The sequence below is a fragment of the Macrotis lagotis genome, chromosome 1, assembly GCF_037893015.1.
Source record: "Macrotis lagotis isolate mMagLag1 chromosome 1, bilby.v1.9.chrom.fasta, whole genome shotgun sequence".
NCBI classification, from domain to species: Eukaryota; Metazoa; Chordata; class Mammalia; order Peramelemorphia; family Peramelidae; genus Macrotis; species Macrotis lagotis.
The window spans coordinates 7,264,124-7,336,212 of record NC_133658.1 but is presented as its reverse complement, the minus strand read 5'-3'; positions in this window follow the sequence as shown (position 1 = coordinate 7,336,212).

Here is a 72,089-nt window from a genome sequence, read left to right as displayed (position 1 = left end):
CGGTGAAAGAAGAGAGAGAATAGAATAAATGAGAGCGGGAAGGAATAGAGTGGAGGGAAATGCAACTGGTAACAACAACTGTGGGGAAAAAAATATTGAAGCAGCTTCTTTGGTGGACTTATGATAAAGAAGAAAATTCATCCCAGAGACAGAGACGTTGGAAGCTGAACACAGACTGAAGTACATTTTTTTCTCTCTCACTATTCTTGAGATTTCTCATCATTTGGGGGGAGAGGGGTGTTATGTTTTCTCTCAGAACAAGATTATTGTAATGTTATAAAATAAATAAATCCCCAAAATAAAAAAATAAGACAGATCCTCAGGGAGTTCCAGTATTTCTTTTTCTTACCCCCTTGTGAATGCTTGTCCTGTGTGAGTTCTCCAGAGAAGTGTTTTATGTAAGCATATCTCTGGCATTCTAACAAGATGTACTCTCTGTAGTAATGTTGGATTTCTAGTGGCACATGGCAGAATGGTATCACAATGCAACCAGTCAAAGAGTCAGGAAATCATGAGCTCATATCTCAGTACTATCTCATACCAGCTATGAGTCCCTGGAAAAGTCAATCCTCTCTCAGTGCTCCAACTGCTTTTCTCATACACTATCTTTCAGAGAAGATAATAAACTGCTTTAGATTATAATCATTTCTTGATCTGAGCATTCCTAGTCTCAATGAAATAAAATGTCCCATCCCTAGCCCCATGCATTTGTATTTACTTTTTTGTCTACACATTGTTGGCCCTGAACTATGTCATATTCTCAATACAATACTTAGTATATAATAAGCTAATCCAAAATTCCTGTTGAGTTGAGCAATAAAAGAGCTCTGCAAGTGGGCAGCCTCATGAATTGGGATGCAGGAAAACAGACAGCCATTTCCTTTCAGGCAAGTGTTAGTTTCAAGTACTGTGATGATTTTTATCAAGTAGGATCACTGAGAAAAGACACTTATGAAAGATAAGAGGGAATTGGTTCCTTAGAAAGCTGGGTTTACAGACTCTGGAACAAAAGAAAGGAGAAGATAGCTTTTTGTATGATGAGTGTAGGTCATTCCTGAGGTTTTATTCAATCTATTACTGAATTGGAATTTTTTTATTATAGGAATGAATGAAGGTTAGGAAGGGAGTTTGATGGAAAGCAGCGTTGAGTAATCTGTAATTCATTTTCTAGATACTGGCATCTGGCATCTTGATCCTTGAACTAAAATATTATCCCAGGAAAATTCTGACACCTTCTTGGATCTCATTTTGTTCATCAATGAAAGTACCTAATCCCTGCGTTTTTTACTCCTGAATATGACTGTCACAATAATAAATAAAGAGTATCTTTGTAACGTTCATTTTAGGGGCATTGAAAGACAAAGCATAGAGAGCAAGTTCTGAGATCAGCAGCCGGAAAACCTGGCTTCAAATCCCATCTTTTTTTCTATCACTAGGGTTAAGCCTAACTCTAATTCTAGAATGTTCACTTGAACTCTCAGTGATCTGGATAACTCTCTGGGACTACACTATAAAGAAATATGACTGACCTAATGTAATACGGGCAGATTCCTCATCTGGGGGTTCTCCATAGCAATGGAATAATAGATCCAAGCTCTGTCCCACCCCAGATATTTATAGAATGCTTTTAAGTTAGCAAAGCATTTTGTATGTATTTTCTTGTTCAATCCTTACCCAGTATTATAGGAGATATTATTCCCATTTTTATAGATAAGGAAATTGAATCTGAGGTGTAAGACAAATACAGAGAGACAGAAAGACAGAGACAGAAAAAGAGAGAATAGTACAGAACATAGTCTGAGGATTATATCAGAGAGAAGGCTCTATGGCTAAGAAAGACTGGGAACAGATTCTTGCAGAAGTTTAAACTTTGGCTAAGACAAAAATGAAGATGAGGAAAGTAGGAGGCAGAGACAGAAAAGGAAAGAGTTCGAGGCATGAACAACCAATGAATAGCTTAGGATGAGGAAGTGAAGCAGCAGTAACCACAAGAAATCCAAGGTCGAGGAATCAGAGAATATGTGAAGTTGTAGTTGTGGCTGTGGTTGATGTTGGTCCTTCATCCTCAAAGATGACCATGACATCAGAGAGATGATGCCATGACAACAAGTAAATTGGATATAAGTGAGGGAAGGAGTGCAAAGTCACCAGCTCACTTTCTCCTCCAGAAGCATCTGGGTCAAGCAGCCAAATATGGTCTGGGATGCCATGACTGAAGCAATGCTCTTTTAGTGATTAAAGAAATCTGATAAAGTGGGAAGATCTTTTAAAGGAAAAACAGAGGAAGTGAGTAAAATGATGCTGTTTGTGAAATTCATGGCAAAGCTAAGGCTGGAGCTCAAGTTTTTGAAGATAAGAGTTGGATCCCTTTCATTCTGCAATATAGGTAAGAGGCAGTAGGATATAATAGAAAGGTTTGTGTAGAGAATTTGAAGTCAAATCAGTCTAGGTTCAAATCCTTACCCTTCCATGTACTACCTATGTGACTTAGGACAAGTGACATCCTCATCTGTAAAATATGGAGTTAGGCTACTGTAGATAACACCTAAGGTCCCTCTAGTTAATGAAATTTGCTGGTATATTCTTCCATTTGACCCTTTCTGAGATGTGACCAAACCTCAAATGTTAGAGTAGAATCCTCTACTTGAATACTCAGTTGTCTCATCTCACAGAAGTTCAGTTCCTTACCCACTTCTTATGCCTTGGTCACTGAATCAGATGCTTTTATGTCAAAGCTGTTTGTTTTGCTTTCTTATTTCATTTTATTGGGGAGGGGTAGCATGGTCTGTGTGTTTTATTTGTACTAATAATAAGAAAGAAGTGAGTCCACAAAATTATCTAAATAGATGCAAATCAAGGAGAACTAATGTTAATCTCAATTATTCCAATGGAGATTTCAGGAGCTATTAGAGAAATGTCAGAGAATCAATCTTAATGACCTGATCATCTCTTTTTAGATGATTATAAAAGACAATTAGACTTGCACAACTCTAGTGCCTATAAAACCAAGTGAAGGGGGGGGGGCAGGATGGAGGCCCTGGGACTGTTCTTGTCTCATTATTCTGTAACGAAGTTCAGGTTTCCTAGAGACCAGACTATATTCTTTATATAAATGATGAATGGCTGTCTTAGCTGGATTTGCATATCTGAATATCAGACCTCAGTTCAAGAAACGCTGGATGGTTATATGGATTATTTTTACATTTTTTTTTTAAAGCTTAAGGGCCTATTGGTTTTGAACTTTGGATTTGAAGATATTTTTGAAGTGTTAAATGTATTGACTGCAATGAAAGAACAAAAGTCATCTAATCAGAGAATCATATTAAGGCACTCTAATTCATCTGTGCTCCAGGCACTGTCCTAGGTGCTGAAGACACAAAGATTGAGAATTTAAAAAAAAACATTTTGTATTTAATGAACATTGATTCTCCTTAAGGATATGGAAGAGTGCAACTCATTCAGGAATAAGTAGATACAAAATATACTGAAATTGTCCCAAAATGCCAGCATTTAAGATTTTAATTGGATCCTCAGCAGCCATTTAATTGTACCTTCATTTGGGAAAAAATCTCCATTATAACACACACATAATAAGTCATCATCTAGCTTCTACTTGAAGCTCTCCAAGGAGGGAAAATTCATTACTCCTTGAGGTATCCCATTTCTTTAACTTTTGTTCATTTTACATAAATATGTATATACATATATATGTATATATATATATATATATATCAACTCTATATGTTCAATATAAACATATCTCTTCCTTAAGAAAATATGCTTCTTGAGGGGAAGAATTATTTTAACATTTTAGCTTTAGTAATTGGAACATAATAGGAATTTAATGAATATTTATTGGTTGATTGCTTAATCATATCATGCTGCAGCTTGCTCCCAACCAACATGCCCCTCTCCATTGCCCTCTATGTGATATTCATTTACAATTCCTCCGAGACTATAGTGTTCTATGACTTACAACTATACAACAGTATTTGCAGTGTTCGGTCTTTGTTTGTGGGAGAAGTTAGGGGTCTTTAAAGAAGCTTTGTAATTCTCAAAGGGAAGTTATCCCATTCTCCTGTACTTTAATTCTTTGGCCAGTGTATTGTCAATTTGCAGGTGAGTTCTAAACATTTTCCAACTAACAATATATCATGTTCTAAACAATAAATATTCTTTATCCACTCTGGGTATGCTAACAGCCTGAGTCTTTTGTCTCCTTGTAGGTAGATTATGTCCCTTGAGGAAGGTCTACTAGGGGCCAGGCTGGGAGTCTTCCATTTACCTCAAAGAAGTCACTTCCATCTATACCCAGCACAAGGTATATGTCACCAACTACTTCTCAACTGCAATGGGATGTGAAAAAGCTACCACGCAAAGAAGAGCAAGCCTCCTCTTTGTCTTCAGGCCTCACATCTCCTACTGCACTTCTCCTCTAAGGGCAGAGCAGGGTTGTCCTCTCTGCAAGTGAACTTCCTCACACCTGGTAATTCCCTTGCTACTCCAGTGATGCTATAGCTTTCATCCAAATTTCATTTCACACTTCCTATTCCCATTCCTCATTCTTCACACCCCTCCAATTTTTTCATTGCAAAGTTTCATCCTTCTTTCCACTGTGCCCTCTAAAATGCCTTTTCCATAGGTAACAAACTTCCCTTCATTTTAAACTATCCCCCTCCTTTCTTATCTGTTATCGCTTACTGAAGCCTGGTTTGCCTTTGATGACAGTTTCCTTGACTACCCTTTTCAGTACTGGTGGCACCATTACTGACTTTCCTTGACTCACAAACAAGGCAATGGAATTTGAATACTCCATGCTGCCCACTGCTACTCCCAGGTTTCCCTCCTTCACTCATCCCTCAGTAATTTCTCTTCCTTTCAGGCTCACTCTGTGCACATCATCCATCTAAATCTAATCCTGATATTTGCTACAAAACTTCAAAACTTCAGGTCATTCCTTTATTTCTTCAAGGGGTTCAGGAAAGTGACCTGGTTTTAAATTTTTCTCCCTCCTCCTTGATGCATATATTCATACCAGGGGACTTCAACACACACAAACACACACACACACACACAATTGTTGTCCCTCAAATACCCTCTCAATTCTTCTCCCTACTCACCTGTAATGAGTGATCCCTTGACCCCACCTCAGACTTACACAAAGATGGTCCTATCCTTAATCTTGCCATTACCTAGAAATGTGCTAACTCTGTGACCAAGAATTCTGAAATCCCCTTATCCAATCATAATATTGACTTTCCCCATATACACTTATTTTGCTGAATGAAAATGGACAAAATCATGCAACCATTCTTACTTGATCCACAACAAATTTGTGTTATGTAATCTCAACTGGGCCTTCACTGGTGCTAGGCAATCCTAGTATTTTTCCCTTATGAACTCACTATCCCACTCTCCATTGTACTTCTTCCAAACATTTTCATACTTCTTCAAGCCTTCCATGTCTTACCCCCGCCCCTCTTTCTCAGTTGAGATCCTTGCTTCATATTTTACAGGGAAAAAAATGAAACCTTTCACAGGGGAATGTCCTATTCTGTCCTCTTACTCGTCTCCTGTCATTCAGGGGCATTTTGCAACTATCTCTTCCTTTACCCATTTCAAATGATGAAGTAGCCCTACTTCTTACTGAAGTCAACCCTTCTGTTTGGTCAAATGACGTCTTCCAACAAATTGCCCCCTCTCTCTGTCATCCTCACCCTTTCACTAATTTTCTTTTCTTTTCTTTTTTTTTGTTTTGCAAGGCAGTGGGGTTAAGTGGCTTGCCCAAGGCCACACAGCTAGGTAATTATTAAGTGTCTGAGGCCGGATTTGAGCTCAGGTACTGCTGACTCCAGGACCGTTGCTCCATCCACTGCGCCACCTAGCTGCCCCTTCACTCATTTTCATTTTCTCCATTTCTACTGACTCATTTCCCACTGCCTACAAAAATGCCAATGTCTCCACTGTCCTGATAAAAATCCTCACTTGATCCTTCTTTCCCTGCTAACTACTGGTTTATATTCCTTATGTCCTTTGTAGCCAAACTATTTGAAACTGTCATCTACAGTAGATGCCTCCACATTCTCTCCATTTTTGATAATTTTTGATTCTTTGTGATATTTTTGATAATTTGCTTTCTTAATCATCCCACCAAAATTTCTTCGTCCAAAGTTCCTCACTATCTCTTAATCACCAAATACAATGGCTTTTCTCCATCCTCATTCTCCTTGACTTCGGTGCAGTCTTTGACATGTTCCCTTTCTCCTCTTTGATATTATCTTTCTCTCTAGGTTTTTGGAACATCATTATCTTCTGGTTTTCTATTATCTATCTGACAGCTCCTCTACTTCCATTTTTGTGTTATCCACCTTTAAACCTAGGTGTCACACAGGGTTCTATCCTGGCTCTCAATACTACTTCAATTATCATGTCATCAGCTTTAATCAGATTTAATCACCATCTATATGCTGACACTCAAATCTACCTTTTTCTACCCTAACCTCTCTTCTGATATCCAACCTTGCTTCTCCAGCTGCCTTTCAGGCAACTTGATGGGCAACCCCATTCTACCAGTTGCTATGACTTGCAACCTTGCAAACTCAGATTGCAAAACAACTCTGGATTATGCCCTATCTCTCAGCTCAAGCCACATTCTACCAGATGGACCTTAATAACATCTGTCAAATATTCCCTCTTCCTCGGTCTGGCATTGTCGCCACCTTAATACAGGCCCTTTTCATGTCACACCTGGACTATTGTAACAGTTGCTAGTAAGCTGATTACCTCAAGTCTCTTCTTGTTCCAATTCATTCTTCATTTAGCCACTAATGATATTTTTCTTAAACGATTCCCACACCCTCACAGTCAATACTTTAGTGGCTTCCTTTTGCTTTCAGAAATAAATACAAAATACTCTGTTTGGCATTCAGAGTTTTTCATAACTCAGACCCCTTCCAATTTATTTTCATTCTCTTTATATCTTACTCCCCAATATGTTCTCCTTAATCTAGAAACACTGGACTCATAGCTTTTCCATGAATAAGCGACTCCATCGCACTGCTCTAAACATTTTCTTTGGCTGTGCCCCAGGCCTGGAATGTTCTCCCTCCTCCCTCCCTCTGACTACTGATCTCCTTGGCTTTCTTTACTAAAATCCTACCTTCCATAGGAAGTTGTTCTCAACCTATCTTTTTAAAAAATTATCTAATAGGTAAATTTCATTAACTACAACCATACATACACACACACACACACACACACACACACACACACACACACACACTCACAGACAGTCTTTGGACTCCTTTAATTCCAGTGGTTTTCCTCTGTTCATAATTTCCTATTTAATCTGCCTATAACTTTACATATAATGTTTTGCACATAGTCTCCCCCATTAGATTGGGACCACCTTGAAAGCAGGGACTGTCTTTTGCCTCTTTTTATACACCGAAAGTTTATTATAATGCTTTACACATAGTAGGTCTTTCATAAGTGTTTATTAATCCATTTGTTTTTTTTAATTTTTCCTATTTGAATGCTTAGGTCCAACATTTCCAAGATATCATGAAACTCCTTGGAAGTCTCTGCAATGATCTGGCATCTGATGCAGCCAACACATTGACATATTTAAAAAAAAACAAGAGAGGAAAGCTACCTCAGGAGACTTTCTCTTTAACTTTTATGTTATATTTCCTCCATGACAGTGGTGAACACTTCTGGAGAACATATGTCTCCAGTTTATGCCTCTCCTGATACTGTTGATCAAAGGGTTATTAACAAGGTTATTTCAGTGGTTACATCTTTTATGTTAGACAAAAAGGAAAACCATCTCCATAGTCAAAGAATTACTGTCATCAGTATCATTTGATGTGTCCATCAGAGATTCCCAGTTAGAGGAGAAACCTGAAGGTATGGTTTTGTTTTGCTCTACTGAATTAACTAACTTTTATAAATGTACAAATAATGAGCACAGTGGGAACTCATATTCTCTATATCTTGTAGTTGTTATGGTAAAGATATGGTCTACTCTAAAACACTGCTTATGAAAGCTTTTGTGTTGCCTAATAAATAAACTCATAAAGGACATTTGCAGGGTGCATGAAGAAGATTCTCATAAAAATTTTATACATATAGACAACAGAGTATTCTTGCAGGTAAGCAATTGTTGATATTCTTTCAATTTTTTTCAATATTATTAAAGCCAAGATTTTCCCCACATTTGTGGTCTCTTCACCTCCATTAGATGTGTACTAATAAGTAGATAAGATAGATAGATAGATAGATACCTCAATGACTTCTCCCTTGTTCAGCCTCTAGCATGGATGCCCTTTTGGGCAATTAGATAGTAAAGTAGATAGAATGTTGAGTCTGAAGTTAGAAGACCTGAGTTCAAATCTGAAAATAGACATTTAGCAATTGTTTAACCTTGGGCCAATCATTGAACTTCTGTCTGCCTCAGGATCTTCAACTATAAAATGGGGATAAAAATAGAATCTACCTCTCCATGTTGTAGAGAGGATCAAATTAGAATATTTGTAAAGCACTGAGTTCCTGAGCCATAATACTAATTTATAAATATTTATCCCTTCTCTTCTGTGTATCTATAATCTTATCTGTTTTCTCAAATTTTATTCACTAGTGCCATTTCTGCTTCATCTGAAAGGAAATTTGAGACCACTATAAGTATTACACTGTTCTTAATGGAGAAAAAATGTTTGCTATAAAAATCCTAAAGATTTCTTTTTCCATTCGTGCTCTATTGAATGTCTCCTTTTACTTTTATTTTTAAATATCCCCCCAAATGAGGATATTTACTTAGTAGGATCTTTGCAAAAGATTGCTTTAAGTTGCCTTTTCCCTCAACCATTTTTCTGTTTTATGATGTGATACTTCTTATAATTTCTCTATCATCCATCTCCATAAGATTATACAAAAACAATTTATATTTTAGAGTTGTCCTTGGGAATCATATCTTTTTACTTCTCCAGTAAATAAAGTGTTGCCTGACTAAATATAACAATTTTTCATCACTCTTGAACTTCTTATGGGAATTCATTAGCAAAAGGTAAGTTTCTGTGTGAAATTCTTATAGTGAATACCTATATCTCTTCGTAAATCCATCTCCTATTTTGATTATCAAACTTGTTTGAATGAATGAATCAATGAATTAAAAAATATTTATTAAGCACTTAACTATGTACAAATGTTAGAAAAACAAATAGAAAACAAAAAAGGAGAGATCACATTGGAATGGAGAAGAGAACAAATATAAAAAGTTAGCTGCATGTGAAATGGAAAGACCTCAGGGTCCTTAGGCTATAGCCACAAAAGAGATAGTAATGCATCTTCTTGTTTTGATTTATAAAGTCATATTGGTGTCTAACATTTAGGTATTTTTCATTCCTCTGACTTTGATGGTGAGAACTTTCTTCCTCATCATATTTGAAGAAGAAAGTATCAAGTCAAATCTCTTCAAGTATTATTTTCCTAAATTAATGTTGTGGGGGACCAGCTTAGAAGTTGGAAGGGTAGCCTGGAAGTTTCTGTGTTTTTCCCCACAGTTCTTGGGATTATCTGCTTATCTGAGGCAGTTGAAGCTTCTGGTAGTAGGGAAAGTGGGTCCTCTCTCCACAAGGGTTCCTCCCCTCAGCAATGGCTATAAGAGTGTAGTTGGCCATAGAATCAGTGAGGACAGATGGACACTAACACTCAACTGTGAGGTGGCCTGACCTATCAGAAATATGCCATCTTCTGATTACCTCCAATCTATTCTCTCTCTCTCTCTCTCTCTCTCTCTCTCTCTCTATATATATATATATATATATATATATGTATATATTATTTGAACAAAATTGTTGCATGTGATCTTCCTTATTAGAATGTAAACCCCTTGAGAGCAGACACTGTATTTTACTCTCCTTTGTATCCCCGGTAATCAGTTCATGGAGACAATTAATAAATTAATAAATTAATAAATTAACAAATTAATAAATTCCCACATTTCTGCTGGGAAATTGGAATTTCTAAATCTATTCTGCTTATTTTTCTCCCTTTAACTCTTTCTTTTAGATTTTTACCAATTTTGAGCTTTAAAAGATCAGCAATATAAAATAAAAGGAGATTTGAGATGGGGAAAAGGACAAAGGTAGTGAATAAGTAAATTTCAATTTTATCTCTTGTCAACTTCCTAAACTTTAGAGTTGACTCTAAATGGAACTGGTAAACATGGGAGGTCTTTATTTAGATTCTTGTCAGGTGTGATGTCATCATGGGGATTCCTCAATAGCATCAGAAGTCCTTTCCAACTAGCAAATTTTATTTTTATGTGACTGTAGACAGAGAACAGATTCACAAATGACTCCCAAATTAGTCAAGAGGCATGTTCTGTCCCTCTGGTCTTCAGATTTTCCCAGATCATCAACTCTGTTCTGTCTTCATTTTCCTCCCTCCCTAAATATCACTATTGCTCAATATTACTAGCAAAACTCAGGAGGATGAGATAAAATCCATTCAAAATAATTATAGTATGTAGAAGAAATCTAAGAATTAATATACCAAAACCCATTTGAGATTTACATAAATATAATCACAATCATTTTTAACACTGAAATACCAAAAGACTCATAATTGAAGAGAAATTCATAATTCATGGCTGGGGGCATCAGTGTAGTAATAAGAATAGTGATACTACCTAAATTAATTTGCATAATTCTAAGGCCCTCAAACAATGAAAGGTGCTTTTTTATAGAGATCTCAGTAAAATCAAAATAAAATTCATTGGCAGGAACAAAGTTTCTAGATTCTCAAGAAAAAGGATGATAAAATACAGGTTTATGGAGAATGGCATTAAAAATATATATAACTTTTGAGCAATATGACAAAAATACTAATCATCAATATGACAATAATAGGTTAAAAATAGAAAAAATAGCTCAGTGGGATGGAGTGGACATATTCTACTGGATTAGAAATAAGCAATGTAACACTGGGCTAGACAAAAGCCAAGGACACAAATTCCTGAGGGAAAGATGCCCATTTACACAGGAATTACCGGGGAAACTGGAAAGCAATTTTTCAGAGATTAAGTACAGATAAAAATCTTATACTATATTCTGCAATGATACCCAAGTAGAAATGCAACTTGGATTTTTAAAATCACATAATAAAAATATAGATAAGAAAATGGACAAAGATATCACTTTACAATTTTGGTTGGTATGGGGAGATTCTTAACCAATAAGTGATAAAACTGATCGTATAAGATAAAATTGATAATATCAACAATTTTGAGTTGATAAAATGAAAAAACGGTTGAAAAACACAGAGGGAGAAAAATTAATTATAAGTAAATCAACTTCAAATAAAAATCAATTTTAGGTTTTGGGGGGGTTTTGTTTATTGCAAGGCAATGGCACCAAGTGGCTTGCCCAAGTCCACAGAGCTAGGTAATTATTAAGTGTCTGAGGCCGGATTTGAACTCAAGCGCTCCTGACTCCAGGGCTGGTGCTCTATCCACTGAACAACCACACCTAAAAATCAATTTTAAGTAAATCATCAACGTTAATAAAAATCCATGTTAGTTAAGAAATTGGTTCATATGTAAGTCCAAGAATGATCATAGAATATGTGCCAATAGTTTTCAAGAAAAGATGTGTGAAAAAACATCCACAATCATATCCAAAATTGTTCTAAATTACTAATAATAAGGCAAGACAATGAAAACATCCCTATGTTCTTGTCCCTGCCCATCAGATGGCTGAACTAACAACAAATGAAGTCAGTGTTGAAATGGCTATGGCAATATTAGCAAACCAAAAATTCATGGAGCTGTGAAGTAGATGGACTTTTTGTAAAAGGGTTTGGATTTAGGTAAGAAAATTCATTAAACAATTCTTTCTATACACTCCATCATATTGGATCTCTCTTCATTCTAATGCCTTTTCCCTTTGGTTATTTCTAATTCACGCTGTTTATGGCTTGTACATGACTATAGTTGTTGGCCTGCTATCTCTCCATTAGACTGTGAGTGCCTTGAAGGCAGGGAATGTCTTTTGTCTTTCTTGGCATCCCCAGCTCTGAATCAGTTACATAGCAGGAACATAATAAATGTTTAGGTCCTGACTCTCAAGAATCTATCCCAAAGAGAACAAAGATGGAAAAGCCTCACATAGACTGAAATATTCATAAGTAGTACTATTTGTGGTAGTGAAATTATAAGATTTTTTTAAATGATTTACCCAACAGTTGAGGAGTATCTGAATATATGTTTTTTGTTTATTTATTTTTTTCTCAAGATGATTACAATGTCATATTATGTTCTGAGAGATGTTACATTTGAGCACCAATGAGACGGTCCGCTCAGGTAGAAGTCACAAGAGCAATAAATAAAAATGTATAAAGATTTATACAATTAAGATTAAAAGTATACCTGCAGTAATGATATATGCAAAGAAAGCAATAATGTCAATTAAAACATGACTAAGAGGCAGATACCCTCAGCTCCAAAGGCAGGTTTGGGCAGGGAAAATAAATATCCCTCCTCCTATTAGGAGAATGGGAACGACCGGGTTTTAAATGCTACACACTCTATCAAAGACCCTTTATCTTTTAGTTGAACTGCTTTTCTTTGTTTCTAGAAAGGATTCAAAGCAAGAACCATATGAGGAAATGTTATGTTGTAAGGGAACAAAATGTTAAATAAAATTATACAAACCAAAAAGCACTGGGAAGGAATGGTACCTCTCCCCCAGACCCAGTCCCAAGCTTTTCAGACATAAAACTAGCAATTCAGTTGCAAAAAGCAACAAATGTATACATCATGAAATCAGGGGAGATTAGTGTGAGGAAGGTCTTAGAACAGTAAATGGCAGAAGTCAAAGTCAAATGGCAGAAGGCTAGAGGGGGAGAGTTCTTAGATTGTAGAATGTCAGGACTAATAGGAGCTTTAGAACAGAAAAGCAGGGAATATCAGAGCTGGGAGAAAGCCTAGCAGGAAGATACTAGAACGGACTTTGGAGATACCTCTAGTCCAGGTATCTCATCTTCTAGAGGATGAGACTGAGGCCCAGGGAAGAGAAGGACCTTTGCCTAAGACCACACAGCAAGTAATAGAGCTAGGACCTTGAACAAAGCACCAAGTCCATCATGTGTAGTAATGAGAACCACTGGCTCTTTTGACTCCACAAAGAAGATGGAGTTCAAATGGTGTGATGGCTTTCTCTACTCTTTCCATGACTCAGATTGCAACTTAGTACTTTGGTCTTTGCCTACAAGACTGAATTCTAGCTGTGTGATCTGCCACAAGTAGCCGTGGAACATCAGACAGAAACCACCTGTTTCAAAGTTTCAAGAGCAAGTCCCAAGGCTCCCCTTCAAATCTCTTTTCCCTAGCCCCAGCTGAGATATAGAGTCATCCAAGGTCACTGTTTCTCACTGAACAGTACTGAAAAGTCGCCAAAGAAAAACTCACCTTAACTGACCTCTGCTGTCGGCCTGGTGTCTGGCTAATGGCTTTCATAGTGATGGCTTTTTAGGGATGGCTTCTCTGATCAAAACGAAAAAAAAAGTAAATAAATGGGATGAACTGAAACAAAGCACCACATGGTCAAATCACAGAATCCTAGTCTGATCTAGACAATCAATGGCAAAGAGGGAACTTTTCTACGACAGGTGCTGTTTGGAGGTAGGTCAAAGCCCTCCATAAGGCTTTGTTCTCCTGCCAAAGAAACTTCCCAAACTGACCTTGATGCTTCCTTGCTCAAATATACCCAATGGCAACCCTTTACTTCCAGGTTAAAATACAGATTCCTTTGGCTCTCAACATCTTTGGTAACCTGGCTTTAGTCCATCTCTCCAGACATATTTCATATCATGTCTCTCTGCACATTTCATTTTCCAACCAAACTGGCCTTCCTGTCATTTTCCAAGCTCGTGTTTCATATGCCACATCCATCCCCTATGCCTGAAATGAATTCACTTCCCAACCTAGTCTTTTAAACCCAGATTTTACTCATAAGCTAAAATGTCATATATCAAATACAATCTTGTCCACCCCCAACAACTTAATGCCCACTCTTCTTTCCTACTACCTTAATATTTACTTGCTTTCATTGCCTGCCTTCTTTCAAGTTGCACATAAACACCCCCTTCTTCAGGGAAATTTTCCCAGTTCTCCTTAGTACAGGGTATTTTCCTTCTGCTCATTGTCGCCAATTTAACCTGAATATGATAGGCTGGTACGTTGGTGTTTGCAGATTGTCACCTTTATTAGACTGCAAGTTCCCTGAGGGAAGGAGTGGCCTTTTGCCATTCTTCTTATCGCTCGTGCTTAGATAGGTAGGTACTGTGTCACTTAGCAGGTGCTTCATCAATGATTACTGACCGACTGCTGAAAAGTATTGTAAAGATTACCACTAGCCAAACAGAAGTTTTTTGAGGGCAGGAAATATTTTAATTTTGACACCAGTACCTAGAATTGCTTCTTAGCCCTATTAGACATATAAGAAATGCTTGTTGAAGTGAGGGGAATTCTTCTGTATCTCTTGCTGAAATCCTATTCAAATTTTAAGGGACATTTCCAAGGTATTTCTTAAATTGGTATCAATCAGAAAGAGGAAGAAGAAAAAATGTTGGGTATGAACATGTAGGGTGAAAGACAGCATGCTACAGTAGTGAACAGAGAACTGGCTTCAAACTCAAGAAGACATGAGGTCAAGGCCCACCTGTAACCCAGACTGTGACTCCAGGAAAGCCATTGGAACTCAGCCCAACAGCACATAGTAGATCCTTATTTGCTGATCACTTTTTATAGTGATTTTCTATGGTAATATTTTGGAGAACATTATTAATCAATACTCATGAAGGAAGTTCTTTTTCCAGAAGGATTATCACCATCAGCATTTACATTTGGATGATTTCTGCCATAGCCTTGATCCTATCTAACAGAAGGGAATTAATTCAATTCCTTTTTGAGTCTGAGTTTCTTTACGTGTAAAATTCAGGACAATAAAATTTGCCCCATTCACCTCATTCATTGTTTTATTTTGCACTGTTGTTGTTTTATTTTGAATAAAAGCATTTTTGAAATATGAAGTGCTAGAAAAATGTGAGCAATGCCTTTGTGTGTGTATGCATGTGTGTCTGCTTTACTACATTGCTGCTAAAGGTTTGTTCCTTGTTCCATTGACTTTTGCTTTGCAATTGGACCTCAATGACCCTGAAAGAGAGAATGAGAAGAACTGTGCATCTCCATCTCACTTAAACCCAATTTACATGTGAGTCAAGATATCACCCATTATGTCAGGATGCCATTAGTCATCTTCAAAAATGAAGGAGGGGCAACACCAGCAACTACATATGTGCATGCCTTTATTGGATTCCCATTTCTGTTTTTAATGAGTTACATGTGCTATTCTAATGGATCTTCCTTGGGGAGATGTTCAAGAGAAGGAAAGAAAAGGGAAGAGAAAAAGGAGGGGAGACAGAATTTTCAAAGACAATTTAATCTTCATATAGGATAGGAGACACTCTTTGGTCTATGTTCCACAGAATCTAGCACCTTTCTTGTCAATAGATACCAATACATTCTCATAATTGTTTGATTGATTGATTGATTGCCACAGACCATCTTAGACCATAGCAGTTGATTTCTAATCAGTTGGTTGAGTATCCAGCTATTTTATTTGTGTCATACATTAATATGACAAATGAAAGTGGAAGATGCCTCAATCTCTCTGCTCCTGCGATTTATTTTAATCACCAAAATAAATACAACCAACAGGTAGCTTAGCAACTAACTGTTCCTAAGGGCAAAGCAATGAACAGAAATGAGAAATGATCAATTCCATTTCACCACAAGGTCACAAAAATCTCAAAGTTGGAATAAATCTCAGCATCCTTTCAGTCCAAACTTTATGGGTACCAGAACAAGGCTCCCATGTCCAATTATGCCAAGATGTAGTCATGTGCCCTCTGTCTGAAGATGACCCCAAAGAGGAAGCTCAGTTACTTACATCAAAGTGGTCAGTGTTGGGAAGTTTTTCTTTACTTCAAGTCAAAATAAGTGTCTTTGTGACTTTCCCTCATTATTCCTCATCCTGGACTCAGGGGCTGAGTAATCAAAACTTCATCACTCTGCCATGTAACGGTGCTTTACATGTTTCAATTCAATTAATATATTTATCAGTTACTTGGTATAGGATTCTGTGTTAGGCTCTAGGGACACACAGGAAAAAGAAAAACTAAATAAAAGCAAATCCTCTTTATCCCAAAGGCTTTAAAGGGTGGTCATGCAGATATGTAGGGGGTAATATAACAAGTCTACAGATGAAAAAATACAAGATAATTCAGAAGAAAGTTGTTTTGGGGTTTTTTTTGTTTTGTTTTGTTTTGTTTTTGCTTTTTTGCACAACTGTCCAAGATTTTCTGGGGCACCATAATTATTCTTCTATCCTTAAGGATAGCCACCTGTCTAATTTAGATGTTCAACTGAGCTTGAAATAACAACTCCAAAAGCCACTTTATTAGACATGGCTGATTTTCAGTTCAATGGGGATCAGCGGGGCCAGCTAGGTGGTGCAGTGGCTAGAGCACTGGCCTCGGAGTCCGGAGGACAAGAGTTCAAATTCAGCCTCAGCCACTTGACATTTACTACCTACGTGACCTTAGAGAAGTCATTTAACCCTGATTGCCTCCCATCCAAGGCCATCTCCAGTCATCCTGATCCTTATCTGGCCACTGGACCCAGATGGTGCTGAAGGGGAAAGTGAGGTTGGTGACTTAGCACAGTCCCACCACACTCAAATCCAATTTATGTACTTCTCATGGCATCACCTTGCTGATTTCATGGGCTTCTCCAGTCAGGGGATCAGGCTGAAACCAAAAACCTCAACCATGAAATTCTTTGAATTTGCACTACATTGAGAACACAAAAAAGCAACAGAAAAGAAGTCAAGTTAATAAGAACTGATTCCTACTATGTGTTAGGCATTGTGCTAAGTGTTTTTTTACAAAGATTGATTCATTTGATCCTCACAACAATCCTTGAAGGTAGTCATTATATCATTCCCATTTTACAATTGAGGAAACTGAGACAAATGAAGAAGTGACTTGTCCAGGGTCACACAGTTAGTAAGTTCTTGAGGCATATTTGAATTCAGTTCTTTTTGACTCCAGGTCCAGCACTCTATCAACTGTGGTTCCTACTTACCATTAAGAAGGTGGAAAATACAAAGATGAGTGTGATGTACTACCTGCCCTCCTGAAGCTTCTAGTCTAGGAGAGACAATAAAATGACAGATAATGAATGTATCTCTAGGAATTGAATGCTTGCAAAGTACTGTCTTTCCATTGTTGGATTCCAGTCTCACAATGATTCTCTGCTGGGGGTGGGGTATACATTATCTATTTTACATCTGAGAACACTGAGGCTCAGGAAAATTAAATGGTTCCAAAGCCAGTGTCAGAGGCGGAATTTCAGACAAATCCCCCATCTCCTTGACTCCAAATTCAACTTGCTCTTGGCCATAGTCATCGCCTCTATCCCTGGAGAGGGACTAAACTCTTTCCATCGAAACTCAACCTGTGTTTCTTGACCACCAAAGACTCTGTGTGATGAGCCTTGCCAGTTGGACACCAGTGAGTCAGAAATGGACCACTTGGATGAATTCATTTTAAAATGCTGTTCAGTGCACTGGGGAGTCATTTTACTGAAAAGGAAAACAGGTTTTATGAGATTGGAAAATCAGCATAGAGAAATGTCTTCAGAGAATTCAGGTCAGCAGATAAGGGCAGCTGATAAACTGTTTTGTCAGGATGTTGCTGATATTTTGCCAAAAGATTGGAACCTTGTGGAGAGAACCTGAATTTCCTGGCTTAACAGTAATTTGCAGGGGCTATTTGCCAGCATTAAAATGACCAAGGGAAGGGAAGGGGAAGGAAGGAGACAGAAGAGAATGGATGGAAAAAGAAGGAAAGAGAACCTGGGAAAGCTCTGGAAAGGTAGGTATTCATGGCAGGAGTTTGGTAGATTCATCTGCAGGATGAGTATGAACCTGAAACCATCCCAAGAAGCCTATCACCTATACAAAACAGAATCAGACATGATCCTTTCATCAAAGCACCTGTGGGAATAGAAATAACCAGGAGAGAAGATGCTTGGTGTAGGTCACAAGAACCCAGCCTGATTCTAAATACAAATTCTTTCACTCATGAACTTTATGACCTTGGACAAGTTATTTCTCCTCCTAGATGTTCAGTTTCTCCTGCTGTAAAATGAAGGTATTCAACTCTGACTTTCCATGTTTATAATAACCCCAATGTTTCCTAGTTTAAGTTCTAAGGTTTCTTATAAAAGAAGAATCATATGTGAAGGAATTGCAATCAGAGACTCTAGGTTCAAGTCCCAGCTTTGGCACCCCTACCTGTGGAACCTTCGTCGAATCATATAAACTTAATGTGCCTCATTTTTCCTATCTGTAAAAAGAGAACATTGAACTAGACTCCTTAAAGCACTAGATATATGTTAGTATATATTCCAATTTTGAACTGGACACAATTTTCATTTGAACACCCAAGTAAGGTCATAAGATATCATATTCACCCTCTCCAAGGTATTGTTTCATTAGATTTTGATATACTGTGACTCCTACACATACAGGGGCAATGGAGCATGGTGGGAAACACTTTGAATTGCACTTTAAAAGTCAACGAATCAGATCTCATTTCTAACATCTAACAAGTTAGATGTGACCTTGAACAAATCACTTCCTTCCTTTTCTGTCTTGGTTTTCTCATCTATGGAATAGGAATAATCATTTTCATAAAATTCCTTAGAAGATCCAATATATAAAAAGGTAAGTCTCAACTAACTGTGAACTCTTTGACTCAGAAGAAAGAAAGAAAGAAAGAAAGAAAGAAAGAAAGAAAGAAGGGAAAAGAAAGAAAGAAAAAGAAGAAAGGAAGGAAGGAAGGAAGGAAGGAAAGAAAAAAAGAAAAAAAAAGAACGAATGACCTTCATCAGAACGTCAAACAGCTAATAGTACTATAAGAAACAATTCAGGAGAGCATGGCAGCTGCAAACTGTGACTGGTGATTCTCCATATAGGAGAGAGGCCAATCAAGCTCATTGTCATTTGTTAAAGACCTACAATCTAAGAAATTATATGTTTGTGGCATATGTATAAATGCTGGAAGTGTTTTTTCTTTGTATAGTTTGTGGGGTTTGTCTTAAAATGGGCAGGTGTAGCTCAAAGCGGTCTTTGGCAAAACATGTAGGTCACAAATGAGTTGAAAAGGAATAGAGAAGTCATTAGTGACCCTGAATGTCCCAACATAGCAGACTAACAGCAAACTCCCAACTAGGGCCCCAAGTCACCTAATCTATTTGTGTCAAATGTCAGTTTAAGAGAGAAGTAATATGGAGGCATGGTTGTCCTGCCAGATCTGGAACCAGAAAGACAGAGATTCAAATCTTGTCTCTCCCATCTACTAGCTGTGTGACCTTGGGCAAGTCAATTACTTTGAACCACAGGGAAATCTCTCAGGTCATGCATGATGGATGGGTTAGGATCTGTCCTGGGTGGTTGGTGTTTCTATTCAAAAAATTCTCTCATATAGGGAATCAGGGACTCCAAAGGTGATGCCCCAACAGATGTTAGCAGCAGTGGTACCCCCAGAGGAATTATCTAGGAAACCATAGCATTTACTAGTTGCCTTAGAGAGGAAATACAGTTCAGTGGACTTAGAAGCAGGGATATTGGGATCTGGGTTCTGACTGATTTTCATTGATGGTATGACCTTGACAGGTCACTTCTCTCTGAAGATCAGTTGTCTCTTTTCAAAAAGGAATATTATAGCCTTGAATCCTCGATCTCTGAAGATTGTTGAGAGGAAAGAGCAATGCAAGTTCATGAGGAATGACAGATGTGCACAATTACAATTGATGAAAATTCTCCAAATAGATGTCAATTGCACAACACCAAAAATCAATAATAATGGCCTTCACAAAGAAAATCTTTCTAAAACATTTTACTCAGGTCTTGGCCCTCTAAGCACAAGATGCTAATTTTCTTAATCACTTCCAAGGATCATTCTTTTTCATTGGCCCAGGAAATAGTCCCTTCCCCCATTAATTCCTCCTGGACCCCCACCACTACGGGTGACTGTTTTCATGAGTTATGGAATCCAAGACCACTAGCTAGAGAAGTCCTCAAAGGAAGTTAAAACAAGTGACTCCTTACTTTGAGGATGTCTCTATTGAATCACTGTTATTATATTTTTATAATATATTTTATATAATATTATATATAATAAATGTTATCTTTATTAAGGGGCTAATCTATGCCATAATTTGGTAAACTCTAGGGATACAAAGACAGAAACTAGTCTCTGCCCTTAAGAAGTCTACACTTTGATTAAAGAGAAATCTATCAGTTCATAAAATCAGAGCTAGGTTGAATGAATGATGAAAAGAAGGAAGAAAACAAACCTTTAGAAAACATCTCATTAGATCCAACAACTCTCCTATTAGCCCATTTTATGGAAAAGGAAACTGAGGCTTCAGAGAGGTCAAGGGACTTGTTCAGGGTCACAGAACTAGTTAGTGTTTGAGAGGTTGACCTCTATCTACTGCACTGCCAGGCTGCCATGAATGGATAAATGGTTGAATGAATAAATGAAAGAAAAAGTATTTAATTGCTGTGCATTATGTAAGACACCCCCTTTGAACAGCCACCTGTCTTCAGAGAGAACACTGTTATTGAGTCTATTTTATGCAGGAGGCAACTGAGGTCCAGAGAGACCTAAGTCTAGAAAACTGTTTGAGTCATAGATAAAAGCCCCGAGCCCAGCAGTTCTGGCTGTTTAATGCTCCTTCCCTGGCATGACAATGGCTTTTCATTTGAATTCAACACCCATTTTCTAAATAACTTTAAGTATGCAAGGGGAAGAGGAAGTACAACAAACTAGGGCCAAGTCTGGTTTGAAAGTCAGACCAGGTTTAAATCCAAACTAGGATTCATGCTATCTGCATGACTATAGAGAAATAACCCAGACAGCCTTCCAGGAATGTCCATCTCACATTAGATGCTCATCCACACTGAGCATTTTCTAATCTGATCAAGTAAATTGGAAGGAGGAAGGGAGAGAAGGAAGGAAGGAAGGAAGGAGGGAGGGAGGGAGGGAGGGAAGGAAGGAAGGAAGGAAGGAAGGAAGGAAGGAAGGAAGGAAGGAAGGAAGGAAGGAAGGAAGGAAGGAAGGAAGGAGGAGGAGGAGCATACATACTAGCAATGTTTCCACCTCTATTGGGGATTGGATACTTCCACAATTGCAATTATAGACTTGAATAGTGTGTGTGTGTTTGTGTGTGTGTGTGTATGTGTGCACAAGTGGGAAACTAGATGGCACAATGGGCAGAGCACTGCTTCTGGTATTAGGAGGGCCACAGTTCAATTCTAACCTGACACTTAACACTAGCTATGTGACCTTGGACAAGTCACTTAGCCCTCATTACCTCACATCCAGGGTCATCTCCAGTCATCCTGATTCCTATCTGGCCACTGGACCCAAATGGCTCTGGAGGAGAAAGTGAAGCTGGTGACTTAGCACAACCTTCCCTCACTCAAATCTAATTCATGTGCTTGTCATGGCATCACCTCCCTTGAAGAAGATGTTGGATCTTCTTCAAGAATGAAGGACAACCATCATCATCATCATCACCGCCAAGTACCATGACAAACTCAGAACTTACAAAGATAAACATGAAGCACTTCTTGACCTTTGGCAGCTTACCTTGAGCTAAGGAAAAATCAGTTAATACCAAGTTTCAATCAACAGCACTATGTGAACTTTGCTCATTTGGGGAGGAGGAGGACAGAGGATTGGGAGATGGCATTAAAAAGCAGAGAAAGTAGAAAGACCTCTTAGAGAAACACTTACTGAAGTTCATGGATATTATTTCCTTGTTAGAATGTTAATTGCTCACACTTGAAGGAAACTTATTCTAGCCCTGGTCATAGACTTGTCTGGATTAGGGAGATGTCTCCATCTGTCAGGAAGTCCCCAGAGGCCCTAACTCAGCAGGGTAGCTTCTATCATCTTTTTAACTTGGAGGTTTCTGGTAATCATACAAGAGAGTGGTTGTTCATATTTCTATTAGATTTCCAAGATTTACAGACAATCCTCATACCATCCCTGGGAGGCTGGAAATGCCAACATTGTTGTATATTTCCCTTGGACATGTGAGGAGACTGAGGTTAGAGTGGCTGTGTGCCTTTATCCATGGTCCCCAAGCTCCTAAGCATAGAAGTTGACCTGTGTTGTGAATCTCCTGAAGCTAAAACCAACACCTTGTCCACTGGACCATTCATTTTCTCTCCTGATGCTGGCAACTTCTCCACTCAAAAACTGGAGCAGACACAGAGGGAATTATGCAGATATGGCCAGCCAAATAGGATTTTTGCTTGAAAAAACCAGAAGATTGAGACAGAAGTCGATTAGTTCTCTGCTTGAATTACTTGAAAAATTGCTGGGATTCTCTGCTAAGTTATGCAGGTACCTGGGTCACAGAACAATCTGAAGGAGAGTGTAAACATGGGGAGATGGGTGGGGGTGAAAGAACCGCATCCAAAGGCATCTTTCACATAATATTTCGGAAGACTTCCATGCCCTACAACTCAATTTTTCATCTGTAACATGGAGGATTCGAAGTAGAAATTTTTTAGATCCCTTCTAAGTCTCACATTCTCTATTTTATATTCTAAGACCCATGCCAATAAGGCATTGGGCCTAGAATCAGGAAGACACTGAATTCAAATCTAGTCTCAGGCATGCTAGTAGTTATGTGAACCTGGGAATGTCACCTCAACTCTGAAATGGAGAGAATGACCCCAATCTCACAGGGTTGTGGTGAAGGTCAAATGAGGCACCATTTATAAAGTTCCTGGCACATTCAAGAGGCCAACTAGATGCTTCTTAGCCCTCTCTTCTAATGCCCCTCCCAGCTCTGTCATCCTCTTTCTATAATTAGCAAGTTTTTGAATCTCTATAACAAATTCTACTTCAATAAACATTTATTGAACACCTACTACAAGTACTGAAGAGGAGGGGCGGTAAAGGAATTGTGGGTCCCTTTGCCCGTTTGATGCCAACAATGATGCTCCTAGAGAGGGCTGCACTTAAGCTCCCTAAGATCAAGAATGGTGTAATTATCTTTCCACATACCCCATCATCTTTCTTTTCCTCTTTTCCCCTAGATTCTTTTTTTTTTTTACCATTTTTGTTCCATTCCAACCACCTCCACATGCTGCACAGCAACTTTGCATATATTGAGATTTGACCAGATGTGAAAGAATTAGGAAGTTCTAGGGGTTTCTAGCTTCCTATCAAGGAAGGAAGGAAGGGAGGGAGGGAGGGAAGGAAGGAAGGAAGGAAGGAAGGGAGGAAGGAAGGAAGGAAGGAAGGAAGGAAGGAAGGAAGGAAGGAAATAGGGAAGGAGGGAAGGAAGGAAGGAAGGAAGCCAGGAAGCCAGGAAGCCAGGAAGCCAGGAAGCCAGGAAGCCAGGAAGCCAGGAAGCCAGGAAGCCAGGAAGCCAGGAAGAAAGGAAAACAAGCAGTAAAGAGGGAAAGAATATTATAAGAAAGGAAAAGTGTTGCTAAAGTACTAATGTTCAGATTTAGAGTTATTCCTTCCTTCCTCAACTAATGGTTATGTGCCTGAGAGAAAGGGAGGGAGGGGTTACCCCAATACATCCAATCTTCAGAGACCCAAAGGAATTGTTTTTTACAGGTCCAAACCAATCCTGCCTCTGGCCCAATTAATGGCCCAGGCAGAGCTCTCTGTGGCTTTAGGCAGACTTCTCTGCCTTTGAAACAAATCTCATTATTAGGAATTCTTTTTCCCCCAGATAGTCACACTAACTTTTTGTCTGACTCATTTTCATCCCATTAGCCTTTGCTCTGCTCCCAGAGGCCAAGCTAAAGAATGATCTTCCCTCTTAAGTTGTTTTAAACCCTTCAGAGAGTTGGAAGAAGGATTAGCCTTGTTCCACTTGCTGTCCCCAAAGGGCAGACCTAGGACCTAGAGGTAGTAGGTGAAAAGAGGCCAACTCTAGTTCCATGTCAGAAGGAGAAAAAACAAAACAAACAACTTCATCCAGACAATGAGAGCTCTACAAAAGTAGAATGAGCTGCCTTGGGGAATAGCAGCTTTCCTCTTATTTCAGATTTTTCAGCAGAGGCTCAGGGACCCCTTGTTGCTGGTGTTGAAGGGGCTTGTGTCTGTGTGTGTGGATGTGGATGTGAATGTGTGTTCAGGTGTGGGAAGGGTTAAATGGCTGGTGAGGTCTCTGTAAAGCTCTGAGATCCTGAGATTTGTGCAAGATAATTCTTCTTCTAAATTTTCTAATGCAATACAGTGAAAGGAGAGCTACAATGTCTTATCTAGAAGAGAATGCTGTAGGACACATGCCACCAGTACCCATTGCCTTCCTTACCAGGTTTCCAAATCTGACTATGTACGTAAGGGCTCTCCCTTGGCTATGAATCACATTCTAACATGACTACATTCTGCCATGGTTCTGGAATTTGGGTATTGTTGCACCAACACTTTTTTCGGCCACTCTACTTGGTCTTAATTGGGACTAGTTCTTCTTTCTCTAGAATTGTTCTCTCCCTTGTACCCTATCAATTGTCCCTATTTATTGGAATGTATATGCCCCATGCCTCTAATTAGCTAAGGGATGGACTACCCATCCCTTTTTATAGTCTTTTTTTTTTTATTTGGTACCTTCCCCAGTTACATGGAAAAGCAATTTTTAACATTCACTTTGAAAATTTTGAATTCCAAATTCTGTCCCTTCCTCCCTCCCCACCTACTCCCCATATTGAGAAGGCTAGGAATTCAATATAGGCTATACATGTGTAGTCAAGCAAAACATTTCCATAATAGTTATGTTATGAAAGAATACATAAATGAAAATAAAACCTTAAGAAAAATTAAAAAGTTAAAAAGTATGCTTCAGTAGGCATCTCTAGGGATGGATAACATTTTTCACCATAAGAGCTTCCAAGTTATCTTGTATCATTGCACTGTATTACTGAGAATATAGTCATTCATATCTTACCATATTGCTGTTACTTTGTACACAGTACGTTTCACTTTGCATCAGTTCGCATAAGTCTTTTCAGGCTTTTCTGAGAGCAGTTTGCTCATCATTTTCCAGGGTGGCATAAATCCAAATGAATATGATCACATGTGACAATTTGTTCAGTCATTCCCCAATTAATGGGAATCCCCTCAATTTCCAACTCCCTGCCACCAGAAAGGAGCTTCTATAAGTATTTTTTACATATACATCCTATTCCCTTTTTTATCTTTTTGGGGAGTTACAGACCATGTAGTGACATTTCAAGATCAAAGAGTATACTTGGTCTCACAGTCCTTTGCAATCACACCTTTTTGACATTATTGTCCCAGAATTCACATTGCATATATTGTCTGAAGACAACATGTTCTGTTGAATTCAGAAAAAGCCATCTTTTCCGTAGAAAGGAAGGCAGGTACCTAAGAAAATAAACTATTATGATGTGAACAATGATGATTCTTTGCTCTCTGACTTTCCAGGTCCATCGTAGAATCCTACAATTGAGTTGGGGAAGGGAATTTAGCCATTTATTCAAATCTCTTCATTTTAATAGGAAGACATTGAGGCCTGGAGATAAAATCTCTCACCTAAGGTCTTTTGAATTGCATTGAATTTAAATTTTAACTCAAATCCAAATTTTCAAAATAAAAAAGAAACAATAGAGGCAAGGTTATACAGCTCATTTAAAGGGGAAAAAAAACTTGAGATTTTAGTTTGTGTGTTCAATATAAGGAAACAGTATGATATGGGCACCAAAAAAATGGAAGCAATCTTAGCTTATTGAAATTGAGTGTCCATAACATTAGGACATTAGGCACAACAGTCCCATTTTATTCTTCCACATCTGGCACATTGTCTTCAGTTCTGGGCACATTGATATCCTCCAGAGGAGATTGCCAGATGTGATAAAAGATCTCCGGATGATGCAAAGTGAAGATCAATCAAAGGATGTAGGACTGCTGGTCATGTAGAAGAGATGACTTAAGGCAAACATGGTGACCATCTCCAGATCATAAGAGACTATGGTATGGAATGGGGATTCAGGAGTTTGATTTTTTTCTCTTGGTTTAAGAGCATAAACATCAGGGCAATAGGAGGAAGGCTCAAAGTGGTTTCATTTAAGGAAAGAATTCCAAATCAATAGAGTCATCCAATAGTAGATCAAACTTTCTTAAGATGTCCTGAACTTTTCCTCATTGGTAGCTCTCCAGTGGTCTCGGCTGGTCACTTGAGAGCATGGGAATAGAAGGGATTTGCCATGAGGCATGGTTTGTATAAGGTAGCAGGATGTGGCTAGGTATTGCTGTCTGTCAGAGGACAAGCACATTTAGCTACTCAAGTTCCAGAGAACAGGAACAAAGGAAATGGGCATTTATTATTAACCACCTACTGTGAACTAAATACTGTGATAAATTCTTTAGAAATGTGATCTCTTTTCATCCCTATAAAAATCATGGCAGAAGGGTATTAATTTTACTCTAATTTTATAGATTAGAAAACTGGAGTGAATGGAGGTTAAATGACTTGCCAATGGTCATGTAGCTAGTAAGTATCTAAAATCTAAACAGAACTCATGCCTTCCTAATTCCAGACTTAGCACTCTACCCACTGCACCACTAACCTCATGAGATTGTAATCAGAAGGTTAACTGCTGGTTCATCCTAAGGGGGAGAGAGAGAGAGAGAGAGAGAGAGAGAGAGAGAGAGAGAGAGAGAGAGACAGACAGAGACAGACAGAGAGACAGACAGAGAGACAGACAGAGAGACAGAGACAGAAAGACAGAATCAGAGAGAGAGAGAGAGAGAGAGAGAGAGAGAGAGAGAGAGAGAGAGAGAGAGATAAGAGACCTGAGAAAGTAGAAACTAGGGCAAGTATATCAGTCAGTTGGAGTAAGTGACCCAGGCAGGGCAACTGGATCAGATAGAGGAGTAGGAGTGAACTGAAAAGGGATCCCAAGCAAGAGATTGCTACCACATTGCTGCTGGCCCTGAAGTCACTCCCACCACCACTACAATCTGCCATGAAGACTCAGGCATAAAATCAAAGCTCAGAGCTGAGCTAGGAGGCAGCCACAACGCCACCCAAGACATTCAGGCTGCTGAATGCAGATTTACCCACACATTCTTTGCTCACTCCCACTCTCCCTCTCTCTGAGAATAGAGAAATGAATGTTTTTCTCAGATTTCTGTTCCTTAAAAGTTTGTTTTGTTTTCTGTTTCATTGTTTCTCTGAGATAAGGTCAACAATTGTTGATCTCTGTATGTGTCTTTGTGCAGTGGTGGCATACATATAATAGACAATGGGGAGGGAGATAGATGATTGTTTTTATAACTAGTAAAACCTTAACAGCATGGGGGTTCAGGGCTAGACAGAAAAGAGAATTATTGATTCATTGGTTTGTAGTTCCCAAACACAGAGGAGGAAAAGACATTCTGGGGAAGAAATGAACTTAGGGCATCAGGAGGAAATGATTTATGCTTTGATTTTTTTAATTTAATTTAATTTTTTCCCCAAATACATGCAAAGATAGTAGCCTTCAACATTCATGGTTTTGCAAGTTTTTGAGTTCCACATTTTTCTTGCATCCTCCCTTAACCTTTCCCTTCCTCGTGGCAGTGAACAATCTATTAAAAGTTGTACCCATTCAATTGTTTTTAACATTTTCCATATAAGTCATGTTGTGGAAGAGGAATCAGGACTAAAGGGGGGAAAACATGAGAAGAAAGAAATAATATGAAAGAAGTTTTCAAAAAGTGAACTAGTATATGCTTTGCTCTGCATGTAAACTCCATAGTATTTGCTTTTCTTTTTTAATGACATTTTTCCCTAATTACATTGCAAGAAAAATTTTAGCATTCATTTTTACAAGATTTTGCATCCCAAATTTTTCTCTCTTCCCCTTCCCCTATTTTTTCCAAAAATAGTAGGCAATTTGATATAGGTTAGACATACACTATAATGTAAAACATATTTCTATATTACAGTTGAGAAAAATAAACAGATCAAATTTTAAAAAACCATAAAAAATAACAAAATAAGTTAGGGTTGTCCAAAATGCAGTCTGTGGCCAAATGTGGTCTATGGTGTGATTTTAATTGGCCTCCTATGGGCTTCCTAAATGCTTTTTGAAGCTGAGCTCACACTAAAATGGCAAATCAAAATATATTATCTATTGCTTCAATAAAAATTTTTCAAAGTAAGTTTGAATAGTCCTGAAGTAAGTGAAAAATATGCTTAATCTACATTCAAAGTCCATCATTCTTTATCTGGATGTGGACAGCATTTTCCTTCATGAGTTCTTTGTACTTGTATTAGATCATTTTGGAGCTGAGAAAAACTGAGTTATTCATAGTTGATCATCTCTATGTTGATGATACTGTGGACAATGTTTTCCTTTTTTCTGCTTATTTCATTTTACATCAGTTCACACAAGTCTTTCCAGGTTTTTCTGAAATTTCTCTGCTCACTGTTTCTTTTTTTTTAATTTCTTTTATTTTTCCCAGTTATATGCAAAAACAAATTTCAAAGTTCATTTTAAAACCTTTAGTTCCAGGGCAGCTAGGTAGCACAGTGGATAGAGTACCAGCCCTGGAGTCAGGAGGACCTGAGTTCAAATCCAGTCTCAGACATTTAATAATTACCTAGCTGTGAGACCTTGGGCAAGTCACTTAACCCCATTGCCTTAAAAGACATAAAAAAAATTTGAAAAATGTATAGTCATGAAAAACTATTACTAAAATAGTCAAAAAAATATCGGGCTTCAATCTGTATTCAGATACCACCAGTTAGGACTCTAGGATGGACTATCAGCTTTATCATAAGTCCTTCAGAATTCTCTTAAGTCACAGCATTATTGAGAAAATGTAATTTATTCACAATTGATGATCCTACAACATTGCTATTTCTTTGTATATAGTACATTTCCTATTGCTTCTTCCTATGCAAGGGTTTTCTGTGGGGGGAGGTTGTTTGTTTTGTGGTTTTTTTGTTTGTTTTTTGTAGAGAGTATCTTGTTCTTAATTTCTTATAACAGGAAAGCATTTCACCTTAATGACAAGCTACAATGTGTTTAGTTATTCCCCCGCAATGTACATCTCCTCATTTTATAGTTCCCTCCCACCAGAAATGAGCTGCTATAAATATTCTTATACGCATAGTTCATTTTCTCTCCTATTTTTCATCTCTTCTGGAATATAGACCTGGTAATAGCATTGCTAGGTCAAAGGTAGCAAGGTTTCAAAGGGAGCAGAGTTTCAAATTGCTCTACAGAATTGATGAATGAATGGCTCATACTTCCTACATTCCCTACAATACCTGTCATCCTTCCCTTCCAATCTACTAACCAAATCAATAGGCATAAGGTAGTACCCCAGAATTGTTCCAACCTGCATCTTTTTAAATGATTTAAACATATATTAAATATCCTCATCTGAAAACTGTTCATACTCCTTAATCATTGATTCCTTAATCAATGATTCTTATTTTAATAAATTTTACTTAGTTCTCTATAGTTGAGAAATGAAATCTTTATCAGAGGAATATGTTTCAATATGTTCCCTTAGTTGTTATTGCTAACTGCATTTTCTTCCATCCTATCTGCCCCACTCCCACTTATTCTATTCTCTCTCCTTTCACTCATTCCCCCCTCAAAAGTATATTATATCTGACTACCCCCTCCCACAATCTTCCTTCTTTTCTATCACCTATATACCCTACCCCCATCCCCAACCTCTTTCTCCCATCCCTTTCCTCTACTATTTCCTTCTAGGATAAAATAGATTTCTATACCAAATTGAGTGTATATGTTATTCACTCTCTGAGTCAATTCCAATGAGAGTAAGGCTCACTCATTCCCCCTCCACCTCTCCCCCTTATTTCACTCTACTGCAAAATTTTTTTCTTGCATCTTTTATGTAAAATAACTTAACCCATGAAACCTCCTTTTCCTTTCTCCTAGTACATTAATCTCTTACCTATTAACTATATCTTTTTAATGTATTATCCTTTCAAATTCAATACCCATCTGTACCTTTTCTGTATGTTATTCTTCTAACTGTCCTAATAAATGATAAATTTCATATGAATTATCAGTATCATCTTCCCATGGAAGCAACTCAACATCATTAAGTCCCTTATGATTTGCCTTTCCTGTTTAGCTTTTTAAGTTTCTCTTGAGTCATGTATTTATTTGCAGATCAAATTTTCTGTTCAGCTGTGGTCATTTCATCAAGAAAGTTTAAAAATCCCTGATTTCATTGAATGTCCATCTTTTCCCCTGAAAGAGAATGCTTAATTTTGTTTGGCAGATGAGTCTTGGTTGTAATCCAAATTCTTTTGCCTTCCAGAATATCCCCTAATGCCCCTTAATGAGAAAGCTGTTAAGTCCTGTGTTATTCTGACTGTGGCTTCAAAATATTTGAATTATTTTTTCTGGCTACTTGCAGAATGTTCTCCTTGACTCAGGAGCTTTGAAAATTGATTATCATATTCCTGGTGGTTTTCATTTGGGGAATCTCTTTTAGGAGGTGATTGGCAGATTCTTTTAATTTCTATATTTTTCCCTTGGCTTCTAGGATATCAGGGCAGTTTTCCTGGATAATTTCTTGAAAATGACTTCTGGGCTATTTTTTTGTCATGACTTTGAGATAGTCCAATAATTTTTAAATTATCTTTTCTGGATCTGTTTTTCGAGTCAGTTGTTTTTTGGGGGGGGAGATATTTCACATTTACTTCTAGTTTTTCATTCTTCCTTTTGCTCCATTCTATATTTTAAATAATTATTTTCTTCAGTGAACTTTTATAAATCCTTTTCCATTTGGCCAATTCCACTTTTGAAGGCATTTTTTTCTCCTCATTGACTTTTTTTGGATCTCTTTTTCCTTTTGGCCCAGTCTGGTTCTTAAGATATTTACTTTAGTATTTTTCGTATCTCCTCCATCAAACTGTTGATTCAATTTTCATTATTTTCCCACATCCTTCCCTTTTTCTCTTCCATATTTTTCTTCTACCTCCCTTACTTGATTTTCAAGTTCTTTTTTGAGCTCTTCCACAGCCTGAGCCCAATTCATATTTTTTCCTGGAGATTTTGGATGTAGAAGCTTTGACTTTGTTTTCTTCCTCTTACTGTGTAATTTTATTTTCCTCATGACCATAGTTTCCATTGTATGATTTTTTTCTTCTTTTGCTTGCCTATTTTCCCACCTATGATGTGAATTTAACTCTTTTTTAAGATAGGACTCTGCTTCCAGAGTGGAGGATGCATTTTTCCAAGCTTTTGAGAGTTTTTACAGCTATTTTCAGAGATATGTCCAGGAACCTGCAACTTTTCAATTCTTTCAATATCTATAAGAGGTTATGACTACTCTCCTGCCCTGCACTCTGGTCTATGGGTGACCACAAGTATTCCTTTCTGTCCTGGAACTATGAATAGGGTCCCTGCTCAACCACAGCAGTGAGTGTTATACTTCTGCTCCTCTTCCTAAGACTGTGATGCAGATCTGAGTATGGGTTAGGCAACAGAGTCCTGCCTCAGGGATAGTAAAGAGATCCCTGCAATCACCTTCTGACCCCTTACCATCTGTGCACTCCAGAATCAATCACTGGTTCCTGAGGCTGGGGTTCAGGCTATACTGCTGAGACCTGTGCTGGGTTGGGCTCCTCTCTCACTCAGGTACAGCAGAGTTTTTCAGCATCCTTTCTAAGTTGTCCTTGGCAATCCCTGGGCTAAGAGGTCTGGAAAGTAACAGCACTGTTGCTGTCCCAGTTCCCCCACTTCCTATTCCTATGGTGAGGGTTGTTTCTTTCCAGTGTGACCCACAGGACTATGTAAGGCTCTGAGTTCCTTGTTCAGATCTACCTAGTTGTCTTGAGTTGGAAAATTGTTTCACTCTGTCTTTTTGTGGGTTCTTCCACTCTAGAATTTGGTTAGAATCATTATTTCAAGGTATTTGGAGTGCTTTGGAGGAAAGTTTGGGTGAGTCTCTGCCTTTATTCCACCATCTTGGCTCTGTCTCCTCTAACTTTTTTCCTATAACAGGTCTCTCAGGATTGTCTTTCATCACTGAACTGCTGAGAGGAACTGCATCCATCTTAGTTGATCTTCTCACAATGTTATTGTTAATGAGTACAATGCTCTTCTGGTTCTGCTCACCTGCTCACTTTACTCTGCATTGATTCATTCAAGTCTTTCCAGGATTTTCTAAAGTCTGGCTTCTCATGAGTTCTTACAGTAGTATTCATCCCATCACATTCATTTACCACAATTTGTTCAGTCATTCTCCAAATCATGGGCATCTCCTCTATTTCCAATTATTTGCCACTTCAAAAAGAGATGTTATAAACATTTTATACATATGGGTCTTTGGTGCAGAATGTGAGTCCTTGGTGCAAGGAAAACACTTCTTTGAAAATGGCCCCAGGGGAATGACTAGAGAAAAAGTCAGACCCAACTGGAGGTCCAAAGGAGAAGCTATCAAAGAAGCTACCTTCCACATGGGGATAGGAGTGGGGGTGTGTGTAGAAAGTAGGACTAAATGGTCTGGACTGCTAAGAAGTAGTGAATATTTAGAGGGAGAGGAGAAAATGTCCTGCTTCTAACCCCTCCTTCCACGTACAGAATAAGAAGTAATCTATTTGAAATTATTGGTCATCTCACTCAATCAATAATTGGAAATCTACATTCACTTTATTGAACAGCATTTTCTAGGTTCTGAGAAGACAAATATAAAAGTGAAATTGTCCATGTTCTTCAGGAATTTAGCTACTATTTAGATTGATGGAATGAGATACATGTACATTGAAAAGAAAGGAAGGAAGGAAGGAAGGAAGGAAGGAAGGAAGGAAGGAAGGAAGGAAGGAAGGAAGATTTAAAGGTAGTATAGACATAGATAGTGATAGAGAAAGAGATTATAAAGGCAGATATAGATATGGATATGAATAGAGGGAGAAATAGATAGAAATATAAAGATAGAAATATATAGATAGATAGATATGTAAGAGCATACAAAACATATCCTAGGGATCCAAGATATTTCTGGTTGCTTTTTTAAAGCACTCCAAATGTCAGGGTGGTATAGTGTATTTTTAACAAAATTCCCAACCAGCCCCCCCCCAGCACCAGAGTAAGTCAGTACCACCAAAATCTTATTCTCTGTCTTTGTCTCTGGGGAAAAACAAGCACCCCGAGATATGATCCCTTCCCTTAGTTTAAGAAATAGGATATGGATACAATAATTCCATTCAAGTGGCATTTAAGACTCTAATGGGTCAGGCAGTGCACCTAGAGATACAGAGACAAAAAGTAAGAAAACACTTTCTCAAAGAATTTATATTCCACAGGAGAGAGAGTATTGTACCCAGATAAATCAGCACCAAGTAGAACCATTTACAAGAAGAGGTGCTAAGGAAAGGTGTCTAAGTTCATTGTGGTTCTGAGAGATAGCCAGTGCAAAGGTATGCAGGGAGCTAGAAGATGTATCCTATGATATTGGGCAAGATTCACAGCAATTAGACCAGGTGGCTGAAGCCTGCAATGCCTTAAGAGGAGTCATAATAAATCAGTCAAGAAAAAGAAAATGGAGCTGGACCTTGAGGGGATTTTAATGCCAGAGAAAGGAACTTAAATTCTAGTTTCAAGTCCATGGGGCACTTGAGGTTATTTGAGTTGTGAGGAAACATAAGAAGAGATTTTAGAAGTCACCTAGACCAACTCCCTCACTTCAAAGATAAGGACCCTAAAACTCAGGGAGATAGCATCAGCTGGTCAGAGACAAGTTAGATTTCAACCCAGGACTTCTGATTTCTCATCAAAAACTCTACCTTCTTGGCCACACCAATATTTGAGTGGGGGAAATGAGTTTATAAAGTATTTTTTGGTTTGCAAACACTTTATAGATAACTTCTCATCTTCACAGCAATGCTGGGGGTAGATGCCTTTATTATCCGCACTTTACAGATGAAGAAACTGAAGCAGGCAAAGATAAAGAGTTGTGCAGTAAATGTGTGAGGCCAGATTGAATACCAGGTTTTTCTGACTCTGGGTCCAGAGTCTTATCCAGTATTTCCCCAAGCAGCTTGGAGGATGGATAGACTAATGAGGAAGTAATTACAACAATTGAAGTGAAAGATGATGAATACTTGAACTAAGGTAGTGACTGCTTGAGTAGAAAGAAAAGGACAAGTGTGAGAGATGTTGCAAAGTAGAAGTGACAAGGGAACTTCTAATTGGCTAAGGTAAGAAACAGAGATGAATGGAAGGATGGTGGTCCCAGCAACCGAAATCGGAAAGTCAGGAAGAAGGATATGATGGGAGGAAAGAAAGCAACTTCCATGTGTACATATATATATATATATATATATATATATATATATATATATATATATATATATACATATATATAGTGTGAATGATGAGAAAGCCAACAGGTTGTGAGTGATGAAGGTCTGGAAATCGGGAGAAAGATAGAGGCTAGAAATATAGACTTAGGAATTAATTAGCACATGAATCCATTAAGAACGGAAAAGAAAAGGGGAAAGGAGGGCAGATATTCATTCTATTATTGGAACCAAGATGAATGATCATCAAGCAAAGGACACTGACACAGTAAAGACTTAATTCAGACACATAGTGGACTGACTATGGACTGAATGAGAAGGAAGGGCCAGACAAATCATAGGAGACAAGAGAAATGTGCTTTTCAGAACATCAAAAACAGTGGAGAGAGTATTCCATTGACAAATGTATCCAAGGTTTCCATGAAGGTAAAGACTCAGGAAAGTTTCCTAGGAAATCAGTCATAAAGAGGTTATAAAGAATCTACTCTGAGCCGAGCAATGACAACTCTCTACATGAGGGCAGGTTAGTGACTTCTCTCTGATTTATGATCTTTAAGAGCTGGCTATTTGAGATGAAGTCCAGACAACCATACTAAGAAGCAGTAAAACCAAGCTTGCACCACAATCTCCAAGCTGGTCTAGAAAATAAACAAGAAGAAATCCTGATGGGAAAATTTCAGAGGGAAAAGTCATAGTGTATCATTTGTTCAGACCAGATGGACAAGGAGGTCTGCAGTCACTGGGGGGAGACATTGTGGGGGAAGGGTTCCACTCAGAAGTCCAAAATGTTTGAGATCTCTTTATCTTGCCCAGCCTAGAGAGGAATAGTCAGGGAGAGGCTGTGCAGCAAGGCAAAAGGAAGTCCCAGATCCATTCCAGAAGACGCTCTCTAGAACATCCAGATTGGGCTCTAGATCTAGAGTCTGGGTTCAAATGTACCTTCAGACACTTACTAGTTGTATGACCCTGGGCAAATCATATATAACTTCTGTTAGGTTTTTTTTTAGGTTTTTTTTTTTGCAAGACAATGGGGTTAAGTGACTTGCCCAAGGCCACACAGCTAGGTCATTATCAAGTGTCTGAGACTGGATTTGAACCCAGGCACTCCTGACTCCAGGGCCGGTGCTTTATCCACTACACCACCTAGCCTCCCCCTTCTGTTAGTTTTTAACAGAAAAATGAGGGTAATAACCCTCACCTATTTGTGAGGATCAAATAAACTAGCACTTATAAAAAATCATTAGCACAGTTCAGGACATATCCCCTCACTGCTTCCCCACCTCTCCTCCCACACCAGGCACCTCAATGGGGAGAGGCATGAACTAGCAGCTTTGTCACCTACTGGGCAGATTGAGAAAGTGACTTGTGCCTGAAGATGGTGCTCCTTAGCATAGAGGTCCGGGGGGAGGTACCAAGAAAAGAGGGAGTTTTGAGGCCAGCTGTAGAAATGGTAGTGTGGCTCTCATTTCCACTGTCTTGCCAAGCCTACAGAGCAATAGTCAGGGAAGGAAGACCAGACCCTAGGGGAACCTATAAATCTGCTTTCCACTCAGCTGACATTCTTTTGTTGCTCAGATCCAAACCAACGTCTGGAATTGCAGAGCTTCGACAAGGGAAGGCAACAATGAGACTGTCCCAGATCATACCACTTTGGGCACTTAACCACATACCACTTTTGCAGACCTGTCCCACTTGGGTAAAAATTCAACTTGAATCACTATAAGAAATACCACAATACTTTTGAAGTGTTTTTATAAATGAAACTTGAATGCATGAGATGGGGAAGATGGAAAAGAAATGAGGAATAGAAGAAAGAATAGGAAAGAACATGAAGAGTTTGACAAAGTGATACAAAACTTACCCCAGCAACAAACTCACTAAAAAATATCATGGACTAACTATAAACCAATGACTCCAAGTAGCAAAAAGAAATGTTGAAACAAAGACAAAAGACTGAAAATGAAGAAGAAAATATCAGGCATGCTTAGCAAAAAGTTGTAAAAGAAATTGAAGAGAAAAAATATAATTGTTATTAGACTTCCTGAACATCATAACAACAAAGTTCAGACATATTATTACAAGAAATCTTTTTTTCCTTTGGTTTTTTCAAGGTAATAGGGCTAAGTGACTTGTCCAAGGTCACACAGCTAGGTAATTATTTAGTGTCAGAGGTTAGATTTTAACTCAGGTCTTCCTGACTCCAGGGCTAATGCTCTATCCACTGCGCCACCTAGCTGCCCCTTCAAGAAAACTTCCCAGAGCTCTTAGAACCAGAGGACAATATAGAAATGGAAGTTGCTGGTCACTCTCCAAAATAAACCCCCAAAATAATAGCTCCCAGGAGCATCCTAGTCAAAATCCAGTTTCCAGGTCAGAGAAACAAATTCTGAAAGGCACAGAAAGAAAGAATTCAGGGGCAGTTGGGTGGCAGAGTGGATAGAGCACTGGCCCTGGAGTTGGCAGGACCTGAGTTCAATCCAGTCTCAGATGCTTAATCTTTACCTAGCTCTGTGACCTTGGGCAAGTCACTTAACCCCATTGCCTTAAGTAAATTTTAAAAAGAAAGAAAGAATTCAAGTACCAATGAGCAAGTCAGGATCACACCCAGTTTGCCAGCTGGCACCATAAAGGGAAGGATTTGGATCATGGTGGGTCAGAAAGCAAAGGAAAGGGGCTCACAACCAAAAATCACTTTCCCAGCAAAACAGCACAATGTTTCAGTGGCAGAAATGGACCTTTAATGAAAAAGAGAACTTCTAAAAAGTCTGGTCTGAAAAGACTAGAGCTGGGGAGAAACTTTGAAATTCAAATCTCATCACAAGAGAAATGAGAAACATAAAAAGGCAAAATTGAATGAACAATGAGAAGAGAGTAACTGAGGATAAATAGTGTTTGTATTTAAAAATGGGGAGATGATCTGCATGTCACCTCTGCACTCTAGCATCATCAGGGGCCACAGAGGGGTTCCAATTAGCCAAGACTTGAGAGAGATGTTGTTCTGCCTCAATGATCTTTTAAAAATAGGAAGAAAGGAGAAGAGGAAAACACAGGGAAAGGGGGAGGAAGGTTAGGGGAAATTATCTTACAAAATCTATACAAGCAGGAGGGGTTGGAAGAGAAGGCTGACATTTGAATTTCACTCTTATCTGAGCTAATCACAAGGAAGAAAATTCATACTCACATACACACAAACACACACACAAAGATACACACAATTTGGTACTAAAATTTTCTCTCAACAGGGAAATAGGAGGAAAGAAAAGGAGAGGAAATTAAAGAGAAGGTAGAATAAGGGAGGAATTAGACCTAATTAGAACAAACTCTAAAGATTTAAAAATATATATCTATAAGTTTTTTGAGGAGCCAAAGAATGGATATCAGAGAGAGGAATCAATAGGAAATGGATAAGTTAGGGAATTTGATGTGGTGGAATTCTCTTGGGTTGCATGCTCATCTGTGGAATGACTAGGATTCTAAAAACCTAATAAGGAAACATGCTAACTGCCTCCTGATAGAGAAGGGAAGGATGCAGAATGAAGCAGAATCTCTGTTTTGGACACCACCCATGTGGAGATTTGCTTTCAAGGACTATATTTGTCTGGAATGGGTTTTCTTTTTCTTTGTATGTGTTTTCTTGGTTGGTCAGTGGAAGAATGAGGAAGCAATTTTTATCTGGCTAAAGCAAATAAATCATTGTTTTTTAAAATTAAATTAAAAAAGAAAGATAATCAGAGCACCCAGAGGTGGACTAACTTGGACAGGCTCATGGTCTGGAACTGTCAAAGGGGAGCTTTGAACTAAGATCTTTCTGACTCAAAGACTAATTCCAAATCCATCAATGTCAAACAGGTTTTATTTCATCATTCTGGTCACCATCATCCTTATCATCCTCACAATTCTGAGATCACTATGAGCAGTTAGAAAGAAATCTGCATCATCTTTCACGTCTAGAGTCCCAATAACCTTCACTACTGGGGGGGAAATAATCAATAATCATTGGGACTAATTGAATATATTTGGATGGAATTCCCTGTGGGCTTCAGGCAAGGTCTTAACCATCTTATTTTATGACTTATTTTCTAGTCCCTGGGGCACAATCAGGGTCTGTATCCTGGCATGAGCCTCCATGTCTTGAATTTTCAAAAGAGTAAAAAATATAGAAGGGGACACGCTAAAAATCCAAGCACTATTACTGTTCAGCAGCCTTCTTATAATTCCCTTTGAATGGAAGCTGATAAAGATTGACGACTCTGACACAGTAGCAATAGATCATCGTTAGAGGCTTCTCTTGGAGCATCCATCTTGTAAATTCACCAGGAACCTTAATAGTGTAAATATATTATTCATAAAGCTGCGTGAAACTCCGTTCACCACCATAACCATTGTGACAGTAAATCACAACATCAAATCATTCTTCTCCTTGGTTATTTTTCTTATTTGAAGATTCAAGAAAACACCTCTCTATGTAAAATGCAAAGTAATGGATAGAAATTTGGGAATGAAATTCTTCATAAAGGGTAATCTGGGCCATGACCTGGGAGGAGTGGACACTTCTCAAAAACCTGAACTGTACTGAGATCACTTCTGGATGTCATTGGGAAAAACATTGAATTGGAGTCAGCATTACCTGGGTTCAAATACCAACTTACTAGCTACATACTTGCTAGTTGTGTGACTTGGACCAAATCACTTGACCTCTGCCTACCTCAGTTCCTCATTTGTGAAATGGGAATGAGAAGCTATCTCATAGGGTTATGGTGAGATTCAAAGGAGATAATCATGTCAAGTATTTTGCAAATCCTATAGATGTGAGTGACACTTGTCGTTCCTCTTTTCTTCATGGTCCCAAGCAGGACATGACTCTTCTGACTGTGACCATCACAATGAAGGAGAAATCCTTAAATTCACAGTAAGAAAATTAGGATTCAAAAACCTATGTATTTTCGACCTAATGGAAATGGCATCAACCTGGGAATCCAGAGACTCGGAGGTTCTCTCATCTGTAACCTTAGACATGTCTCATCTCCAAAATGAGGGTGTTAGCATGGGTGACATCAGAAGTCTTCCCCAGCTCTAACATTTCATATTTAAGATGGTCTTTTTCAGCTCAGACATTCTCTGTTCTCTATTCAGAGACCCTGTCAGTTTTGACTGCAGTCTGTGTTCTGAGGGCTCTGTTGTGCTATGTATATGAACATAGTTAACTCTATAGAAATGCTAAATGCTACTAGTTCTACTGTGGCAGAGTCCAAGTATGGTGGTTAGAGACCAGAAAACTTGGGTCTAAATCGTGCCTTAGATATTTACCAGTTGTGTTGACGCTAGACATGTCATTTCATTCTTAGGGCCTCAGTTTCCAAACATGGTGGTTGGAGCTCTGGACTTAGAGACAGGAAAACTTGGATCTGAATTGTGCCCTAGATACTAGTTGTGTTGACTCTAGACAAGTCATTTCCCTCTTGGGGCCTCAGTTTCCCATCACAAAAGTGAAGGGGATATTAATATCCCTTCTTGTTCAGAATCTATGATCCTTGGACATTTCCTTGAAATCTGTAGAATAAATTTCTGAATCAATTTAGGGACTCCCTCTAACTTTTGACCTGAAGTGATGTGGATTTGATTATAGAATTTTTTCTATATTTTTAAAATTTTTTAAATAATTCTATATTTTCTACATATTTTTTCTAACAGTTTTAGAATTTTTTGATTGAGTCCTTCAGTAATTGTTCAATCAATTTGGAGAGAAGTCTCTAGTAGCATGCTTCATGGATCTGTACCTGTCCGTCTATGTGTGTGTGTCTGTGTCTGTGTGCGTGTTTAATGACTTTAACAAATTCTCAGAAGACAAGTAGGTGGCACAAAATTGAAAGGGACATCTAATATTTTTGATGACACCTTCTCCCTAGGCAACTCATTCTAATTTTAATCAGCTCTAATTTTTAGGAAATTTTTCCTGATGGTAGGACTGAATTGGACTCTTTGAAACTTTTCTCTGCTGTCCCTGGTCCTGCCTCAGAGGTCACAGAACAACCCTCCAGATGCTTGAAAACTATAATAAGGCATCTTTGTGAGTCTTCTCTTCTCCAGGCTAAACAAATCCATATCCTCATATGACACGGATTTGAGGTCTTTCACTCATCTAGTCCCCCCAACACACGTTTTTTTGGATGTTTCCATTCTATCAATGTTATTTCTAAGTCATGGCTCCCCAAACCACAAGGGTCCCCGGAAGGGATCTAGACAGAGGAGAAAGGAGCTTTCATTCTCTTTGTCCTAGAAACTGAGCTTCTCCCAGTGCAGTCAAAGATTGGAAACCATATTGTGCTTCCCATTAACTCATGCTAACCACTAAGTACAATGGAAACAACTCTCTCTTCTGCCTGATCCTCCCTGTCTCTTTCTTCCATTCTTAGAAGCAGATTTCTGTTCATCCAAATGAAAGCTTTCACATCTTGTCCCTAGTTAATTTCTTTTTGAAAATTCAGTCTAGAGGCACAACAAAGTAGCTCAGTGGATAGAGCACTGGTCCTGGAGTCAAGAGGACCTGAGTTCAAAACCAGATTCAGAAACTTCATAATTACTTAGCTGTGTGACCTTGTGGAAGTCCCTTAACCCACTGCCTTGCAAAAACAAACAAAGCAATAGAAAATTCAGTCCAACATGATGACCCAAGAATCCATACACTTTTATGATCTCTACAGCCCCTGATTCTAAGTAACCTTTCCCCAATATCCCCTTTCTTCAATATGAAAGAAAATAAATTCAAACATTTTCTTGAAATAAGAAATAAGAAGAAATAAAAATGTCACATCATTTCAATAGGAAACTATGATTATTTATCAAATAGACCCTTTACTCTTTGACAAGCTTTTCAGACTCCATTTAGAGGTAGCCATAGTCTTATTGCAGGTTGAGAACCCTGCTCAAGTCTGTCAGATATGGAGGGATCCTAACTCACTCTTTCAGTGTATTAACAGTCTCTCCCATCTTTGTGTTACCTGTAGATTCCATGATCATACTCTCAATGTCATTATCTATGGTAAAAATACTCATTAATATGGCACCAAGGACAAATCCCTGGGGTACTCTCCTGGAGTCCTCTCTCCAAGGTTATACTGAACCCTTAAGTACTATTCTCTAATTCTAAACATTTAAATAATTCTAAAATTTAATTGAATCATGGTTTAACTCATGGCTCTCTATCTTCTTTATAAGAAGGAATCAGAGTACCGCAACAAAAACCTTAATAAAATCTAGATAAATGATGTCTCCTTTTTTCCCGATATTTAATTTTATTATATATTCTTTGTTTTTGAAGGAGACCAGTGACATCATAGGTGATGTCTTAACTTGTCTGTGAACTGGATCTAAGTGAGACAGAGTTATACAAAGACATCAGTCTCATTCTCTCTTTCACAGTCATCAAAGTCCTGTGGTAAGCCAAAGGTTCAAATTGACTGGTTGATAACTGGCAGCAGCCACCTTCATGGTTGGTGGAAAAAATTGTTCTATCTACCCATTCCATTGGGCTAAGTCTCCTTATGTTTGGGATTGATATTGCCCTAACTCAGTGGTAGATTTGAGGCCCCTTGATTCTCCTCAACTTTGTTTAGTCTGTCTACCAAGATGCTTTGTTGGGGTGTGGCTGCTGTGCATATTACAGCTTCTTGGAGCCACAGGTAAGAGTTGAGTGACAGGTAGACACCCAAGGTGGATGAGTAGCCCTGAAAAGGGCTAGACATTTAGTAATAATATAGGAAAAGAAGCTACAGTTGATTTGGAATTCGAAGTATGCATATTATACTTGTGTTCCAAAAGTCAGCTTCATGGTAGGAAGGAGGGACACAACAGCCTAGACAGTAGTTTATTCAAAAAATAACCTTGATAATAAGGATATAGTGTAGATATTACTTTAAAGTTTGCAGAGTTCTATATGAGTTATCTCATTTGATCCTCCCCACAAGCTTGTGAGATAGGAGGTAAAATGTCACCATTGTATAGCTAGAGAATACTCTTACCCACTTCTCTACTGTACAGCCCAGCTTCCTTCCCCAGAGCTATGAAATGTTTTAATTCTTATGAAAAGCTGAGGGTTTTAGTGGGTTGTAAACTGACGGAGTGTAATATGAAAACCCTAGTCTCTCTTCACCAGTCTCAGTCACAAACTGTCCAATGAGAAACATAGCGTTCAGGGTAAGGGAAGTGACATTTCCTCTGTAATCCGCCATGTTTGAACCCCCTCTGGAGAAGGATCTTTATTTTTTTGAACTACATTTTAAGAAGAACTCAGGGGAGGTAGAAATCACCTAGGGAAGGGCTACTGAGATGGACTCTCATCCAAAGGAAGGACTTGACTGTTGTCTTTGAGCCAGAGGGAAGAGCCAGAACCAACAGGTAGGACCTGCCCAAAAGCAAGGCTGAGGTTCGTGAAATGTCCTCAACAAAAAAGAGCTGTCACAGCTTAGAAGAGGTTGGTTGGTTAAGGGCTGACTCAGGATGGAGGGATTTCCCTCTCCCTGAAGGCCTCCCAGCAAAGACTGTAAGTAAGGTATAACAGGTATAAAAGAGAAGGGGTTCCTGTTAAGGAGCAGGTTAGACTAGAAGGAATCTGAGGTTCCTTCTGAAACTACATTGAGTGATTACCTCCATTTACCAAATTAGAAAACAGAATCGGAGGGAGGTAGAATGAGTGACTTACCCAAAGATAAACAACTATAAAGGACAGATTCAATCTGAATATTTTTGCCTCCTAATCCAGAGTTTTGCTTTTTTTGTTGTGGTTGTTGTCGTCTTCATATTGCTTCCTTAATGAGACTGTTCGAACCCTGCATTCTAGAGGAGGTCTTCCCCAAAGTTCTCAGATATACTTGATGTTAAAATTTCCTTCCACTGCCAGAGCCTAGATTTTGTATTTTACTTGGTTAGCCATATTCTGTCTCCCACAATAGAAAGGGAGCTCCTGGGCAACTAAGTGGCACAGCGGCTAGAGCACTGGCTCTGGAATCAGAAGGACCTGAGTTCAAATCTGGCCTCAGACACGTAATAATTAACTAGTTGTGTGATCTTGGGCAAGTCACTTAACCTCATTACCTTGCAAAAATAATTTTTTTAAAAAAAAGATCAGGGTTTGGTTGGTTTTTTTTATCTTCCTTTTTATCTCCCTTTCTAGCCCCAGTCCTTAGTAGAGTTCCAGGAACATATTATTAGCCACTTGATAAATGTTTGTTTGCTCACTGACAATGAAAGAGATGAGGCAGCAAACCTTGGCCCCCAAAACATTGGGAATTATTACTTTGTGATTTCCTGCCATTTCCCCTGCCGTCATTCCCCCGAGATCTAGCTGCTGAGAGAAAACCCCTTTGGTTCCATTATTGACAGAGGTATCAGTGGATCCATAGCAGTGAATTAAAATAATGTGGTTTCTCAAGGCATCGAACTCAGCAAACATATAAATCAATCCCCCAAACCCAGAATGAACAGCAGCTTCGGAATCCTTTATATGATTTTTAAATATAACATCATGGTCGGAGCTGGAGTATTGATTGACTGTGTCTCTAAAATGGTTATTTTTGATAGCAACGGGCAGGAGGAACGTGTAAAAAGCCTGTTTCTCCCTAACTTTGACAACTATTTGCTTTATTGTGAAATATGGCTTCCATTCACCTTGCGGCTCACAGCTGAAGACGTTAATGGAGCTTAGTTATCTCTGCAAAATGGTGTGGGGAGTGAGAGCATCATCAGAGCCTGGGATTTAGAGGGAGAAGAATCATAATTGCTTGCACTTTCTGAATACTTTCACATTGGCCCAGTACTTTGTAGACTTGAGCATTTAATCCTCACCACAATCCTGAGAGGTGGGTGTTGTAATTTTTCCCATTTTACAGACAAGGGAACAGAGTCAAGAGAGGCTAATAAATATTTGAGATTGGATTTGAACCCACTTCATCCTAACTCTAAATCCAGGGTTCTATCTAGAAGGATCAAACCATTAAAAAGTCTAGGTGGAAGAGATCAAACTAATCTTGTAGTTCATCATTTTTATTGTATAGGATAAGGAAATTAAGGCCCAGTATGGTGAAGAAGAAGGGAAGGGAGAAGGGAATATTCAGGCAGTATGCTGTGTATTACTAATATTATTGCATTTGGGGGCAGCTAGGTGGTGCAGTGGATAGAGCACCGACCCTGGAGTCAGGAGGACCTGAGTTCAAATTTGAGCTGAGACTCTTAATAATTACCTAGCTGTGTGACCTTGGACAAGGCATTTAACCCCATTGCCTTGCAACCCCCCAAACCCCCCCCCCCAATATTATTGCATTTGATGCTCACCACACCCTTAGTGGGGCAGGTGATATTAATTATTCCCATTTTACAGTTGAGGAAACTAAGGCAAAGAGAGGTTAAACAACTTGCCCAATGTCACACAGCTGGTAAATTCCTGAAACCAGACTTGACTCAGGCCTTCCTGACTCCAAGTTTAGAGCTCCATCCACTGCACTACCTTCTATCTAGGTTAAGTGAATCACCCAGGGTTATGCAGGTTGGCTACATAGAAGGAAGGTGAGATTTGAACCTACATGTTACTGACTCTAAAACCTAGTCTCCTTCCATAGGGACCATGAGAATAGAATTCTAGGCCTGGAAGGTACCACAGGAGTCATCAAGATCAGTCCTCTTATTTTACAGATAAGAAAACTGAGGCCTGGCCAGAGTAAATGATTCACCTAGGGATATAATCAGAAAGAGGTATCATTTGAACCCAGTGTCAGAAGGTATGTTGTTCTACCACCCATAGAGTCAGAACTTCAGCCAGATTTTCAGATAGAGGCAGCTAATGTCTGGCACCTGACAAGAGTGAGCACTGTTTAAATGCTAGCTAGCAATTCCACCAGCATGACGTGATGCCTCACCTTGGTGCTACCCCATGGTTGGGAGAGGAAGAGATGCAAAGTGAAGATGGCAGACAGGATTTCCTGCTACCCTGGCAACTTTCCAGGCTGATTTTGTCAACTTCTGGGAAGGTCTGCCCAGTGATTCTGCCACCATCAGCAGGACAAAACTTTGGGTGTGAACTTGGGTTCCAAGAAGCAGTCCAAGTGACTCAGACCTGGCCAAACCAAAGCTCCATAGGGTTCCCTATGGGCAGTGGATTGAACCTTCAAAATGAGTCTAATGTTGAAGGTTGGGCAAAGAGAGAACCAGGTCCATGGGGCCATGGGTCAGCTGTGGCCCCTGAAGACATGGTTTAGTTTAGGAGACTCTGTTTTCAGGGAACTGATATCTTCAAAGCAATAATGACTGTTCACCAAAGACTTCACACTTGGCAGGTTAACTGAGGCCATTCCTGACCCTCAATAATAGTAGCAGCAATAGCAACAAGAAAGACATATAGTCATTTAAGCCCATCTCATTAATCCTCACAATGACCTTGGGAAGTAAGTACCATTATTATCATCTGAGTAAAACTGAGGCACATCATGTTTAAAGTGACTTGCCTAGGGTCATACAAATAGGAAGTACCCATTGTTAGATTATAACTCAGATCTTCTTGGCCCCTTGCCTAGCTCTAAGTACACTGAGCTACTATGATATGGGTTCTATCCTTATTTCTCAAGGGCCCATGATTCTGCTATCCTCTTGTTCTTTCTTTCTTTCTCCCCCTCCTTGTTCTCCCTCCCCAACTTACTCCCTGCACTAACAGGCACCATTTTAAGTTAATCCCTTTGGTGAAGTAAAATGAGTCTATGATAAAGAATAATTGCTTTTAATATTATTGACCTGGTCTGTCCCTACTGTGGAAATAAATCTTAATGTGCCCCCCCAATAGCCTTAGCAATCAGTCAGTTCAATAACATTTATTATGCATCCACCCTATGTCAGGTACAACAATGAGACTCAGTTATTGGATTCTGAAAAAAAGGAACTTGACTAAGACAAAGCGGGTACCATCTTGGTTTACATCCAGTCCATATATGGAGACCAGCCTGGTCTATGTGTACAAAGCCTTCTGGGGAACAGATGGCAGTGCAGGGTGGGAAGGAAGAAGAGCCCTCATCTCTGTGTTTCCTTACAATTGATCCAGTCCTTTCCTCCCAACATCTTGAGTGGAACCCAGGCAATGTGATCCTGGGGTAAGGAGGCTCAATGGAGAGACAGATGGAGGGACTAGCTGATCTACAACTAATCATTTAAGATAATAAATTCCCAAATCAATGGAGAGTTGGAAGGGATCTCTGGGATATGAGTCCAATGCCATCACGTTCCAGAGGAAGACACTGGAGAAGGAAAGTAATCTGACCAAGATGACTCAGGTAGTAATCATTATATAGGGACTTTCATTCTCTTCCCTGAGAAACAAGGATTTGGATGTTGTTAATCTATAGTACCATCTAGTTCTAATAATCTATGATCATGGAGGCAGCTAGGTGGGTAGAGCACCAGCCCTGGAGTCAGAAGGACCTGAGTTCAAATATGACCTCAGACATTTCATAATTACCTAGCTGTGTGACCTTGGGCAAGCCCCTTAACCCCATTGCCTTGCAAAAACTAAAAAAAAACATTATGATCAGATGATCTATTATCCTTTAAACAGCTAGATGAGGAGTTGTTCTGGATAAATTCATTCATCCAAGGATGTCCAAACCCTAGTGATGAACCGCTCATGGATCCGGGAGCTTCCCAAGTAAGGAATACCTTTGTCATTAGACCTAGCCTTAAAGCTTATCTGCTTTGATCCAAACTCCCTGCCATTGACACAGCCCTGGGAGTCCAGAGTTTCCAACAAGACCACCATAATAAGACATTACCAGACATCTTCTGGGAGGAGTGATGTAGTTAATGAATGTCTTATTAGATCTATGAATGTGAAAACAGCTCCAGAGAAGGCAATGAATTTGGAAGAATGGGTCATGCCCTAAGCTATTTGTATAAAGGAAAGTTACTATTTCAAGACCAAAGGGAGACACTCTAAGAGTCTAATTTCAAGAGGTTGGAGAGAATATGGAATTTTGTCACTCTTCTGAAAAAAAAAAAAGATTGTAGGCTAAGGAAAGACCCAAGCTCATTGCCCAACTACCACTCTGCATGTCAGTCTATCCAGAGAGGTTTTAATATAATCTTCTGTTTTGTTTCCTAAACATGTCCAACAAACTGAATTTTGTCTCCAAAATAAGAAGTGCACAGCTGAAGATAGATATTAATGTAAATTTTAAAAAAAGCTCAATTCCTGCCTAACTATGAGATATTTTAACTATAATATGCCTGAACTCAGAATTTTTCAACTTCAATAAACTCCAACAACCATGAAGGTGACTGAAGCAGACACAGTGGAACACTTGGTCTTTGGTCAGACATCAAAGATTCCAAGGTCATCCACTATATCCCACATCACTGGGCTTTGATGATTCTGGAAGAAAGAGTAGGGCAAACTTTGTTCAACGCCATCTTCATTAAATTTCAATCATATGCAAGTCAAAACATCATGCTGTAATGTCATTGCAAGTCAAAACATTATGCTGTAATGTCATTGGTCCTCTTCAAAAATGAGGTACACACAATGCATTCTTTTAGAAAGGCTCAGAGCACATAGAGTAGGATCAACAGGAGAATGTGTTCTGTGGCCTGCCACCCTTTGAATGGAGTCCCCAATCCAGGGAGCTCCCCCTCTCCTCCTCTCTCTTATTCAATTCCACAAATGGATTCTTTGGCCCTGCCCCTTGCTAATAAGTGTTTCCTATGGCCATATACTTCTGCTGCAAATTAGCACTGCTGTTGATGGGGAGAAAGGATGTGGCCTTGATCCCCACCTAGTTTCATTCTCCAAGAAGTCCAAAGGAAAAAATAAAGAGCTAAAGCCATGCCCAAGAGCTGAATACCTTCTGAATTTCATCTACAATTTGATTCCTTAGTTTTAAAAATTTAACCAAGGCCCTAGCTCCAGGGCAAGTCAATTATCCCTACTCTTCCACAGTCAAAGTTTCCTGATCCTTTCATGTACAAATAAGATCATCTAAGTTAAGAACAAGTCACACCCTTGGCCAGGTAACAAATGAGGTCAGTAGGGTTTCCTGTTTTTCTAATCAGAGAATAAGAGCCATCTTTACTATCTATTCCCTGTAACTTCCAGTAATTTCATCCAATGAATGGGATCGTCAGCTCATCCTGATGTGACCACTCACCTCTCCAGTACTCCCTGAGACACTAAGATGCAGAAATAGTGAGACCTCCATCTGTCTCAGAGGGAAGGTCCCTTCTGGTTCTGTGTTCTAGAGTCTCTTCCAGCCTCAAAATTCCTTCCTACCTTTGATATTCCAGATTCTCTTTGTGCCCTCCAGCATCATTATTCACATACTTTCTGAGTCCTTTTTATGCCTTACAATAGATGAGGCAAGAAGAGGAAAAGTAAAAGGGACTAAAAATATAAAAGAAGAGTAATGCTGATCTGGGAAATGGAAGGGAAGGAAGCCACACAGGCTCACTATCATTACCTTTCCCATTCTAACTTTCAGAGTTACCGCCCCTGAAATTACAGGTTGTTTTATGGTTATGTCCCTTCCTTCTTATTACAGGGTGGCTTCACCTCCTCACTGATGGGGCCCCCATCATGCCATTGCCCTTTCATTTGGGGAATTGGCCCTGCAGCATCTGGTCTAGGGTCTCCCCTCCCCTTTGATGAGCTTGGCTGCTCTTTGCCTGCTCCCAATGGCAAATTTAGTCACATCTGTCATGGTGCCTCTTGGCTGATGGGTCGTTTTGATCCCAGCACAATGACCAGTCAGCCTTTCTGCAGTGAATGGTATGCACAGGGGAAATTGCCTCTGTCTGTCACAATGACCTTGGCTGTCTTAATGAGGGAACTAGTCTGTTCATTTTCTTCCAACCAGTATTTAATAAACTCCTACGAAGAGACTATCCTGCATCACAGCGTATAAAACAGGGTGACCCTCAGCATGACGACTGCACAAATGTTCCAGGAAGACCTCTCAAAGCAGCTTGGTGATCCAGTGCACAAGTAATGGGCTTGAAGTCAGGAAAACCTGAGTTCAAATGCAGCCTGATACCATTGGTTTATTTTCCTATTCTTCTCCATGGGGAGGGAAGGTGAATTATACTGGGAGGAATGAATCATCCTCTCTCCAAAGATATACAGAAGGTAAATGATAGATGGTGTTCAATCCTCTATGTGGATGCTTCCAGAAGTATGAACAAGTTTGCCTTTATTGAACTGGAAGGAGCCATCATTAATGAGGTGATCATCTGGCATTCCAGGCCAGCCTGGGAGAAGCCCTTCAAGAGTCTGAAAGGATCCAGATGTGTAGAGAGAGAGAATAATGCCCCTATGGGAGGGAAGCAGGAGGGGAGGTCTCCCCTCCCCACTACCACTGACCATGAGGAGCAGCCACACTACTCACCCAATAGGTGATTCTCTCAAATTTGAAGTTAGAGTTTATGGAATAATTGGGGAAACAGTAACTCAAACTCTATAATCAAGGACACAGAAAGGCAATGACTTGAGGAAAGTAACACCCAGAGCAGAACACAGTGCTGGCCATGGATTCCAAGCAAACTAGTCCTGGGAATTAAGAAGCAAACAGGAGGAGGACCTCTCCCTCCTCCCCCCATGCCTCCATCCCCAGAACTCCCCCCAGGGAGAGAAAGACCAGAAGCAGATGGAGCCTTGACCACATTGACTCCCAACATCTGTTTCACTATCCTTGTTCTATATTTATACCTAGCATAACTTTGTGCATTTGGGGGAGACTATTCCATAGATATTGGGGAATGTTTTGTAGCTACCATTCTCACTATGCCATCAAGCTTAACAGTATTATGTCTGACATCTGATTATTAATGAGAAGTATATCAATGAGCTGTAGCATTTTTAAAAATTGAAGTACATTTTAATTTTTTAATCTATAGTTTTAAAAGTGGGTACTCACAACCTTCCCTCAGAAAGATGAAACAATCAATTGTCTGTGAAATGATGATAGTGATGGTGATGGTGATGATGATGATGAAGATGATGATATTTATGTCATTCTGAAAGTCTGCAAAACATTTTAAATATGTTCCCTCATTTGAGTCTCACAATAACACTGTAAATGTTATACTATTATTTATCCTCATTTTATAGATGAGGAAACTAAGCCTGAGAGTGGGTGCTACTTGGCCAATGTCACAAAACAAGTCACTGCCTGAGGCAGGTTTCCAACTTTGTCTCTGGCTGATTCCAAGTCAAGAGACCTTCTTACTTCCCAACCTATAAACATGACTTCTGAGCTGGAGAGGTAGCCCAAAGGATGGGCTGGGGTCAAAATCTACAAATCAGGCCTTGATTTATTTTTTTATTGACTGTCTAGTAGAGAGAACAGCAAAGTGGAGCCCAATGGCCAAATCTGGCCCACAACCCGCTTATAAAACAGAATTGAACCATGCTGTATAACAGACTGGATTTTACAATGGAATATAGTTTGCCAACACCTGGCCTAGACTCAAGAAAGGTTTCTAGAAAATGTTAAAAGTATGTCCTATATATATATATTTTTTTTAATTTTTGGAGAGATGGCTGTTCAACATTTCCCAGCACACCCCTGGGTCTATAGCCTCTTATGTACATTTTGTCTCCCCTGATAAAATGTAAATTCCTTGAAGGCAGGGGTTCATCTCCATATTTGTCTCTCTTTTTCCAGGGCTTTGCCTTTGGACACAGTAGGTGATTAATAAATGTTTATTGATGAATTATTGGATGGGTTCTTGAAAGTTGGTACAATGGCCACCAAGGAGATCAATCTTTCCCCATTGCTTGTTTGGTCATCTGATGACAGATGTGTTCATTTCCCAGCCCAGGCTACAAATATTGCTAACTAGATAGGATCTACCAGAGCTAATTTTGTTCCACTGGGGTGCCAGAAGGGCTCAGAGTCAACAAAGCAGACAAAAGTAAATTGTGTTAACACGCATTTTTATACATTCTTTTGTTGACTCTTAGAGTTACTCATTCAGTGAATTAAACTCTGCTTTCCAGGCATGTCCTGGCCATCTCTGCTTTCATGCCTAGTATCCTCACCCCCTCCCACATATCTCTTCCTGTTGAAATCCTTCCCTAACTTCATAATACTATGGAGAGAGAATTGGATCCTGTTCAAAGCCTAGCTCAGTTATATGTCCACTATGTGTCTACAAGTCTCTACCTCACTGGGTCTCAGTTTCTCTATTTATAAAATCTCAGTGATATGACCTTCTAAACCTAGATCTCTGATCAAATGAAAGCCCAAATTAGGTGTAACCTCCTAAGAAGGAATGTTTTTTCATTCCTTTTTCTAGCATCATCAAAGATTGAGAACCTGACATGACTTTGAAAGGCATCTAGTCTAACCCTCTCATTTAACAGATCAGAAGACTGAGGCCTCCTCCCCTCCCTTGCCCAAAGTCAAATAATAGAAAGTGACAAAGCTTTAATTGAAGCTCAGGATGATTCATACTCTATGATTTTCAATCTTGTTCTCACTCCATTATCTCATGAGACCTCCCTCCATTATGAGTGGCCTCATCCTTCTAGAATCTCTCTCATGTTCCCTTTAGATTCCCCAAAACACATTCATCTTATCAGTGGCTTAATATCTATTTATGTGTACCTCCTTGGTTGCCATATTGGAAGCTCCTTGAGGAAGATGACTGGGTCTTGTCAAAACATCATCCATGGCCATAACCATAGTTCAGCACCTACTTAAGCTAGCAATAGAGTCTCCTAATTGCTTCCCCCCTCCAATCAGTCCCTCCTCTCTCCAGTCCATTCTCCCTACAGTAGTAGCCAAAGAGATTCTCCTAAAGCCTAGGTCTGATCATGTCACTCTACTGTTTAATAAATTTTAATGACTACCTAAACCTTGCAGAATCTCCTTTGTATGGCATTTAAAATCTTTCATGACCTCTCTCCAACCTACCATAATATACATTATTGTCTTATTGTTCATTACTCCCCTTCACACACTCCACAGTTCAGCCAAACTAGCACTGAAAGTCACTTCTCTTGGTTCTTGCCCAAAACCTCTCATTTCTAGAATTCATTCCCTCCTCCACATCTGCTTCTCAAAATACCCTGCTTCTTTTAAGCTAAATACACTAGCTGCCTTCCAGGGGGCAGTTAGGTGGCATAGTGGATAGAGCACTGGACCTGAGTCAGGAGGACCTGAGTTCAAATCCAGCCTCAGATACTTAAAATAACTTTGTGTGATCTTGGACATATCACTTAACCCCACTGCCTTGCAAAAAAAAAAAAAGCAAAAACAACAACAAAAAAGAATCAGTTCCATCATCACCTTCTATCTGAGACCTTTTCTCATTACCCTACTTACCACTGTCTTCCTTGCCCCAAATTAACTTGTATTAATTTTGTGTGTATATATATATATATATATATATATATATATATATATATATATATGTATATATATATATATATATCTGATTTCCCTCAGGAGAATGTCAGGTCTTTGAAGTCAAAAGTTATTTCATTTTTTTCTTTCTATCCTGAGAGTCTGGCACAAAATAAGCAATACGTATCTGAGGACTGAGCATGCATAGATTGAGAGCAGAAAGGATCTTGCTCCAATTCTCCCATTTTACAGAGCAAGAGAATGAGACCACAAGAGGTTATCCGACCAGTGCAATTTCTCTCAGAAAAGAAACAGCAGAGACAAAACAAGGAAGTTCCACTGAATCTAAACCTAATCCTTCTCTCCTTCCATAACACTTCCATTCATCCCTGAGGAAAATTCTCTAAATGGTAGAGCTTCCAAAAGTGCGATTAATTAGTGCAGGAGTCAGTGGAGTCCTCCATGATAACCAGCAGCCACTTCTCAGCCAGGGTAGAGTAGAGATTCTTCTTCAAGAACAATTTGGACAGGGATCTTCAAGGTCCTTTCCACAGTCAAAGTCTGTAAGGCTGGTCCCCATTTAGGACATCACTATGGGGCCTTCAAGGGTAGGAGACCTTTCATGGAGTCTTTGAAATCCTTGAGGGGAATACATCTAAGCAGAAGGATTTCTGGGTCAAAAGTGATGGATATTTCAATCACTTTTGGAGCCATGATTTTTGAAATGTTGATGGTTTTATCTCAGGGGATGTGTGTGTGTGTTTGTCTGTGTGTCTGTGTGTCTGTCTGTGTGTCTGTCTGTCTCTCTCTCTCTCTCTCTCTCTCTCTCTCTCTCTCTCTCTCTCTCTCTCTCCTCCACAAACCCTAAAACATTATTTCTATTTTCTTCAGTTGTTTTTGTCAGTTATTGGGGTATAAAGTAAAACCTTACAGTTGTTCTAATGTGCATTTATCTCATTATTAAATGATTGAAAAATTGTGTACTCTGTGGTAATCATTGTCCTAAATGGTGAGACTACAAGTGGAAAATGACGAGGGAGACAACTCCTGCTCCTGAAGAGGTAACTTGCCTGGAGACCTTCAGGGAGAAGGAAGCTGGCAGGTTTTGAGACCTGGAACACCTGAGTCACGGAAAGCCATACTGGAGCCAGCTTGAAGCCCCTGAAAGACCTTATTGTTTGAGTGTTCCGGGTGAGCATTTACATCTTGAAAGTCAGCAGAAGCTATAAATCAGGGCTGGAGTTTTTGTTTTGGCTAATAGCAATAATAATGGTGATAGTAATAATGAACACTGATAGAAGCTTACTCTGTGCTGACCACTGTTCACTTTTTATCTCATTTGATCCTCACAAGTAACCTGAGAGATAGGTATCATTTTTAATCCTCATTTTACAAATAAGGAAACTGAGGCAAACAGGCCACATAACTGTAAGTATTTAAAAGCTGAATTCAGGCTTTCCCAACTCCCAACCAATATTCCATCCCATGTGCTACCTGACTAACTCATTTATTGTTTGGATTTAGGAAAGTGATGGAGAAAATGTTTATGATTCCAATTTAACTTAAAAGTGTGCCTCCCAGAGTAAGTGGTTAAGCATTTACCTGGCATATCCCTGACCTTAGGAGGCAATAGCAAAGCATATCTTAAGGCCTGATTGTCCTTCATCTCACTGGCAAGACTGCAGTGATCTCTTACTCATCCTAGATCTATCTATTGCCATGCTGCTCTTCTCAAACTCACCACCACCACCCCTGGGGAATCTGATCAGCTAAGGAGTTGAGAGTAGGGCAAAGGAAGGAAAGGGGAATGAGAACACTTGGTGGAAGGTCTTTCCACCTCCTGACTGCCCATATGGTTATTGTTAGTGATGTGAAACAATCTTTCCTGTGGCTTTTATTAACTTTAGTTAATAAAATGTAGTGCAATTAGAGGAGTTCTCAGTGATAACCACTATAAAAACTATCTCTTCACATTCCATGATCAGTCTTCTATTTGGAAATGACTTTTAGTGCTATGTGGTTCTGCTAAATCCTTAAATATCTTCTATATCATATCATTATCTGTAAGTGGAGTTAATAGAACATCAGCTCTTGAGCCAAGAGCATCTGAGTTCAAATCCATCCTCAGACACTTATCATCTGCATGATCTTGAACAAGTCACTTCACTCTGATTGCCTCACATCCGGGGCCATCTTCAGTCATCCTGATTCCTAACTGGCCACAGTTCCAGAGGAAGATGGTTCCAGAGGAGAAAGTGAGGCTGGTGACTTAGCACAGCCCCATCTCACTCAAATCCAATTCACTTGTTAGTCATGGCATCACCTTCCCAATGTCATGACCTTCTAGAACAAAGCACAAAAATCATCATTATCAGCAACATCTGACAAAATGAATTTTTAATCTCATAGTAGTTGCGATAAGTTCAGTTGTGCCACAGTTTTGATTTTACATAATTAAAAAAACTGGTTTTTTGCTTCATTTTCTCCTCTCTCCTTTATTTGTCTAAGCTTTCTTCTCCCAACTAGTTACAAAGGTTACTTCCATCCATTTTCTCCTTTTTTTCTTTGAGTCTCTGTTTGTACCTTATTTTGATATAGGATGTGCCTGTTGATCTAAAATAATTGAGGCAAAAGCACTTTCCAGCTCTCCTATCAGTTACTGAATAAAGAATTCTTCTCCATGTGGCTGGAAACCCAATATTTAAAATAAAAATCAATGAACATGAAGATGAACTTTAAACTATGAAACTTTCCTGAGTAGGGAGATTTCTCTTCATTGTCCAGCCCTCCTTTCTGGAAGCCAGCCTAATAGGGATGGGCTTGATGACTGGGCTAAGGTCTTATGGAGCAACACCTGGTTCATTTTCCTGAGGCTAATGAAGTCTGAGCCAAATTGTGACAAAGCTCCAAATATAAACAATAATCAGCTTCATCAATTGGAAGCAAAATTATATGTTTAGGGCCCTAGTGAGGGAGGAAAGCATCCTTTCCATTGCTGCTGCAGATAAACATTTCTCTGGCTGAGCATGGCAGGAAGCCTTTCCCCAAAGAATAAATTTCCTCTCCCCCCCTTTCATCATTCAGGATGTAGGGGAAGAAAGTAACTTTTTTTTTCCTTAAAAGTCATAAAACAGTAGAATATTTGAGTATGAAGAGATATTTCAATATAGAATGCTAAAACTGGAAGGAATCTTGGAATATAGTGTCAGAACTGAAGAAACTAGAATGTCTCTGCCAGGAGGTGCCACAGGACACTGGACAGCAAACATCTTCATTGGAAGGAATCCTATATCACAAAATATGAGTATTCAAGGGATATACAGCTGGACCTCTACAACTTAACATTCTTATCACTGACTCAAATAAAGGCAAAAATGGTAAGATCATCACATCATTGGATGATGCAAAGCTGATTGGGAAAGCTGACTGTGGTTGGCAGTGATGATTCCTAAGAAGTTGAACAGCTAAGGTACCATTTCACCAGCTAGGAATCCAAAACAGAGATTTGCTAACATCAGCCTTACAAGTTCAAAGCTGGAGAATCATGGTCAGATTGGCAATTTTTCTAAAAAGTAATCTATAAACTCAAAATGAGTCACTTGTGTGAAAGAACAACCCAAAAGCCAATGAGACCTCAGCGGGACCAAAAGAAGAAGAGTTTCCAGGAAGAGGGAGATGCCAGTTTAGGGACAGGACATGGCCCAAATCAGCCCACCTCTCTAGAAATGTATTACAGTTCAAATGACACAGATTAGGAGAGAATACAGAATGGTTTGGCTAGAAGGAGCCATGGTACACAAAAATATTAGAGAATATACATTTTTTCATATAAAGACCCCAAGCTGTATCTCAATTCTATTCCAATAGCCTCACTAAACATAGGAATAGATAAGGCATTCCAACATAAAAGATGGATGAACTCACCTAAAACTATATGGCAAATGAATATCCAGGTCCCCTGATGCTGACCACTATGCTATCCTGCTTCTCTCAGAGCTTTTCTTTTTTTTTTCTTTTTTTTGAGTTTTACAATTTCTCCCCAATCTTGCTTCCCTCCCCCCACCCCCACCCCACAGATAGCACTCCTTCAGTCTTTACTTTGTTTCTATGTTGTACCTTGATTCAAATTGGGTGTAATGAGAGAGAAATCATATCCTTAAAGAGAACAGAATTCTCAGAGGTAACCAGATCAGACAATAAGACATCTGAGGTTTTTTTTCCAAATTAAAGGGAATAGTCCTTGTACTTTGTTCAAATTCCACAGCTCCTTATCTGGATACAGATGACACTGTCCTTTGCAGACAGCCAAAAATTGTTTCCAATTGTTGCGCTGATGGAATGAGCAAGTCCTTCAAGGTTGAACATCACTCCCATGTTGCTGTTAGGGTGTACAGTGTTTTTCTGGTTCTGATCATCTCGCTCAGCATCAGTTCATGCAAATCCCTCCAGGTTTCCCTGAAATCCCGTCCCTCCTGGTTTCTAATAGAACAGTAGTGTTCCATGACATACATATACCACAGTTTGCTAAGCCATTCCCCAATTGAAGGACATTTACTGGATTTCCAATTCTTTGCCACCACAAACAGGGCTGCTATAAATATTTTAGTACAAGTAATGTTTTTACCCTTTTTCCTCATCTCTTCAGGGTATAGACCCAGTAGTGGTATTGCTGGGTCAAAGGGTATGCACATTTTTGTTGCCCTTTGGGCATAGTTCCAAATAGCTCTCCAGAAGGGTTGGATGAGTTCACAGCTCCACCAACAGTGTAATAGTGTCCCGGATTTCCCACATCCCTTCCAACAATGATCATTATCCTTCCTGGTCATACTGGCCAATCTGAGAGGTGTGAGGTGGTACCTCAGGGAAGCTTTAATTTGCATTTCTCTAATAATTAATGATTTAGAGCATTTTTTCATATGGCTATGGATTGCTTTGATCTCCTCATCTGTAAATTGCCTTTGCATATCCTTTGGCCATTTGTCAATTGGGGAATGGCTTTTTGTTTTAAAAATACGACTCAGTTCTCTGTATATTTTAGAAATGAGTCCTTTGTCAGAATCATTAGTTGTAAAGATTGTTTCCCAATTTACTACATTTCTTTTGATCTTGGTTACATTGGTTTTATCTGTGCAAAAGCTTTTTACTTTAATGTAATTGAAATCATCTAATTGGTTTTTGGTGATGTTCTCCACCTCTTCTTTAGTCATAAACTGTTCCCCTTTCCATAGATCTGACAGGTAGACTAGTCCTTGATCTTCTAATTTGCTTATAGTATTGTTTTTCTCTCAGAGCTTTTCACCAATCTTGAGAATGCCAGAAAGTTTGTCCACAGTTGAAAACTCTCAAGTGGAGCAGTTGGCAAATCCACAATGCCAACAGTCCCTTTCAAATTGCTTCCCAGGACCAGCTTTCCAATGACATTTGGTCTCTTCCTTGCTAGAAATTCCAGTTCCAGAGGAAGTCACTGAGACGAATCAGAAGGAACTCAGGACAGCATAAGTAAAAAATGATGAATGTTCATGGGTTAAAAGACATGGCAGCCTTTGAGCCGAAGAGGAGTGAGGAAAGACTTCTCGAATACACCTGAATTCGGGGCTAGAGTCAAAGTTAGCCTTCAAAGGAGTTGCAACAATACCTTCTTCCTGCTTCCATATACATATTGGTGAACTTTGAGGGGATGAACCCTATAGCCCTTGATCTTTTTAACTTTTTAACTTAATCTTGTTTTTTAACATCTAACCTTTCCTTTTTTCATCTTTTTAACAAAATTTTATTTATTTAAGGTAATGGGGTTGAATGACTTGCCCAAGGCCACACAGCTAGGTAATTATTAAGTGTCTGAGGTCAGATTTGAACTGAGGTTCTCCTGACTCCAAGGTCAGTGCTCTGCCACCTAGCTGCCCCCCAACATCTACCTTTCACAGTTCAACACAGGATAGGTGTATAATTAGATTCTGTTGATTGAGAAAATGGAGGTACCATGAAAAAATTATGGGATGTTAACTCAGGACTTTTTAAATGAATTTGGAGTTGTGTTCATTATAATTCTCTTTCAAGGGTAAGTTGATTGAGATCACAATAGGCCACTGATGCTTGACAAATGATCATTAGCTCATTGCTAATAACCCCTCCATGAATTTTTGAGGGACTGAAAGTAATACAGTTCTGTGCATTGAAGCTAAAGACAGAGCCATAGAATAGCCCTTGGGGCATGTCAAAATGGCAGTGTGGTTCAGTAGAAATCAGAGTAATCTTCCAAGTCTAAGGACCAGCATTCATGACTAGAAGGCCCTCCCTCCTCAACTCTGCCAGAGACAATCCCCAGCTTCATTCAAGGCTGAACTCAAGTCCTACCCACTGCAGGAAGCCTTTATTGATCTCTCTAGTTCACTGTCGGACAACACAAATGTATTAAAACACTGCTCTAAGTGCTGGGGATGCCAGGGCAGAAGATGGTCCAACATGGAAATGACACTGCCCAAACAAAACCTGTAGAAAATAAATGCAAGGTAAACAATAGAGGGAAGGCACTCCATTTATCGTTCCAATCCACTCTTCAGCTGGCTGCCAAACTCACATTCTTGAAGTGAAGATCTGACTGCTACTCTACTACCACTACGGTAGCTCCCTATTGCCTTGAGAATATCAAAATCCTCTTTATGGAAGGAAAACCTTCAGAATTTCCCCTCAAATAATGATGAACCCAGATGACTCTCTTCATGCACTTGACTCCAGTCCAACTGGGCTTACTTTTCTTACACAGCCATCCATTATCCATCAGCAACTAGGTGGCTCAGTGGGTAGTTCTATGGGCTTGGAATTAGGGAAATGAGTTTAAATCTTGCTTGAAGGACTTACTAGCCACGTGACCCTGGGCAAGTTACTGAAGATTCATCTGCTTCAGTTTCTTCATTTGTAAAATGATGACCATAACAGCGTCTACTTTGTTGTGAGAATCAGATGAGATGACATTTGCAAAACACTTACAAGGGACCTGAAACATAGGAGGCACTTAGGAAATGCTTGCTTCCTCTCTTCTGTTCCCTCCCTCCCTTCTTTCCTTCCTTCCTTCCACCCTCCCTGCCTTCCTTCCTCCACTCCTCCCTTCATTTCTTCCTTTCTTCTTTCCTTCCTCTCTCCAATCCTTCTGTCCTTCAACCTCTAATCTTTGCTCTGATAATCCTCCCTGCTTAGGAGACCCTACCCCCCTCATTTCCCCATATTCTTGGAGTCCTAGGCTGATGTTGAGGGAAAATTCTGGGCCAATTTTCTCCCAGATGCCTCACTGGGACTGGGGCCAATCCCCTTGAAGGAGTTCATCTCTGCCAACACTGCATCTACACATGTGGCATCCTCTTAATAAATGTGCAAATTCTGTAAAGACTACAGATTGCCTTCTGTGGGGCGTGGGGGAAGGGAAGTGAGAAGAGGGGGAAAATTGTAAATCAAAATAAATAAAATCTTTCTTATATTTAAAAAAAGAAAAAAGAAAGAAAGTAATGAATAAATGTGCACATTATTTGTGAGGATGGGGCAACATAGATTTTGTGTTTGCTTCCTCAAGACTCAGCTGATGGCCTTGGGCAAGCCACTTAACCCCATTTGCCTTGCAAAAACCCAAAAAAAAGAAGATTCAGCTGGGATACAGTAAGAGCTTAAGACATATTTGCTCCTTTCCCTTCTATGCAATTTTACAGTTTACAAAGCCTTCTCCACCACCTGTCCCCATTTCTAATAGAAGGGACACATGTTTGGACACACAGGGAGACAATAGCAGAATTGAATTCAAACCAGTCTTGTGATTCATTTAAGTTGCCCTGACTTTTTCCACCTGATCACAGCCCCTGGGTCAGAGCCTTTATGAGGACTGGCATTGATCTAGAACCTGGGACAGAACACCTTCTAATGCCATCCCCCAACTCTCTGGGGCAGGGGCTACCCATGTCTTTATCCCCATTTTCTGGAAAAGCAAGCAGAGGGAAGTTCCAAGACTCCTCTATGGTCACTCCACTGGGAGAACAAGAAGCAGGATTTCAATCTGGGGCTGACTCCAAGACCAGGATTCTTTTCCCTACAGAAGTCCCTCAGTGCCTCCCAGCTAATGGCCATTTAACAGACATTTGCTGAATTAAATTCCCAGCTGAAGAAGAGAGCTGGTTAAGCAGCTTCTTGAAGGAGAGGAGGAGCCATTTCCCCTGGTTCTCTAGAGAACTGGGTGGTTCTTGAAAGCTATTATGTGTGAAAACAGCTGCTTCCTCCCCAAGGCCCACCTTATCCCCTGGGACAGACTGGCATCGTTTAGTTCTCGGAAATGCTGCCAGTCTGGGGCGTCAGCAGACAGCAGCGACCCGCTCTGGCCAGGACCACGGCCTAGGCAGCAGGGCAAAATACACCCAGGGCTAGCTCAGAGTCAGGGAGAGCCAGATTCAAGATCTGCTGTGACACCCTGAGCCAGTCACTTCCCATCTCAGTGGGCCAGGCAATGCTTTCAGACTGCAAGTTGTTCTGAAGACACCAAACATAGAACCAATCATAAGGCCAGTCAACTTCATACAACTCTATCCCCTTTGATCCTCACAACAGATTTGTGAAGTGGGTGCTGCTATTATCTTCATTTTATAGTTTGGGGAAACTGAGGCAAATTGCAGTGACTTGACCCACACAGCTGATCCCAGATTTGAAACCTTCCTGTTGCCAGCCCCAGCACTCATGGGAGAGTATTTTCTCTATGCCAGTTTTGGGGCAGCTCAGTGGTACAATGGATAGAGCGCTGGGCCTGGAGTCAGGAAGATCCAGATTCAAATTCAACCTCAGATGCTGACTAGTTGTGTGACCTTGGAGAAGTCACTTCACCCCATCTGCCTTAGTTCCTCATCCATAAAATGGGGACAGACTTCCTTCTGCCCATTTCCTTCTCCCACATTCTTTGTGAGGATGGGGCAACGTAGTATTTGTGTTTGCTTCCTCAAGATTCAGCTGGGATACAGTAGGAGCTTCAGACATATTTGCTCCTTTCCCTTCTATGCAGTTTTACAATATACAGAGACTTGTCCACAAACCAGTCTTGGGATTCATTCAAGTTCCCCTGACTCTTTCCACTTGACCACAGCCCCTGGGCCAGAGCCTTTATGAGGACTGGCACCCTGGGACAGAGCACAGAGCACCCTCTGATGCCATCCCCCATGGGGAGAAGGAAACAGTGACCTACCCCAGGGTCTTTGCCAAGAAAAACCCTGGACAATGTACCCAGGGTCACAACTGAATGACTGAACAAGAAGAATAAAGCAATCTCCAATGGCGGGTCCCGTACCTGTGTGTACTGCGTGTTCAGGTCTCTGTTGAGATGGAGAAAATAGATAAGATGCATTTCACTACTCTCCTTGAACAGAAATAATTTTATTAAATGGTACAAGCTGCAATGGCCTAGACCTGGGACATTGACTTCTAGTGGCTTAGGTGCATTTGGTCCCCCCCCCCCCCCCACAAATCAGGCCAACCCAGCCTTGGAGCAGGAATTCCAAAGACCAGTGGACAAAGGGCAAAGCCCCAGTCTCTATGAGTGCAGGGGTTCTGGAGATCTGGGAGCTGGCCCAAGTATGGTAAGAACTCAGTATGGATGACTGGGATCTAAACTCCCAACTGGGGACATTCTTTGTCAAATAGGAATCATTAATGACAGTTATTGGCTTGATGGTCTCCTCATTTCTTCTGTCTATTCCTTTCTCTCTGAAGCCTGAGATCTCTTCCTGGTTTGTCTGGCTTAGAAAAAGTCCTATTGCAGACTCATTTCTGAACAAACTGGTTTTGCAGGTAAAACTACTCAACCATGCAAGGCCTACCTGCCCAGGGAGATCCTTGGCCCCACACCAACCGAAAGATTCTGAGCTTGGGGAGTCGTCAATCCTCCCACTGAGCTAGCAAGACAAACGCCAGTAGATCAAATGAGAGGATATTTAGAGTGCTCAGCATGGGCCTCATACAGTAAGCACTTAATAAATGCACACTCTCCTTCCCCCTTCCCCATGGCTTCATAGTGACTTTTTTTTTAAACATGATTCTGAAAGAAGATGGCTAAGGATCTGAGAGATCAGCCAGAATTATTTCACAATGAAACCAAGTTGTAACCTCAGGGAAGAGGTGATTCAGAGCTTGTTCCTCCTGAAATCACAGGCCCAGGGTGAGTTCTGAGGTTGTTTTGGTGGTTCATACTTTGTGGTGTCAAAAGTCTAATACCAAGGTGAATTATGCATTGTTCCTTTGGAGAAATAGCAAGGACCTCACTGATCATCAGTTTCTTCATCTGTAAAATAAAGGGGTTGGACCAGAAGACATCCTTACCCTAAAGATATGAGCCTGTGTTCCCAAGGATCTCCCAGGATCAGGAGGAAGAGTCTACACATATTCCACTTCCTTAGGAATCTCGTCTTCCAGAGTCTCGTCCAGACACCATCACTACACCATTTTCCTTCCAAGCCACTCTGTAGGTTCATTCTTGGTGATATCCATATTTCCAGTGACCCTTCCTAACTTCCCCCACTTCGGAAATTCTCTACCTCCTTACCCCCAAAGGCTTTCATCTCCACTCTAGCTTAGTCCACCCCCAGGGTGGTCATAAGCGCATCCTTATTCTATCTCCTAGAACCTAAATTCTCAAATTTCCAACTGAAAACGGCCATCAATTTTAAGCCCCTCATCCAGACTGGAATCTTTTTGCTGAATATATTCTTTATTCTCATTTAGCCTCAATTCTGGACTGTTTTCTCAGGACATCAACCCAGTTTTGACCTCATCTTGGGACCTCCAATTAATAATTGCTTACTGATAACACTCTAGGACTCAATTTCCTTATTTGTAAATAGGAGGCTATATTTAATGAAATCAAAGACCCCAACCCGCTCTAAATCTATGATCTAATGACTATTTTCTTCAGTTCACTATAAACTTCACTACCATGCAACAAACAGGACATTGTCATAATATCTTTATTCACAAGATGAGATGGACTGACAAATGCCTTTCCCTTCAGAGGTGTTTTGTTTTTTTGGTTTTGGGGGTTTTTTTAGGTTTTTGCAAGGCAAATGGTGTTAAGTGGTTTGCCCAAGGCCACACAGCTAGGTAATTATTAAGTGTCTGAGACCAGATTTGAACCCAGGTACTCCTGACTCCAGGGCCAGTGCTTTATCCACTGCACCACCTAGCCACCCCCCCCCCCAGAGGTGTTAGGACATCTGTAGGTCACCTTCATTACTCTGATCCTTCATTTACTTTCAGCAGGACGGGGTGATGAAAGTGTGCCCCACGTACTCTTTCTTGATTCATTCATTTTCCTAGACCATAGGTTAAAGCATGGTCCTTCCTTGGGAAGACGGTCATAAATCATTTTGAGGGAGCAGGTCTCATTTACTTTAGATTAAGCTCCTTCAATAGAATTGGAAAGGATAGCTTTGCAATGAAATAAATTGAATTGAATTGAAACACTAAGTGGCACAGGGTACCAGCAAGAGTCCTATCTAGAGGGTGACCAAATGACCAAGTTTTAGGGGACAGGTACATTCTCTAATAACCACCCAAGAATTGTGCCAGAGATGGGGGTTAAAAGGTAACACCAAGGGGATCTAGAACCAGCAAGGAAAGTAGGTTGATGATGCCAAGAAAGTAAAGTAGAAATGACAAGATTTAGCAGCAGATTTGAAATGCGTATGGTGTCGGTGAGAGTAGGAGATGATATTGAGGTGGATGAGTTTGGGGCCTTGGAAGAATAGCAATACCCTTGGTAGTAACAGGAAAGGTGGGAAGAGAAGAGAGCTTACAGTTACGGATAAGCTAGGTTGGCGACATGTCAAGTTTGAGATACGTGGATGTCATTTGAGACAGGAGAACAGGAGAGAAGTTGGGGCTAAATAGAGACCCTTTTCCACACCCAAACTATTCTGTCTAGACCCCAAATGAAGGCAAAAGCAATGAACCCAAGAGAAGAAGAGGTCACGATGGCTTCCAGACCTTCCCCAAAACCTCTTCCTCTGGTCAGACTTCTTTTCTCCATGGGATTAGCTGACCTGAGTCAATGTGTATTTCAAAGGATTTCCTTTATATGGCATCACAACATGGAAAAAGTCCAGAGCCTAAGTTTACTCTCCCACCTATTTGCAAATTTGCCATTATCAGCCAAGAGGCCAGGGCACCCTTTGAAGCCTTAGGTCATATCTCAGTCCATAAGGTCGGGGGCTCAGCCTTTCAACAGACTGCCCTCCTCGAGGGCAGACGTTTCGTCTTTTTTTTTTATATCCCTAACCCTGAACACAGTTTCTAGGATATAGTGATGATATTTGGCCTTAGTTATTAAGGACAACAGGAAAGCGATGCCCTGACAAGCACATGAATGGGGTGGTGCTATATTAAGTCCCCAGCCTCACTTTCTCCTCCAGACCATCTAGGTCCAGTGACCAGATATGGATCAGGACAACTGGAGATGGCCCTGGATGCCAGGCAATCAGGGTGAAGTGACTTGCCCAAGGTCACACAGCTAGTAAGTGACTAGTGTCTGAGGCTGGATTCAAACTCCCAATCTCCTGACTTCAAGATCAATGCTCTATCCTTTGCTCCACCTAGCTGCCCCGATTCTAAAATACAGTATGGGCTTAATAAATATTGATTGATCAACTGATTGGTGGAGTTTTGGAGCAATGACTATATAAGTGATTTACCCAGTGTCACAACGATAGCAGAGATCAAAGACATCTACCTGGCTCAGAGGCCCTCTCTCCATCTAATGACTAGGGAAACTAAGATTCTGAATGGTCTACTGACTTGCTCAAGGTCACCCAGCTCATTCATGGAGGTGGAAAGTGGGATCTAAGCCCAGGTCACCCAGGCTCTCAGTCCTCTCTCCTTGGTCCCAGGTTCTGGCTTGGTCTCACTTCTAGAATATGGTGCAGGGTGGTTGAGAGGCTCAAATGTGATAATGTATGCACAGTTATTTGTAAATCTTGAAATGAGCTATATAAATATTAGGCGTGGTTCTTCACATCCCAAGGTGTCTTCACCCCAACAGCAGTTATTTTTCCCAAGAATTTGTTCACCTTCTTTATCCTTGTTAATAAACCTTAGAAAGTATATGCTTGTGCCTTAGAGTGTGTGGAGATAAGGGGGAAGGGCCTCAGAGGGTAGGAGGAGGCCATAGGAAGCTGGGGACAGAGCCTAGAATTGAGCTCTGATGCTAGGGAGCTCCACTGTCTCCAGAAGCCCCCTTAGCACCATGGGAAGCATGGGAAGGAGACCCTTTGGGTTCCTAGTTAAGACTACTCCTCCTCTTGAGCTGTTTCCAAGCAGAAGAGGTAGGGCTTCCCAGAACACCGATGCACTTACTGAGGACTTGAACTCATTACCTGGGTGACTTTGATTAGGTCACATCACATTCCCCTGGCCTGAGTATGTCGTCATCTGTGAAATGAGGAGGTTGGTCTAGAAGGCCCTTCCAGGGATGAATGGACCATCCTGTGACCCTTTAGTAGTGAAGATCCCAGGGTCCCAGAGTAGGTCAGGTTTCAAGGGCCTCTTCCACGTTCATCAACATTGAAGTTTACATTTTCCAAATACTACAAAGTTGGGAAGTCAGGATCATAAGGAAGGTGACTTCCCTTCTCTTTGCTCCAATTTCTTTATTTCCCTTGTCTGAACCTCAGTTTTCCTCATCCATAAAGTGGGACGAGTGTCCCCACTCTGGATAATCTCCCGGGGTTGTTAAGAGGGGTTGACTTCAAAGGCATGATTATTTCTACTAAAGCCCTGACCACCATCTCCAATCCAAGGAAGTTGAATCAGCAAACCTCATTACAATTGCTCTCACCCCATTCTTCAACTATATGTTCTGTGGATCATTGCACAGGGGGAGAAAATAATGACTTTGCCTAATTGATTAAAACTACTGCAAGAGGGTGGCTAGGTGGTGCAGTGGATAAAGCACCAGCCTTGGAGTCAGGAGTACCTGAGTTCAAATCTGACCTCAGACACTTAATTATTACCTAGCTGTGTGGCCTTGGGCAAGCCATTTAACCCCATTCGCCTTGCAAAAACCTAAAAAAAAAAAAACCTACTGCAAGGGAAACTCCTCTAGGCTCAGAGTGAGCATCCTCAGGACAATTCTCATGGCTGAGAGGATGAGCGCACACACACACACACACACCTTATTCTGTTCCCTCATGGTTTTGCTTTGTCCTGGAAGGCTTCCATATCATAAAAACTTTTCACTCACACCATAGTTTACATATATTGGTGGTATCTTATATTATTATAAATCAACATTCTGAGTAGGTGGTTGTGGGCAATCCTTTGGTCTGTTAGATTTCACTCCAAGACTTTTCATTTATGGAATTTTCTTTTCTAAATTGCACTTTAAATTGCAATTAAATATGCACAAGCATATTTTCAAGTTACAAAATTCCCCTCCACCCTCCCTTCCCATCCCTTTCCCCTCAGGGGCAAACAGACAGGTTAGCACTGGACATACCTGTTTGGCTAAACAGATTAGCATTCCTTATTTTCCGTATGAGGAATAAGGATGAAGGGGAAGAAGATAGAGAAGAGGTCATTTTTATACTGTTCATCAGATTCTGCAGGGTTGGTTTCCGTGTGTGTGTGTGTGTGTGTGTGTGTGTGTGTGTGTGTGTGTATGTGTCTGTCTGTGTGTGTGTGTGTATCTGTGTTTTGTTTCATTTTGTTTTTCTTCCTCTGCATGGGCATTTATGGAATTTTCAAAAATATTTGGAGATCTCACGAGAAGGATTTGTTATTTTTTCACTGATGAAAGGGAAATCCTGGTAAACAATGCTGGCCGTCAGGTTGTTTCTTTTTATATATTCCATAAATAATAGATTTTTGCAACTAGTATTATTACTGAAATCATTCTAACTGATATTTTTGTAGTTACTGAAAATTAATAAGGCACTGAGCTACACTCCCTCATTCCAATTTCAAAGTGACCCTGTGAGGCATCCTTTTTTCTTTACAGATGAGGTGACATAATGATGGGGTGCTGGGCTCGAGGTCAAGAAGACTTGGCTTCAGATCCTGCATCTCATTGTTCCTGGCTGCTTAATTCAGAGCAACTCTCCTACTCTGTCTGTTCCTCAGTTTCCCCATCTGTAAGATGAAGGAGTTGGACAGAATGGCTGCCTCCAAGGTCCTTTTCAGCTTTAAATCTGTAATTCAGTGTTGCTCTGAAGCCCAGGTGACCCAGAAAAAAATGGTTTCCCATGGGCCACCCAGGTAACCAGCACCAAAGGCAGGACTTGAACCCTTTCTGGAGTCAGATCTGTCCAGCATCAGAGGGCTGTGTGTCACTTGACTCGCTATCTGCTGCTAGGTCAGGTTTCACCTCCACAACTCCCCCCCCCCCAAGCTTCTCCCTTTAAACTCCCCCTCAGCCTTGATTGAGCCCCATCTCCCTCCATCTCCTCTCCAAAGGCAGAAGCCCAACTGCCTCCCAGCACCTGCCTTTGGAGAGAGCAGACACCTCTCATCTCACTGCCCTCTGTACTCAGTGCTCTGCCTGGTTTCACCTCCACAGGACAAGATGCCCCTCTATGGGCACCCCTGGTAGCCCTCCCATAGCCCTTTCCTGCCTCCCCATGGATTTTAAGTCCCTCAAGGATAGAGACTGTCTGTATTTCAATGACTTGCTTCTCTGAGACTTGACATAGGAAGTGGGAACATGAAGACTTGGGTTCAAATCCACTTGCTATTTAATCATTCATAAGTCATTATTTTCTCTGAGCCTCAGGTTCCTCCATAGAAAATGAAAATCGTCCACATTATACAAATCATGGCAAAGCTTACTAGAGAATCCTGGGGAGGCTAAAAGTCCTTAACATCCAAATGTCTAGGAGACTGTTGGAATTCGATTGTTGTTCCTTAAAAAAAAAAAAAAGAAAAAGTTAATGGAGAAGTCATTATTAAACTGCTTAATTGTAATTAACTCCTCATTACCATTCCATTAAGGTGGCTGTTGTTCAGTTGTTTTTAGTTGTATCCCATGGGTGACCCCATTCTGGATTTTCTTTGCAAAAATCCTGAAGAACTTTGCCATTCGCTTCTTGGGCTCATTTTACAGATGAGGAAACTGAGACTAATAGGGATAAATGTCTTGGCCAGGGTCACACACATAGCTGGAAAGAGTTGAGATTGGAACTCAAGTCTTCCTGACTCCAGCCCCAGAGTTTCCACTGTGCCCTCTGCCAAAGTACCCCCATTAAGGGGTTGCTCTGGTGACATGGGGGGAAATAAGATAAAATAAAATGGAGGTAGGTGTGTCCCGGGTCCTGCAGGTTCTTGTGTCCCAGTTTGGCTTCGGTGCTGGGGAGGCAGCTTCTCACGGTCGGAGCCAGGTGGACAAGCTGCAGCCTGTCAGGGAACAGTCCCAGACAATCTAATTGCTCCAGGGACCCTGGGCTTCCTGGGGAGGAGCCTGGCTGGCAAGTCTAGCTCAGAATAAGTGGAGTAGAGGTCTCCCGTTCAGAGGACGCTGACGCTGGAAAGGAGGTTGGTCCCAACTCTTCTTTCTACAGACAAGGAAACTGAGGTTCAGGGAGGAGAAGGGACTTGCCCAAAGTTGGCCAGCTTTGGAATCAGAAGGACAGGTATTTGAATCCAGACTGATACATATTAGTTGTGTGACCTTGGGCAGGTCACTTTACTCTGAGTGCCTCCCATCCAGGGCCATCTCCGGGTGTCCTGATTCCTATCTGGCCACTGAACCAAGATGGCTCTGGCAGAGAAAGTGAGGCTGGGGACTTAGCACAGTCACCCCTCACTTAAACCCAATTCTTGTGCTTGTCATGGTATCTCCTCCCTGATGTCATGGTCTTCTTCAAAAATGAAGGACAAAATATTAGATTTTAAACCTATGCTATTCTGCATTCTAACTTCCCTTTCACATCGCAGAAGAGCTAACTACAATCCAAGATCTTCTCCCATAGCTTTCCATCTCCTATCTCTCTGCCTTTGCCCAGGTCATTCCCATGCCTCAAACATTCCTTCCTGACATATAGAGCACCGGCTTCTTCATGAAGCCCCCAAACCAGGGCCCCTCTTTCTCCCCAATGACCTTATTTTTACCTTGGTATGTTGTTTGTATCATTGCTATCTTTTTCTCCACAAGCCTTTTTTGTCCTGTACCTGCCTTGGCATTATTATAGGGCCTGGCACAGACTGATTGAATTTTTAACTCTACCATCTTCCATCTTAATATTTAAAGGACAGGTCTGAAGAGATATATGTTGTATTGAGGATGAGGAGATAGAAGGTAGATGGGCACAGTCTGTATTTAGTGACATTGGGGGCCCATTTCCTGGGTATGCTACAGTTCTCAGGCTGGAGCCGGTAGAGTCCTCCTCTCCGCCACCCTCACAGTTGATGGTGGGCAACCAATTAGCACCTTGTGAGAAGGGCCCGAGAGTCACAAGACACCCCTGCCCAAGATAGGTCTGCCTCCCAATGGAAGTCATGGATCTTTCCATTGGAAGGGGACAAAATGCTAAATAATGGATGCTGTTCTTCTGTATCAACTTGCTTCCCTTTGCAAAATGAATTACATAAATAAAACTACAAAACTCAAATTTAATTGTGCTTTTCTGAATTTTGCCACACACCAGGCTCCACTTCTGCCTGGTCTCCAGCTGTTTAACAGTCTTCCTGCCACTCGATGATGGAGATACTGTTTACCATGCTCCAGGTCTATATTCTGCTCAAATAGAACTCTAGAATGTCAGAGCAGAATGAGACCTAAGGACATAGTTTATATATAGAGTATAGGAAGAGGAGGAACCTGACAACCCAGAACATCAAGACGCTGAACATAAAAACCTAGAATATTAGAACTGGAGTTCCACAGTATGGAAGAGGGAACAGAGGGAAGAAATACCTCAGAACTGAGCAGAAAAGGTCTGACCTCAGAGGTCCCTTAAAAGGGGGTGAGCCAGATCCTGAGCCATTCAAAGATGGGGAAGATCTGAGCTAGGAAGCAATGTGGACTATAGAAAACAAATTGTCGGCCATTGGGAAAGACCTTGGAAGAAAGAAGGCTAGAGCAAAAAGAGACTCTAGAACACAGAAGAAAAGATCAGTTCTAGGCAATACTAGAAATGAAGAGGACCTTCAAACAGGAATGAACATCCTGGAAAGCAGTAGCTCAAGAACACACACTGGAAGAGCACTGGGTGTCCTTAGAGTCCCCAAAATAGGATGCCAAACCTGGAAAGGACCCAGAACATAGAACATATCATCATCAGCAAAAGGGAGAATGTTAGTTGAGAGGGTCCATAGAGATCTTCTCACCCTATCACCCTCATTTCAAGGATGAGAGTAAAAGACCACTACAAGGTCACCCAAGTTGAGAGCTTAGACCCAGGTCTCTCTCCATGACCTCACCCTTGCCTAAAGAGAAAGCCACCTAGGTAGAACATTTACTGCAATAGATAGTGTGTGGAGTACCTTATGGTTGGCAAGATGCTTTATTTCTAGTCCATCTCTTTGAAGCCACTCACTCCAGGTAGTCTCACAGGTCTAGTTCTCTTCACTTTCATGAAGTTACGCCAATAATAAGTATTAGAGGCAGGGTTTAAACCCAGGTCTGCAGAATCCAAGCTTGGCCCTCTAATAGGCTACATTTCTAGCAATCCTCCCCCAACCACTGCAAATGCATCCCTTTGAACTTCCCTGCATCTCAGTTTCTTTCTGCCCCTCCTTCTAAATGTCTCTCAAACATCTAACCAACCCAAAGTAACTCTGCTCCAGCCTTTCATAATAAGGGATAATTCTCTTCCCAGAGGGGCCTCCCAGAGAAACTGGAACCAAGTTTAACAAAGGCTATTAATCAATTGAGTCTGTTGTGATTAGATAATTAATATAAGGAAAGGCACTTGACAAAAAGGATAGATTTTAAATTTTTAATGATGTATAGTGAATTAGCGGGTGGAATTATAATGAGCAGCTCAGCTCCCTGATAACTAGGCAAGTTTGGCCTCCTGTGGTGGGGTCTGCCTTTTGAGAGGACTAGAGATACAGACACCTAGGAAAGGAAAGAAGTCTGAGAGGAGACAGGACCTGGTGGGTCCTAGCCTAGGATCTACCCTTAGTCAGCTGGGTGACTCTTGAAGTTACATATCCAAGCTAAACCTCAGTTTCCTCCCCTAAATAATAAAATAAATGTTTTTGTTTTTGTTATTAATGTAGAAGACCTAGATATGAATCTG